This window comes from Urtica dioica, chromosome 12 (assembly GCF_054948205.1).
Source record: "Urtica dioica subsp. dioica isolate 48M chromosome 12, U.dioica_male_clone48M_v1_H2, whole genome shotgun sequence".
Classification (NCBI taxonomy): domain Eukaryota; kingdom Viridiplantae; phylum Streptophyta; class Magnoliopsida; order Rosales; family Urticaceae; genus Urtica; species Urtica dioica.
Genome location: NC_142767.1, coordinates 8,618,210 through 8,690,298, shown reverse-complemented (window position 1 = coordinate 8,690,298; position 72,089 = coordinate 8,618,210). Strand labels below are relative to the sequence as shown.

The 72,089-nt window shown below is 39.4% G+C and overlaps 4 protein-coding genes across 4 annotated transcripts; 3 read left to right on the top strand and 1 right to left on the bottom strand.

The window, feature by feature from the left end:
- Positions 1–8,626: 8,626 nt before the first annotated feature.
- On the bottom strand, positions 8,627–10,777 carry LOC149378939 (uncharacterized). Its single transcript, XM_089603908.1, has 2 exons — positions 10,232–10,777; positions 8,627–10,141 (listed from the first exon to the last, which is right to left on the bottom strand). Exons 1-2 carry the CDS (start codon positions 10,775–10,777, stop codon positions 8,627–8,629), a joined length of 2,061 nt encoding a protein of 686 aa, XP_089460034.1.
- Positions 10,778–30,647: 19,870 nt separating this feature from the next.
- LOC149378938 (Protein kinase superfamily protein) lies at positions 30,648–34,080 on the top strand. Its single transcript, XM_089603151.1, has 2 exons — positions 30,648–31,412; positions 32,961–34,080. Exons 1-2 carry the CDS (start codon positions 30,838–30,840, stop codon positions 33,769–33,771), a joined length of 1,386 nt encoding a protein of 461 aa, XP_089459277.1. The 5' UTR covers positions 30,648–30,837; the 3' UTR covers positions 33,772–34,080.
- Positions 34,081–48,483: 14,403 nt separating this feature from the next.
- Positions 48,484–53,136, top strand: LOC149378937 (uncharacterized). The gene is made up of 11 exons (XM_089603907.1): positions 48,484–49,383; positions 49,470–49,563; positions 49,657–49,769; positions 49,965–50,193; positions 51,190–51,575; positions 51,836–52,058; positions 52,176–52,268; positions 52,422–52,499; positions 52,618–52,690; positions 52,843–52,918; positions 53,086–53,136. Exons 1-11 carry the CDS (start codon positions 48,484–48,486, stop codon positions 53,134–53,136), a joined length of 2,316 nt encoding a protein of 771 aa, XP_089460033.1.
- A 16,291-nt stretch (positions 53,137–69,427) lies between these two features.
- LOC149378936 (histidine-containing phosphotransfer protein 2-like) lies at positions 69,428–71,810 on the top strand. The gene is made up of 6 exons (XM_089602336.1): positions 69,428–69,493; positions 69,982–70,112; positions 70,201–70,269; positions 71,051–71,122; positions 71,236–71,308; positions 71,619–71,810. Exons 1-6 carry the CDS (start codon positions 69,428–69,430, stop codon positions 71,652–71,654), a joined length of 447 nt encoding a protein of 148 aa, XP_089458462.1. The 3' UTR covers positions 71,655–71,810.
- The last annotated feature ends 279 nt before the right edge of the window (positions 71,811–72,089 follow it).

Below are 72,089 nucleotides of genomic sequence, written 5' to 3'. Positions count from 1 at the left end.
CTAATCTCTCTCGAGTCTTTAGGAATCTAGCTATGTGTCGAACTTACACCTCTCGGTTTGGGTTCTATTAAAACACAAAATCGCATTTAGCCCGGGATTTCAATCAACTACAACTACTCCCTAGTCTTTCTATAGCTCTAGGAAGGGTAAAGATGGGATGGGTAGAGCTCACTCGTTTATTACCTCTCGGTGTCTAAACTTGTCTAAGATTCACTAACTAGGTAGCTACTCTAGTTAGCGCTGACACACACCCATACCCATAGAATTTCACTCTCAACCCAACCATGAAGCACCAATCTAATCCAAATGTTTGACCAACCAACTCAACTACTCAACTACATCGCACCCCAAATCTACTTAGCTACTCATGGTTAAGAATAAACAAAGTAAATTTGAAATAAGTAAAAGAAGTAAAATAATAAAGAAACAAGACATTGAATGCTAATCTCAACAACCAAATGAAGCTTCCATTAAACTCAAGCACTACTTCAATATTCCACTTAGATAAAACAATAAAGTAATCACAATACTCAATGCTCAATAAATAAAGGTAGTTAACAAAAACTCAAATAGAATATTTGAAAGCTTAAAATATGTTCAACAAAGCAAAAAAGTGAAGTAAATAAATAAAGAACTATAAATAAAAGAGATAGAGTTAAGGATGAACAAATGGAGGTGATGAGGATGATGGAGGTTGTCACTTCTCCCTCTTCTTCTTCACTCCCAAGCTCAAGAACAAAATGAGTGCCAAACCCTAGCTTTCTCTCTCTCACTTTCTCTCTCTAGTTTTTCAAACAAAAGTAAAGTGTTCTATTCTCAAGCCTCCCTTCCCTCCTCTTTGAATAAGTGTATATGAGGGTTTAGGAGAGGTTTTCGGAGCAAATATGGACCCTTGGATGAGATCCAAGGGCCAAAAATGATTTAAAAGATGAGCTCCAAAAATACTAAAAAAGCAACTGGCGCGGCGCGCCACATAACAGGCGCGCCGCGCCACTCGTAAAATTTTGAAGGCGTGTCGCGCCTCTCTTGCGCATTGGCCGCTCGAGCTCTCAGGTGTAAATTTAGTCACCAGGGCACGGCGCGCCAACCTTGAAACGCTGACTTCTTGTTGACCATCGTTGACTTTTGTTGACTTTACTTCAAAAGGCCATAACTTCCTCGATTTAGCTTTGATTCAACCCGTTTTCGCACCACAGCCTTCTCTCACTCTCTTTATCCTGAAAACATAAAAAAATTACAAAATAACATCAAAAACACTAAGAACAAGTTCCGATTCTTATCTAAGAGTCATAGATAAGTGTGAATGAATCTCACTTATCAAACCCCTAAACTTGAACCGTTACTTGTCCTCAAGTAACAAAACAAAAGTATATACAACAGAACCACACAAAACTTAACAGAGTCACAAAGCTATACCGAAGATAAAAGAAGTTATGCTACGCTAAACTAAAAAAATTGAGTGTTGAAAGTGCTATGGCCTTGGTTTCGCATGAACGTCTCTCCTAGACAAAATCGACTCAAGAGTAAGAACAATCACATGTAAAGCTCAGTTAATACAAGTGTTCAACCAATTCTCGTGTGGCTTTACCTAGCTTGCGGCTTCCCGTGTAAAAGTTTTCATCGAGTCCAAGTCAAGTATCTTCGGAGTTCTTTCCACCTTTTCCTATCATGCAAACTCAAAAAGGATATTTAATGATGAATTAGGAACACCATAAGGCTTTCACCAAACACTCTCCACTCGGTTTAGGAGAGTAAGCGCTAGTCCAAAGGTCTTTCAAGGCTTGTAACGTTAGGCTTGGGTCAAAGGTAGGATATGGAGTTTTTAAGTGACTAAACACGCTACCCTAGCGACTCATACTCACCAAAAGAGCAATATTCACAACTTTCTTTTACATTCCTTTCTTCGTTAACAATAAGCTTCACAAATACCCCCAAGCTTAGACTTTTCAAACTCTAGTCTAGATTATGTGCTTGCTTGTCTAACAAGAAATGTTGCACCACGCCAAATACAAACAAAATAAAATAAAATGCAAAAGGATATATGAATATGTACATCTCTTTACTAGGCAAGATTGTGCCTTTTTTTTTTTTTTTTTTTTTTTTTTTTGCTAACTTGAAGAAACAAAGGAAAATAATAATTACATGGGTCTAACAAAAGCCGGCGCAGCACAAATTTCGACAAGCAAAGAGAGCACACATTCTACAAGATATAACACACATGCTCAAAGAGTCACTCAAGAGTCGCTAGATCACGGGGTTCTTTGTGGGAATTTCAATTCATTGGCTAGGCTTCTTTGTGACTATGTATCAAGAGTTGATTTACGTTCGGCTTTATGTGAATAGGGTTCTAAGTGGAAGTAGAACGGGTTGGCTTTTGGCTCGATTGGTTATTCCTATGCCTTTTTCATCCTAACACTCCTCTCCTATTACCATTGAGCCTCAAGGAAGGATCAAACGGTTCTAGTGTTCCGAGATGCATTCTTGCTAAGGTTAGATTTTCAAAACTCCTAAATACTCTCTATGGACTCGAAACATGCAACGTGAGATGAAGATTCATCGGGTCACTAAAAGCTAAGCAAAGCCACCATAGAGTTTTGGCCAAGCACAAGCCTTGTAGCGCAAGAAAGATACATTGCTATTACTCCTAAGTCTCAAGACTCTATGGGTCATCAACATTCATATTCCACAAGCAAAACCAATGCATTTCACACATCCAAACACTAAAAAAAAAAAAAAAAATTATGAAATTAAGCTACTTAAGATCAATAGTCACACCAATTAAGGAAAACCTAAAAAAGACTAGATTAAACTAAAGAAACACTTAACGCAACAAACAACTTAAATTATCCAAAACAAAACATGCTACGAAAACGAAAATAAAGCAATAAAACTTAAATTATCCATGAAAAGTGAGAAAATAGAGAAAATAGAGTACCGACAAGCCCTCGCAATTTGTGGAAACACCCCCCAAACTTGAACTCGACATTGTCCTCGATGACGCGCATTGGAGGGGGCGGAGCTAGGCGATCACATGGCGGTGTCGCCATCATTGTCCGGCGGTGGTGGTGGTGCGCCGTAGTAGCTTTGGTATCGGTAACATGACGGGAACAGGTTGAAGAAACCGTCGGCGAGACTTGACGATGCACCGGATCCACTTGTGTCGGGGTAGCTTGCCGAGGCGCCTCCGGGAGTCCATTGGTTGTAGGCGTTGTAGCCGAACTCCGCCGTGGTCGAGAACCACGAGTGTTGATTCTCGACAAAGGTAGCGACCGAGTTGTGCGCCGCACCGAGTTGATCTATGCTCCGCTCGAGTTGCCTAAATTGAGCCTCCGATTGCTCCTATCTTTGGTCTTCTACACGGCGTCGTTCCATCTCCTCGCGCATGAATTGAGAGGTGTACTCCCATCTTTGATCGTCTTGTTGGCGCCGCTCGGCGTCTCGACGCACGAAGTCATCCCACCGTTGGTCCTCGACTCTGTACCGCTCTTGAGAGGCGACACCGAGGTTCCCCATCATAGCAAGCACTTGAGCGTATTGTGGCTCATTGATGTCGGGCTCGGGCATATGCGCTTCCGGAGCCGCGTGTCGGTAGCGGGCGGGTTCCTCGGGGTCGGGAGCCATGTTGATGAAGCCTCTTTCATTCGCCTCCGCTAGCCCGGCCATTTGAGGAGGACCGTTGATGAAGGTGAAGTCAATCTTCTTCCCTTTCGGCGCCCGCTCTTCGTCGTCATATGTCTTCACATTGGCCGTCTCACACATCTCCGTGATAATCCTGCCAAAACCGAAACCGCCGGTTGTTGAACACTTTGCCGCATCGAACATCTTTGCTCGAATTATTTTCCCGACGTTGACACTTCGCCCGGTGACGATGCAATACAAGAGCACCGCTTTGGAGATTGGAAGGCCGTGGGTGTGCGTGCTTGGCATGATGTTTGAGCTTACGAAATGAGCCCAAGTCTTTGCGTACTTGCTCATGTGTGTCGTCTTGAGCTCAAGCGGTTCTCCCGCTTGATTGCGCTTCCACAACGCTCCGGGGCCGCACAATGTAGCCAAGATATCGTCGAATGGAGGGTTGAGGGCTAAGTTGTGGAAGTCGTCATCGGGTAAGCTAGGGAGGCCGAGATGCTCATTGATTGCCCTCGACGTTATGCTCACTAGACTCCCACGAACCGTTACCGAAGGGCTTGTTTCTTCGGTGGCCCCAAGGTTCGCGTAGAATTCGCGAACTAGATCCATGATAGCACGGGTCTCGATGGTCGCTATTTTCGTCCAACCGCGCTCCTCGATTTGAGCTTTTAGGTTTCCGTTGTTGGGGCTCAGCATGAATTTCCTCTCCGGGATGAAGTTCTTGTCTACAATTTTTGCCTATTTTGCTTCGGCTCCTTTGATGAGCCTCGACAACGGAGTACCACGCGCTGACGCCGCTCTCGCTCGCTTTGGTGCCATTCCTGAAAATACAACTCGGCACGACATTAGATTCACAACGGACCACGGCGTCCGGAAAAGAGTCACGATATGAAAACATTAAAAATCGACCAAACACCCAAAATTTCCAAACAAAAACTCATGCACGACACCACAAACTTACATGAAGACACTTACTACCACGAACGAGACCTAAACACAAAAAAAATGTCAACAAACTCTCTCTCGACATTTTTACGAACACCTAGCGTGCATGAGATTTTACTATGAACACCACACTAAACTAGACTTTTGATCACCCAAACACATCTACAAACATCCTAAACACATTATTCAACCAATATTCAAGCTCAAAACATGCATTAAACTCTTAAAAATTCGAAATCAAACTCACCTTAAAAGTTGAAATTCGGGTGAAAATATGCCAACGCGAGTCAAAATCAACGATGAAATCCGAAGTAAATGCACAAATGATGATGTTGGATGCGAGATTTTGAACAAATTTTGTGTTTGGAATGAGAAATTTCGAGCTAAAAATGTGTAGGGTTAGGAGAGAAAGGGAGAGAGTTTGAGAAAATTTGAAAATGGGTGTTTTGAGCCAACTTCGGGCTTATTAAAACGCTCTGGCGCGCCGCGCCAATGCCCAGAAACGAGAAGGCGCGTCATGCCTACCAGCGCGCCTCAACGCGCTGGCTCTCGGGAACTCTTTTTACACAAGCGCGCGGCGCGCCCTGTCTTGAACCCTTTTTTTTAAAAAAAAAAATAAAAGAAAATAAAGACAACGAAAGAATCGTGGGTTGCCTCCCACAAGCGCTTAATTTAACGTCTAGAGCTCGACGGGGTACCGATTGTTGTTCATTGTTCCGGGGCGAGGAGAGTGACTACCCGGTCACTCTCGAATACTCCGCCGTAGTATGGCTTCACTCGTTGTCCATTCACTTTGAAGGTCGATCCATTGGCCGCCTTGAGTTCCACCGAGCCGTATGGGAATACTTGAATGACTTCGAACGGGCCGGACCATCGAGACTTCAATTTTCCGGGAAAAAGTTTCAACCGAGAGTTGAAGAGAAGAACTTTTTGGCCCACTACAAACTCTTTTCGCACGAGATGCTTATCGTGCCATGCTTTAGTCTTCTCTTTGTAGATTTTAGCGTTCTCGTACGCATCGGTCCTTAGCTCGTCAAGAGCGTTGAGATGAAGAAGTCTTTGTTGCCCCGCCGCTTGGTAGTCAAAATTGAGCTTTTTCATTGCCCACAAAGCCTTGTGCTCAAGTTCCACGGGTAAGTGACAAGCTTTCCCGTAAACAAGTCGATATGGGGACATACCTAAGGGCGTCTTGAACGCAGTTCGGTAGGCCCAAAGAGGATCGTGGAGCTTGTTGGACCAATCCTTCAAGGAACTTCCAACCTTCTTCTCGAGAATTTGCTTAATTTCTCGATTCGAAACTTCCGCTTGGCCGTTGGCTTGAGGATGATGAGCCAATGCCTTCCGATGAGTCACGCTATACTTGGCGAGAAGTGCTTCGAATTGACGGTTACAAAAGTGAGATCCGCCGTCGCTTATGATGGCCCGAGGAGTACCGAAACGAGAGAAAATGTTCTTCTTGAGAAAGTTTAGGGCCGCTTTACCGTCACTCATCGGAGTCGCCTTGGCTTCAACCCACTTCGTCACATAATCCACCGCGAGAAGGATATACTTGTTGTTGTAAGACGATGGGAACGGGCCCATGAAGTCGATTCCCCACACATCAAACGGTTCGATCTTTTGAACATTTGTCAACAGCATCTTGTTTCGGTTGGATATGTTTCCCGTCCGTTGACATCGATCGCATGACATGATGAACTCTTGGCAATCCTTGAATATCGACGGCCAATAAAAGCCGCTTTGGAGAATCTTAGCCGTGGTGCGTGTTAGGCCGAAGTGCCCTCTACATTCCAACTTGTGACAATGCCTCATCACCGAGTCCATCTCATCTTCCGGAACACACCGACGAATGATTTGATCCGCACATTGCCGATAGAGAATCGGCTCTTCCCAATAGTACCTTCGAACATCCGAGATAAACTTCTTCTTTTGGTACGACTTGAGGTCTTCCAGAATCACCTCGCCGACTAAATAGTTGACATAATCGGCATACCATGGTAATGCGGCTCCTTGAACCGCCATGAGTTTCTCGTCGGGGAATAAGTCATCAATGGGCTTGGCACAATCGTGGACGTGCTCAAAGGTCTCGAGACGAGAGAGATGATCGGCTACCAAATTCTCCGTTCCTTTCTTGTCCTTGATCTCCACATCAAATTCTTGAAGTAAGAGAACCCACCGAATAAGCCGAGGCTTGGCATCTTTCTTCGTCATTAAATATCGTATCACGGCGTGATCGGTGTAGACTACCTCCTTGTTTCCGATGACGTACGGCCGGAACTTGTCAAAGGCAAACACCACGGCTAAAAGCTCCTTCTCGGTGGTGGTGTAGTTGAGTTGAGCTTCGTTGAGGGTTCGGCTTGCGTAGTAGATGGTGTGGAAGACCTTGTCCTTCCTTTGACCGAGAACCGCTCCAACCACGAAATCACTCGCGTCACACATCAACTCAAAGGGCAAGTCCCAATCCGGGGCGGTGATGATCGGGGCCGTGCTTAACATCTTCTTTAGAGTGTTGAAAGCTTCTAAACACTCCAAAGTGAAGACAAACTTTGCGTCCTTCTTGAGCAAGCCACAAAGAGGCTTAGTGATCTTTGAAAAATCTTTGATGAAGCGCTTATAGAAACCAGCATGGCCGAGAAAGCTTCGAACTCCCTTCACCGATATTGGAGGAGGTAACTTAGAAATCGTCTCTATCTTGGCTCGGTCAACCTCCAATCCTTTCGCCGAGATTCGATGACCCAACACAATGCCTTCTTTCACCATAAAGTGACACTTCTCCCAATTTAGCACAAGGTTTGTCTCAACGCACCTCGCAAGCACCATGGACAAATGTTCAAGGCATTGGTCAAAGTCGGAACCAAACACCGAGAAATCGTCCATGAATACCTCGATGGTGCGCTCCACCATGTCGGAGAAGATCGCCATCATGCACCGTTGGAAAGTCGTCGGTGCATTGCATAGTCCAAATGGCATTCTTCGGAAAGAAAACGTGCGATAAAGACACGTGAAAGTGGTCTTCTCTTGATCTTCGGGGTCTATGGCGATTTAATTGTACCCGGAGTAGCCGTCAAGGAAGCAATAGTAGTTATGGCCGGCGAGGCGGTCGAGCATTTGGTCGATGAAAGGCAACGGGAAGTGGTCCTTCCGGGTCGCATTGTTGAGCTTTCGATAATCCATGCAAATGCGGTGACCGGTCACGGTCCGAGTCGGAATGAGTTCGTTGTTGGAGTTCTTCACCACCGTTATGCCTCCTTTCTTTGGCACACATTGAACCGGACTCACCCAAGGGCTATCGGAGATGGCGTAGATGACTCCGGCGTCAAGCCACTTTAAAATTTCCATCCTTACCACTTCTTTCATCGCCGGGTTAAGTCGCCGTTGATGCTTGACCGAGGGGCGGTGACCGTCTTCCATGTGGATTCGGTGCGTGCAATAGGATGAACTAATGCCCTTGATGTCGGACAAAGTCCATCCTATAGCGGTCTTGTGACTTCGCAACACCTCCAAAAGTTTATTTTCCTCCGTCTTGCTCAAGTGCGCGGAAATGATCACCGGGAGTGTAGACGCGTCTCCTAAGTAGGAGTATCGGAGATGTGATGGTAACTCCTTGAGCTCGAGCTCGGGTGCCTTCTCAATTGATGGAAGGACTCGTGGTGGTCTCTCCCCCAAACTCTCAAAGTACTTCTTTCGGTTAGGCTCAAAGCTATCCATGTATCTTGCCTCATCTAAAGCTTCACATTTCAACAAGTCATTAGAAAAATCCATTGAGTTTAGAAGGCATACCTCTAGTGAATCGGTGGATTGGTGAGCGTAGTCGTTGATTATGGAGTTACACATGTCGATGCGGAATACGTCGTCGCTAGCTCGCGGGTATTTCACCGAGTTGAAGACGTTGAAATGAGCTTCTTCGCCATTGACCCGCAACTTCAATTCTCTTTTTTGCACATCGATGAGCGCACCGGCGGTCGCTAAGAATGGTCTCCCCAAAATGATCGGAATGTTTCGATCCTCCTCCATGTCGAGCACAACAAAATCCGCCGGGAGGATGAATTTATCCACCTTAACGAGTACGTCCTCGATCACTCCCCGCGGATACTTGATCGACCGGTCCGCCATTTGAAGCGTGATGCGGGTCGATGCGAAATACGTCGTCGCTAGCTCGCGGGTATTTCACCGAGTTGAAGACGTTGAAATGAGCTTCTTCGCCATTGACCCGCAACTTCAATTCTCCTTTTTGCACATCGATGAGCGCACCGGCGGTCGCTAAGAATGGTTTACCCAAAATGATCGGAATGTTTCGATCCTCCTCCATGTCGAGCACAACAAAATCCGCCGGGAGGATGAATTTATCCACCTTAACGAGTACGTCCTCGATCACTCCCCGCGGATACTTGATCGACCGATCCGCCATTTGAAGCATGATGCGGGTCGGTGCGATCTCCCCGATTCCAAGCTTGACGAAGACCGAGTACGGCATCAAGTTGATGCTAGCTCCCAAGTCACAAAGCGCTCTCCCAAGATTCGAGCCTCCAATATCACAAGGGACGGTGAAACTCCCCGGATCTTTCAACTTCTTGGGTAGCCTCCGTTGGATAATCACACTACACTCCTCGGTGATAGCGATAGTGTCGCACTCTTCGCTTATCCGTCTCTTGTGGGTAATGATCTCCTTTAAGAACTTCGCATACTTTGGTATTTGCTCTATCGCTTCGGCAAATGGTATGTTGATTTCGAGTTTCTTGAAGATATCAAGAAACTTACCAAATTGCTTGTCGAGCTCGTTCTTCTTGAGGCGTTGAGGAAAAGGGACTTGAACGGGCACCTTGGTACTTGGTGGAGCGATCGGAAGCCTTGTCGGTGAAACTTGATCCGTCGGTGATGACTCGTCCACGTGTGCCTTTCCTCTCTTCTTCTCTTGACTCTCGGTCGAGTCGTTGGTCACAATACCGCTTCTCAATGTAATGGCGTTACATTGTGGTCGAGGGTTGACGTCGGTGTAGCTTGGGAGGGAACCTTGCGGTCTCTCGCTCATGGCTTTAGAGAAGTGACCCATTTGAACTTCAAGAGTTCTTATTTGGGCGGAGTTGCTTTTGAGGGCCGCTTCTTGGCGTTCGAGTGCGGCCGTGGTATTCGTCATGAACTTGGTGTTTTCAATTTCCATTTGGGCAATTAATTCTTCAAGATTCGGTCTCTTGTCTTGAGGAGGAGGATTATTCCGGTATTGAGAGCTCCCATGGTGTTGTTGATGGTGTTGTTGAGGCGGTGGGTGTTGATGTTGTTGATGATGTGGTGGAAGGTATGGTTGTTGGGGTTGAGGTGGAGCCGGTTGCATTGCCACTTGGTCTTGAGGATTTCTCCATGAGAAGTTTGGATGATTGTTCCTCGCTCCCGTGTAATAATTCCCCGAGTTTTGGTAAGTGGGACGATTGTTGTGGTTTCCCACAAACTTAGACTCCTCTATCTCGCCACATTCGTCCGTCGGGTGAGGACCCGCACACAAACCACACTTGTGGTAAGATGTCCCCACCGCCTTCGCCGCTTCTTCTCCGTGGACGGTCTTCGCGAGTTTGGCTACCTTAATTGTCAACTATTTGAGGAGCTCCATCTCCGGAGTTATCGGCTCTCTCGCGGCAATTCTCCTCTCGACCGGTCATTGATCGTTCACTTGGGCCATCTTCTCGAGTAGTGCAAACACGTCGGTGGTGGTGTTGTCGAGAAGTGAGCCTCCCGATGCGGTGTTGACTCGGTCTTGAGTCGAGACCATAAGCCCGCTATAGAAGATTTGTAGTTGCACCCACTCCGCTATACCGTGGCCCGGACACTTCCGAATCATGTCCTTGAAGCGAGACCATGCTTCGTAAAGGGACTCTCCGTCGAATTGTCCAAAGTTATGGATTTCATTTCTCCTCCGGGTCATCTTCTCAAAAGTGAAGAATCGTGAGATGAACTTCGAGCATAAGTCATCCCATGTGGTGAGTGAACCCGGAGCAAGAGAGGATAACCACCCATGTGCGCGGTCTCGGATGGAGAACGGAAAAAGTCGGAGACACACGGCTTCCTTGGACAAATGAGGGAGGTTGAACGTGTTGCAAATCCGCAAGAAATTGTTGATGTGATCTTGCGGATCTCCGGAGGGGGAACCGGCGAATTGATTGTTTTGCACCATGTGAATGATCGAGGTTTTAATCTCGAAATTCGGGTTCCCTTCCATCTCTGGAATTCGTATCGCCGATTGATGCTCGTCAAAAGTGGGTTGACCATAGTCGAGTATGGTCCTTCGTTCTTCCACTTGTTCTCCATTTCAACGAGCACGATGTTGTGCTTCATTGTCTCCTTCCATGGCGGCTCGCCTTGCCTCCGCTCGGTTTCGTCGGCAAGTCCGTTCAATCTCGTGATTGATAGGAATGAGCGGAGGGTTACGTCGTCGCATGCACCTTTAAAATATAAGAGGCACACAATAAGCACAATAATAACAAGTAACTCAAAAAAATCAAACTAGATAATTCAATCGAAAATAGAACCGTAGTCCCCGGCAACGGCGCCAAAAACTTGATGGGAATTTTCTTAACTAAAGAAAAGTTCTACACGACGCAAGCGAACGTGTCGTCAAGTAATAGAGTGCAAAAGCACGGATATCGATCCCACAAGGACTCTAGACTATTTCCGAAGCAAACTCACTAGCTTTCTTTTTCGAGTTATGAAAATGAAAAATGGGGTTTTTTTTTATTGTTTTGAGAACAAGAGGAAATGTAAACAAAAGTGAAAACAATATTTAAACGCAAGTTAAAAGGAAGGGGCACGATTTTGTTATTTCATCGAGTCGGTCGATCAAGATACGATTCTAAGCTCGGGTTTAGAGTGGTAAAACTTTGTCTCAATCCCTCCTATAACATTCACTAATCTCTCTCGAGTCTTTAGGAATCTAGCTATGTGTCGAACTTACACCTCTCGGTTTGGGTTCTATTAAAACACAAAATCGCATTTAGCCCGGGATTTCAATCAACTACAACTACTCCCTAGTCTTTCTATAGCTCTAGGAAGGGTAAAGATGGGATGGGTAGAGCTCACTCGTTTATTACCTCTCGGTGTCTAAACTTGTCTAAGATTCACTAACTAGGTAGCTACTCTAGTTAGCGCTAACACACACCCATACCCATAGAATTTCACTCTCAACCCAACCATGAAGCACCAATCTAATCTAAATGTTTGACCAACCAACTCAACTACTCAACTACATCGCACCCCAAATCTACTTAGCTACTCATGGTTAAGAATAAACAAAGTAAAATTGAAATAAGTAAAAGAAGTAAAATAATAAAGAAACAAGACATTGAATGCAAATCTCAACAACCAAATGAAGCTTCCATTAAACTCAAGTACTACTTCAATATTCCACTTAGATAAAACAATAAAGTAATCACAATACTCAATGCTCAATAAATAAAGGTAGTTAACAAAAACTCAAATAGAATATTTGAAAGCTTAAAATATGTTCAACAAAGCAAAAAATGAAGTAAATAAATAAAGAACTATAAATAAAAGAGATAGAGTTAAGGATGAACAAATGGAGTTGATGAGGATGATGGAGGTTGTCACTTCTCCCTCTTCTTCTTCACTCCCAAGCTCAAGAACAAAATGAGTGCCAAACCCTAGCTTTCTCTCTCTCACTTTCTCTCTCTAGTTTTTCAAACAAAAGTAAAGTGTTCTATTCTCAAGCCTCCCTTCCCTCCTCTTTGAATAAGTGTATATGAGGGTTTAGGAGAGGTTTTCGGAGCAAATATGGACCCTTGGATGAGATCCAAGGGCCAAAAATAATTTAAAAGACGAGCTCCAAAAATACTGAAAAAGCAACTGGCGCGGCGCGCCACTCGTAAAATTCTGAAGGCGCGTCGCGCCTCTCTTGTGCGTTGGCCGCTCGAGCTCTCGGGTGTAAATTTAGTCACCAGGGCGCGGCGCGCCATTCAATAGGCGCGGCGCGCCAACCTTGAAACGCTGACTTCTTGTTGACCGTCGTTGACTTTTGTTGACTTTACTTCAAAAGGCCATAACTTCCTCGATTTAGCTCCGATTCAACCCGTTTTCGCACCACAGCCTTCTCTCACTCTCTTTATCCTGAAAACATAACAAAAATACAAAATAACATCAAAAACACTAAGAACAAGTTCCGATTCTTATCTAAGAGTCATAGATAAGTGTGAATGAATCTCACTTATCAGTCGGCCCATTGTCGCCTGATCGGTCCCTCACCGCCTAGATGGTCCATCATCGCCCGACTGTGCCACAAGGTCGGCCCATTGCTGCTTCGACGGTCATGTGTCGCGTTGCAGTTAAACCGCACAATAAATCACCCGATCGGCCAGGCCTTACAGTTGTCACACGGCCGGTCCAAGGGCCAGCGGTAGGCTATGCTCATGGCCGTATGGCCATGTGTTGCTTAATCATGCCCAAAACAGCTCCTTGAGTCCCCCCGACTCTATATATTGGCATTGGTGCCCATAAGAAGAGTAGTAATCATTACTTATATACATGTGATGTAATAAAGTCTCACGAAGACTCTTGCTTGTAACTGCTAAATAATGAATAAAAGTTGAAACTTTTATTCATTCTTCCTTGTTTGTTTGAAGCTTTACGATAAACCTTAGTCTTTAGTCCTTAAACAAACCTAACAACGAATGAAGAGTCAAATATAGATTTGCATGAACAAACTATTCATGGTTTGCTTAAAACAGCATATTCACAATCTAAGGATCAAAGGGCTATTGATCTCGGTATGATTGTTAGGAGAATCTATGATGTCTGGTTATGAGACATAGAGAGTTGGAGACTCTATAGTTCTTCCTAGGTATCTTCTGAAGATACTAAATTGACCAGTGCACTTCTAGAGACATTGTAAGAACAAACCATTTAACCTCTTCTGTCTCAGAGTCACTATGTATGAATTGCATCATGCTTACCTCAATCCTGAAATGAGACATGTCATTTCATAGCTTACGTACTCTCAATTGAGAAAGTCAGAGTTCTAGATTCACTATGTGATATAGACAAGATCTATTGGTGAAATACTAAGTTATGAAGATGTCATGAACAACTTTGTGAAGATCTCATAAATATGGAATTCATGTACAAGATTGCTGAAATGCAATGTATATCACCCCATGCTTTGTTCCTTGGAATGTGAATAAATGAATTGGCCAGTATCCAAATTGAGTCATGACTCCTTTGGATGAATCAATGTGACTTGTTAGCTCCTCGTCAATACATTGTTTCTAACTTATTCACAAGCGACAAATGAGTTGAGGAAATAACAACTAGAAGGGTAAAATGGTAATTTTGTAAATCCCATCTAGTTGATGATATTCATGAAGGGTAAACATAGATAATATTCAATGGATGCACTCATTACAATTAAGTATAATTCTTGAGTAGAAAATATATTAATTTGAACCGAGAGATTTCAGTGTCAACTCTATAGTGGAGTCAATTGACATTAAGCTAGAACTTGGAAAAGGTTTGTGAACTTTTGAGTCCAAGTATGCTAGCTCAAGCTTTGTTCATTTGGATCCATGAGGTCACTACCACAAGTCATTATAGTAGGATTAGTTAAATATGAAAGCTAAGTCAAAACAAGTTCAAATGTTGAACTAGACAAGTTTTACAAAAATTGTCTAAAGGGTAATTTTGTTCTTTTGGACATAAGATGGTATGAATGTCGATAAATAAGTTTTTTGACATTGTCATATGATGACAATGAATCTATCCACACGGCCAACTTAAATAAATTTGGCCTTGAGGATTGATTTTCATTTCATTGAATTTTATGTGAAAATTCTACATGGGATTTTCTTATATTGTCATGAACAAATAAAGAAACATCTAGAAACATGTTCTAGAAGCCTCAAAACCGTCCATCCCAAGAGAGAAAGAGCGTTTATTTGTGCATTGATGTATGAAAATACTTGCCAAAAGAAAAAGAGGAAACAAATTTGCTCCATGAGGAATGAGAGTGGGCGGCCAAGAGAGAGGAAAAACAAATGAGGAAACAAATCCAAATGCCTTGATGGCACATGTTGGACATCCAAGTGGGAAAAGAGGAAATAAGGATTTTCTCATGAATATGTGATATTCTATAGAAAAGAGGAAACTTCATTTTCAAGGCAAACCCTCCTCCTATAAATACCTCACCTCATTCACAATTCACAACACACAATTTTAGAGATTGAAAGCCTCTCTCTCTAGAATAGTTGCCGCCCCTTTCTCTCTCTCTTCTTGTTCTTTTGTTTTAGCACCTAAGTCCTCATTAGACCTAGTGTTTTGTTTTAGCTCTTTGGCTCCAAGACAAGTTCTCGAGTCGTAGTGTTTAAAAGTGCCCACACACTAAATCATAACCATACTCGAAAGACTCTAGTGGTAGAAACGTTCGTGGTTACTCACAGGTTCAAGAAGACTAGTAGGAGACAAGCTAAGTGGGGAGACGAGTGATTCAACCTTCCTAAGGCTTCTCAACGCTCAAGCTCCACTCAAGGTTGGTACCGAGTGAAAACTCAAAGTAGTTTTAAAATTTTAAATTATATGCTCATGCACTTTGTCTAGGTAGTAAAAACGTTTTATGAGTTTTTAAAGAAATTTTTATATTTCGCCGCTTGCTAGAGGCGATAATCTTTTCTTTATCATAGATCTATTCCAACACTATAAACACCCCCTCTCCGCGAGGGAGGAGGGAACAAATTTCAACACACTGGAAGCTCTACCGAATTCACATCCCGATGAGATCCTTCTCTCGATATTTTTTACGCCCCCAATGCAATCACGCTAATGTTTAGCGTCAGAGTGCGGGCCAGAGGCACTACCTCCGCACCCGAATAGCTCAAGTGTTCTTCATTTCTCAGGAACACACAAGCATAGCTGGAGCGACGACATAACTGGAGAAAACTCACGAACTAACCCATAATTCTTTACACGGAGCTTAGAGTTGAAGGAATTCGTACCATTTTGGCCTTAGTGCGGTCACAGGGTCCGGACCTAGATCTAAGTACTCTGGTTGTAAGTGTTGATCTAATTTCGAGCATTAACATTTTGGTGTAGAGGGTGAGGGTCTCGAGCAACAATCACGAGAGTCTTACATCATCATTTTCTTTACTTATCAAACAATCAATAACACGATGTCTATCCCACCTACTACTTCTCGAGCGGTCAACAATCGAAGAACTAGAGCCGTGGAAAACACCCAAAGCCCTCAGGCGAAGAGTTCAAAGTACAACCTTCACTATTGAGAGCAAGGGGACACAAACTTGCTTCCTCAAGGAAACGCAAGTCAGCCCCTAGAGCAAAGCACGCTAGGCGACCATGAGGCTTTGGTTAGGGAGGTAGACAAAAGGCTGGTGAATCTCCCCGACATACCAAGAATGAACCAAGCCTTTATCACAAACCTCTTCAGGTAGACAAGGCAAGAGTGTAACCAAGCTCAACGAGCAAACACCGAAACTCAAAATGACGGGATCAACCCCAATTACGTTGGAATTGACCGAGGCATCCAGATCAGGGGAAGGCAAGTCCTTGTGTCAAATCTCAAATCCAAGAGTTAATTTTCAAGTCCTTGGGTTGACTCCAATCAAGATTCCTCGAGTCGACTTTCAAGTCCTCGTTGTTGGAATCGATCTAGGGTTTGAGAAAATAATTAACGCTTCGATAAGCGGCGGAATTTTAAAAATTTTCTTTTACAAGTAAAACAGTTTTTACTAACCTAGACAAGTGCAAGTACATGTAATTAAAAACCAATATGAGCTAGAAGTTTACTAACCTTTCTTGAAGCTTGAACTTTGAAGAAGCTTGTGGAAAGTTTGCAACGCTCGTCTCCCTTCGCAGCACGTCTCTCTTTCTTTCCTCGGCACCTCGAGAACCCACGAAAGTTTTTATCACTAAATCACTCGAAAAGAAGGAATCAGTGAGTGGGCACTTTTAAACACTACGACTTAAGAACGAGTCTCGAAGTCGCAGAGCTAAACACTAGGTCGAGTGAGGACCTAGGTGCCAAGACAAGAAAAATCGAAAATAAACTTAGAGAGAGAGAGAAGAGGGGCGGCAACCACAAGTTCTAGAGAGAGAAGCTCTCAATCTCTAACTTATGTGGAATGAATGGAATGAAGGGAATGAGGCCTCTAATTATAGGGGAGGTTTTACCTTCAATAAGGTAGTTTCCTCTTTCATTGAATATCACATATTCATGAGCAAATATTGCTCTCCTTCCCTTAGAGTCACTCGGCCAAATAGGCTTCTAGAAGCCCTTGGATTTGTTTCCTTTTTTGTTCCATTCCTTGCTTGTTTCTTGTGTTGGGCGCCTACCTCTTATTTCCCTTAGAGGAAATTTGTTTCCTCTTTTTCTTTTGGCAAGTATCTTCATACATTTATGCACAAAATATTCTCTCTTTCCTTGGGTATCATGGGCGCCTATTCTCATCTAGAAGGAGCTTCTAGAAGCTTCTTCATTTGTTCATGACAACATGAGAAAAGCCCATTAAGAATTTTCAATAAAATTCTTATGAAACGAAATTAATTCACAAGGCCCAATAATCAAGTTATGGCCGAGTGACATTAAGTCATCAAATGAACTTGTCAAAAAATTTATTGACATTCGTTTCATCATATGTCTCAAAAGACAAAAATACCCTTTTGACTATTTTCGTTCTTGTTTTGACTTAGCTTCCAGTTTAACTATTCCTATCGATGTGATTCGTGACAGTGACCTCATGGACCCAAATGAACAAAGCTTGAGCTAAACACTTGGACTCAAAAGTTCACAAACCTTTTCCAAGTTTAGCTTAATGCCAACTGACTCCACTAAAGAGCTGACACTGAAAATCTCTCGGTTCAAATGAATTTATTTTCTACTCAAGAATTCGACCTAATTATGATGAGCGGATCCACTGAATATTATCTATGTTTACCCTTCATGAATGTCATCAGCTAGTCGGGATTTACTAAATTACCATTTTACCCTTCTAGCTGTTATTTCCTCAACTCCTTTGTTGCTTGTGAATAAGTTAGAAACAATGTATTGACGAGGAGCTAACAAGTCACATTGTTTCATCCAAAAGAGTCAGGACTCAATTTGGACACTGGCCAGTTCATTTATTCACACTCCAAGGAACAAAGCATGAGGTGACATACATTGCATTTCAGCAATCTTGTACATGAATTCCATATCTATGAGAACTTCACAAAGTTACTCATGATAGACTCACAACTTAGTACTTCACCAATAGGCCTTGTTCGGAATCACATAGTGAGTCCGAACTTTGACTTTCTTAAATGAGAATACTAAGGTGTGAAATGGCATGTCTCATTTCAGGATTAAGGTAAGCATGATGCAATTCATACATAGTGACTTCGAGACATAAGAGGTTAAATGGTTTGTTCTTATCTTGTCTCTAGAAGTGCACTGGTCAATTCAGTACCTTCGGAAGATACCTAGAAGAACTATAGAGTCCCCAACTCTCAATGCCTCATAACCAGACATCATAGATTCTTCTAACAATCATACTGAGGTCAATAGTCCTTTGACCCTAAGATTGCGAATATATCGTTTTAAGCAAACTACGAAGAGTTTGTTCATGCAAATCTACATTTGTCTCTTCGTAAGTTGTTAAGTTTGTCTATGGACTAAAAGACTAAGGTTTTATCATAAAGCTTCAAACAAAGAAAGAATGAATGAACGTTTCAACTTTATTAATGAATAGATAGGCAATTACAAGCAAGAGTCTTCATGAGACTTTATTACATCAAATGTACAAAATAAAGACTACAACTCTTCTTGTGGGCACCATTGACAACAAACTCCCACTTGACTCAAAGAAGGTGTGTGTAGTCCTTCATGCCTAATCCCTCACGATGTTGGTCGAAGACCTTGTTCGCTAGGGCCTTGGTGAATGGATCTGCGAGGTTGTCCACCGTTGAGATCTTCTTTACTTCCACGTCTCCGCGCTGCACGATCTCTCGAATCAAATGGTATTTCCTCTCAATATGCTTAGAGCGCTTATGGCTTCTAGGTTCCTTTGAGTTAGCGACTGCCCCACTATTATCACAATAACGGGTCATGGGCTCGTCGACGTTTGGAACAACTTCCAAATACTTAAGGAACTTTCTAAGCCATACAGCCTCTTTGGATGCTTTACAAGCAGCCACATATTCTGCTTCCATTGTGGAGTCAGCAATGCAAGATTGCTTAATACTTCTCCACACAACAGCTCCACCATTAAGGGTGAACACAGATCCCGAAGTGGATTTCCTGGAATCCTTATCCGCTTGAAAATCGGAGTCGGTATATCCCGTCATAGTCAGGTCAGTACCTGAGTATGTAAGCATCAAGTTCCTAGTTCTTCGAAGATACTTAAGAACATGCTTAACAGCAATCCAGTGCTCGGGTCCAGGGTTGGATTGGAAACGGCTAACTACGCCAACGGCGAAACAGATGTCAGGTCTAGTGCAAAGCATAGCATACATAAGGCTTCCTACGGCAGAGGCGTAAGGAATCTTCCTCATGTCTTCAATCTCTTGTGCAGTCTTGGGAGACTGGTCCTTAGAGAGTGAAATTCCATGTCTAAAGGGTGTTTGACCCCTCTTGCAGTCTTGCATCGAGAAACGATCCATCACCTTATCAATATAAGATGCTTGAGAGAGCGACAGGGTCCGGTTTTTCCTATCTCGAAAGATTTGGATCCCCAGAATGTACGCGGCTTCTCCTAGATCCTTCATATCGAATTTCTTTGCTAGCCAGACCTTAACCTCAGATAACTTACCCACGTCATTACCAATGAGTAGTATATCATCGACATATAGTACCAGAAACACAACTTTACCTTCGTGTATTAACTTGTAAACACAAGGCTCATCTATTGACTGTTCAAAGCCAAAGCTCTTTACAGTTTCATCGAATCTAATATTCCATGACCTAGATGCTTGCTTTAGTCCATAAATGGATTTAAGCAACTCACAAACCTTGGTCTCTTGACCTTTATCCACGAAACCGTCTGGTTGAGCCATGTAAATGCGCTCGTCAAGATTGCCATTCAGAAAGGCTGTCTTGACATCCATTTGCCAGATCTCATAGTCGAGAGCTGCAGCTATGGATAGGAGTATGCGGATGGATTTAAGCATCGCGACTGGCGAGAAGGTTTCTTCATAGTCAATCCCTTCTTGTTGGGTATAACCCTTCGCCACAAGTCGTGCTTTGAACGTCTCGACGTTCCGATCAGGACCCATTTTCTTCTTGTATATCCACTTACACCCTACGGGTTTAATCCCTTCAGGAAGGTCTACAAGTTTCCAGACTTCGTTGACATACATCGAGTGCATTTCAACTTTCATGGCGTCAAGCCAAAGGTTTGATTCAGAACAAGCCATCGCTTGGCTATAGGAAACAGGGTCATCCATGTCGGAGACGGCTACAAGAGAGTCTCCATAAGACATGTACCTGTCAGGCTTTTGAGTAGCCCTCCCACTACGTCGAAGTACTACTTGACGAGATTCTGATGAGTTAGGTTGTGTTTCAGTTGGGGTAAGAACAGTTCTTACAGATGAGGTAGAAGCTTCCTCACCCAACTTTTCTTCAAGCACAATTTTGCTTCTAGGTTTTGCATCTTTCATAAAGTCCTCCTCGAGGAAACGAGCATTCGTGCTAACAAAAGTCTTATCATCCTCGGGACTATAGAAAGTAAAACCTTTGGTTTCCTTCGGATATCCTACAAACAGGCACAATTCTGACCTACTAGCCAACTTGCTAGTCTTTTTCCTCAGCACGTGTGCAGGGCAACCCCAAATTCGGATGCGGCCAAGATTCACTTTACGGCCAGTCCATCGTTCATAAGGAGTACCAGGAACCGTTTTAGACGGAACTTGGTTCAGAATGTAAGCGGCTGTTTCGAGGGCATATCCCCAAAAGGAAAGCGGGAGTGATGAATAACTCATCATTGATCTAACCATCTCCATAAGAGTTCGGTTTCTTCTCTCTGACACTCCGTTTTGTTGAGGTGTGCCAGGTGCGGTAAGCTGAGAAGCGATACCTTCTTCTTTAAGAAAGTCATGGAACTCTCCAGACATATACTCACCACCTCGATCGGATCGAAGGGTTTTGATCACTTTGCCAGTTTGCTTTTCCACTAAAGCCCTAAAGACCTTAAATACGTTAAAGGTCTCGGATTTGTGTTTAAGCAAATAGACAAACCCATATCTTGAGTAATCATCAGTGAAGGTAACGAAGTATTCGTATCCTCCACGTGCCTGTTGGTTGAGCGGACCACATACATCAGAATGTATTAGTTCCAGCAACTCAGTGGCTCTTCGACCCTTATCGGAGAAAGGTCGCTTAGTCATTTTTCCTTCTATACAGGATTCACAAGTAGGTAGTGAACCTATTGCAGAGGCTTGGAGTGGACCATCCCTCACAAGTCTCTTAATCCTATCTAGACTGATATGACCAAGTCTTAAGTGCCAGAGGTATGTTGATTTTGTTAGATCGGAGGATTCAGAAAGTTTGATCCTCTTTGGCTCCCTAATTAGATCGTTATCTATTTCGGTGTCTAAAAGAGAAGGTTGAGTGGGATAGATGTAAAAAAGACCATTCTTCATACATGCATCAGTGACGAAAGAATTAGAAAAAGAAATACGAATTCCATTCTTTATAAACTTTAAATAATAATCTTGCTCGAAGACGAGCAACGGATATTAAGTTCTTCCCAAAGGTAGGAACAAAATAAACATTATTCAAGTTTAAAGTGCGGTCTTCAAAAGACAGCGTCACGGATCCCACAGCCTTTGCAGACACCAGGCTCCCATCACCCCATTTGAAACAGAACTCGCCTTCCTCTAAGCTTTTGGTTTTCTTGAAACCATTCAAGGAACAACAAATATGGTTAGTAGCAGCGGAGTCAAGAATCCACGTTGATACATTATCAGCTACTAAGCATGCTTCGGTAACTAGTACAATACTATGTTCCTTTGCTTTGAGATTGGCAGGACAGTTCTTTTTATCGGCCTTGTAAGGTCTCTTCACAGTTCCAGAGGCGAAGGCTTTTTGCTCAGTAGCATGTGCCTCTCCTTGATTCCTCTTTCTCTTAGTGAAATCTACAGCAGTGTGAAGTTCCTCCATAAGCTTGGTAACAGTGTACTCTAGCTTGTTAATGGAGTAGTTCATCTTGAAGGTGTCAAGAGATGCGGGGAGAGTTTCTAAGATCACATCTATGACATTCTTCCCATCAATCTCAGATCCTAGGATTTCCCTTTTACTCAGATGACTAATGATCAATATCATAAAGTCTCCAACAGGAGTCCTAGCCTGCATATGACAGTTCATAAACTGTCGGACTGCTTGTAGCCTTGTTTGACGCCTTTGCCCTCCAAACATCTCAAGGAGATTGTAGAGCATGTCAGCGGCAGTCTCGATGTCACGATGTTGCTCTTTCAGCATATTGTTCATAGATGCCAAGATATAGCACCTCACAATCTCATCAGATCGAAGCCAGGCCGCTAAGGCGTCATTGTCCTCTTGAGTCCAATCATCATTCGTCAGAGGAGGACACCGGGTGGTGAGTACCCATTTGTGCTTGTTAATGTTAGGTATTATGTCGAGGTTACGTTTCCAGTCGACGTAATTGTCACCTTCGAGTTTATTCGAGGAAAGAATTGTAGAGAGAGGGTTGAGAGACATATTGCCTATAAAAGTTGAAACAAGTTTATGATTAGTCTTTGGTTTAGGATTTAAGTTTTATTAAGACTTTTGTAAAATCCAAAGGTGTTATAAACCAAACGATAATTTACTCCCTCAAGAGAAGGCCGCAAAAAATCTCCATTTATAAGTAAATGACACATCATTAATGCTAAGCCAAGATGTCAATACATCTATTTTGACTAGCCACCTTTTAAATTGGTTTGATCACTCACATCCTTTCGCAGAGCCTCAAGGGAGGATACTAGGGATTGAGCCTAAGCGTGCAACCAATCACTTAGTCCAAAAGATCAGCTTTGAAAAACAATCCCCCAAGGGGAGGCCTTGCCATCATTGCATCACTCTCGGACGTAGCTCATTGAGCAATGATCGAAGCAATAACGCCTTGGAGTACTCACATTTAAGTGAGGGTCGCAAGAGCGGCTCTTAGTCCCACGTTATTGCATCTTTCATTAGTGTTGGGGATCGTGGGTTACAAACAACGAATATAACCCTCCCACTTAGTTTTTGGAGTTGGTTCATCGACTCTTATAAGTTCGGAAACAGATTTCCTAGTTAGAGAGCGACAGAGCGGACAACTAGAAGAGAATCCTAGATCGACATGTTCAGAGTAGTATTAGTGCATAAAGGCACAAGGTACATACTCGATCTTTTCCTATTTTCTATTTCGGGAAAGTGCGTGAGGGAAGTGTGAACTTCAACTCACTCGAACACTTGAAAGTTTGAGATTACACATCTTTTTATTTTTCGGCTTGTCTACAAAGAGACCTCCCACTCAAATTTTCAAGAGCATATAGATTTTGAACATATGTGATATAGATATAGTTTTGAAAACATTTTGAAAATTTATTTGATTTGGATGACAAAATATTTTCAAGTTTGAAAGTGAAAACGGTTTTTCAAAATTCAAACTAGTTTTGTAAAAATTCAATTTCAATTAATCTTTCAAAAATCAAAAATTTTAATCTTACACATCATGTTTATAATCATAAGAAAAACATTTTTGCTCAAGAAAGTTTTCTCATTAGAGTTCTATAACTCATGGTAGTGGGGTTTGAAAATCCGGATTTCTAAAAAACTGGAGTTTCAGACAGCCGCGCACCTCGGAGTAAAATCGCCATATCTGGCGGCTCCGATGTCCTTTTCAGCCTAAACCGGTGGCATTGGACAGAGGACAGACAGAGCTTTAATTTGATTAAAGAATCATTAAATTTAGATTACTGAGCAGAGAGTTATGCCACTTTTAATGCGGGTTTACTCCAGCTCGAAGAAAAAGAAATAAATTAAAGCTTGGTCCTATTTAGGTGCGAAAAAGAATCAAGTGTAACGGAACGTTTTAAGATGTTGTTTAAAGCTTTTATTTGTGTTTTATTAGCAGGGTAATAACATAGAATAAAAGAAATAACAACAAGCATAAAACGAATACGGTAAATAAAAGAAACTAGAAAGACAAAGTAACTAGTCACAAAATTTACCGAAATTTCTCAAACCTTTAAAACACGTTTTTCAATATAAAAAATTAAAAACTTTTAGAACTGATTCTAATGTGTTTTAAAAACATCCCAAACTCATAGAAAATCAACTTGCTTTTTAATTTAAAGACAAGAGCATTAAATTAAAAAAAATCTAAGATTACAATTCTAACTTGTCACAAAATTAGTAAACTTTCGAAAACGATTTTCAAGCTCATAATTTTAAAAACATGTACATGCTAATCTTTGACCATAGCTCTGATACCATTTGTTGGAATCGATCTAGGGTTTGAGAAAATAATTAACGCTTCGATAAGCGGCGGAATTTTAAAAATTTTCTTTTACAAGTAAAACAGTTTTTACTAACCTAGACAAGTGCAAGTACATGTAATTAAAAACCAATATGAGCTAGAAGTTTACTAACCTTTCTTGAAGCTTGAACTTTGAAGAAGCTTGTGGAAAGTTTGCAACGCTCGTCTCCCCTCGCAGCACGTCTCTCTTTCTTTCCTCGGCACCTCGAGAACCCACGAAAGTTTCTATCACTAAATCACTCGAAAAGAAGGAATCAGTGATTGGGCACTTTTAAACACTACGACTTAAGAACGAGTCTCGAAGTCGCAGAGCTAAACACTAGGTCGAGTGAGGACCTAGGTGCCAAGACAAGAAAAATCGAAAATAAACTTAGAGAGAGAGAGAAGAGGGGCGGCAACCACAAGTTCTAGAGAGAGAAGCTCTCAATCTCTAACTTATGTGGAATGAATGGAATGAAGGGAATGAGGCCTCTAATTATAGGGGAGGTTTTACCTTCAATAAGGTAGTTTCCTCTTTCATTGAATATCACATATTCATGAGCAAATATTGCTCTCCTTCCCTTAGAGTCACTCGGCCAAATAGGCTTCTAGAAGCCCTTGGATTTGTTTCCTTTTTTGTTCCATTCCTTGCTTGTTTCTTGTGTTGGGCGCCTACCTCTTATTTCCCTTAGAGGAAATTTGTTTCCTCTTTTTCTTTTGGCAAGTATCTTCATACATTTATGCACAAAATATTCTCTCTTTCCTTGGGTATCATGGGCGCCTATTCTCATCTAGAAGGAGCTTCTAGAAGCTTCTTCATTTGTTCATGACAACATGAGAAAAGCCCATTAAGAATTTTCAATAAAATTCTTATGAAACGAAATTAATTCACAAGGCCCAATAATCAAGTTATGGCCGAGTGACATTAAGTCATCAAATGAACTTGTCAAAAAATTTATTGACATTCGTTTCATCATATGTCTCAAAAGACAAAAATACCCTTTTGACTATTTTCGTTCTTGTTTTGACTTAGCTTCCAGTTTAACTATTCCTATCGATGTGATTCGTGACAGTGACCTCATGGACCCAAATGAACAAAGCTTGAGCTAAACACTTGGACTCAAAAGTTCACAAACCTTTTCCAAGTTTAGCTTAATGCCAACTGACTCCACTAAAGAGCTGACACTGAAAATCTCTCGGTTCAAATGAATTTATTTTCTACTCAAGAATTCGACCTAATTATGATGAGCGGATCCACTGAATATTATCTATGTTTACCCTTCATGAATGTCATCAGCTAGTCGGGATTTACTAAATTACCATTTTACCCTTCTAGCTGTTATTTCCTCAACTCCTTTGTTGCTTGTGAATAAGTTAGAAACAATGTATTGACGAGGAGCTAACAAGTCACATTGTTTCATCCAAAAGAGTCAGGACTCAATTTGGACACTGGCCAGTTCATTTATTCACACTCCAAGGAACAAAGCATGAGGTGACATACATTGCATTTCAGCAATCTTGTACATGAATTCCATATCTATGAGAACTTCACAAAGTTACTCATGATAGACTCACAACTTAGTACTTCACCAATAGGCCTTGTTCGGAATCACATAGTGAGTCCGAACTTTGACTTTCTTAAATGAGAATACTAAGGTGTGAAATGGCATGTCTCATTTCAGGATTAAGGTAAGCATGATGCAATTCATACATAGTGACTTCGAGACATAAGAGGTTAAATGGTTTGTTCTTATCTTGTCTCTAGAAGTGCACTGGTCAATTCAGTACCTTCGGAAGATACCTAGAAGAACTATAGAGTCCCCAACTCTCAATGCCTCATAACCAGACATCATAGATTCTTCTAACAATCATACTGAGGTCAATAGTCCTTTGACCCTAAGATTGCGAATATATCGTTTTAAGCAAACTACGAAGAGTTTGTTCATGCAAATCTACATTTGTCTCTTCGTAAGTTGTTAAGTTTGTCTATGGACTAAAAGACTAAGGTTTTATCATAAAGCTTCAAACAAAGAAAGAATGAATGAACGTTTCAACTTTATTAATGAATAGATAGGCAATTACAAGCAAGAGTCTTCATGAGACTTTATTACATCAAATGTACAAAATAAAGACTACAACTCTTCTTGTGGGCACCATTGACAACACTCGTGTCGACAACAAGCAATATTCCTCTATTCGACTCTCAAGTCCTCGAGTCGATTCTCAAGACCACGAGCTGACTCTCAAGTCATCTTTTTTACTCTAAATCAGCTAATCGATTGGACTTTAAGTCTTCGAGTCGAATCTCAAGTCCTCGTATCGACTTCAAGCAAGTCTATGAATTGACTACCAAGTCCTCGTGTCGACTCAACTCAGTTCCTCAAGTCGAGTACTCGAGTCGACACTAGTTCGAGATTCTTAAGTCGAATATGAAGTCATTGAGTCGAATCTCAAGTCCACGAGTTGACTTTCAAGTCCTCGAGTCGACTGCGACATCCTTGAGTAGACTCCAATTCAAAATTCTAGCGTCGAATCTCAACTGTTCGAGTTGACTCTTAAGTCCTGTATCGACTCCAAATCAGTTCCTCAAGTCAACTGTTAATTCAGTTAAATCTCAAGTCCATAAAGTTATTCTCAAGTCCTCGTGTTGACTCCAAGCAAGTTCACGAGTTGACTCTCAATTCCTCGTGTCGACTCTAACTCAAGATTCAAGAGTTGAATCTCAACTCCACGAGTCAAATCTCAGGTCCACGAGTTGACTGTCGAGTCCCCGTGTCAACTTCATGTCAAGTCCTCGAGTCGACTCTAATGTCCTCAAGAAGACTGCAATTTGAGATCCTTGAGTTGACTATCAAGTCCACATGTTGACTCCAATTCGAGATCCACTAGTCGACTCTCAAGTACTTGAGTCGAATCTAAAGCCACAAGTCGACTGTCAAGTCTTCGTATCGACTGGAAGTCAAGTCCTCGAGTCGGCTCTGACATCCTCGAGTAGACTCCAATTCGAGATCCAAGAGTCTAATCTCAAGTGCACGAGTTGACTCTCGATTCCTCATTTCGACTCCAAATCGGTTCCTCGAGTCGAATATAAAGTCTACGAGTTGACTGTCAAGTCCTCGTGTCGACTCCAATTTGAGATCCTTGAGTCGACTCTCAAGTCCTTGAGTCGAATCTCAATTCCACGAGTTGACTGTGAAGTCCTCGTGCTGACGTGTTGACTCCAATTCAAGATCCCCTAGTCGACTCTCAAGTCCTCGAGTCGAATCTCAAATGCACGATCTTGACTAACTGTTGGAGAAATATGGTTGGTATCAGACACGAACAATCGAACCAATACTCGTTTGTGTATAAATTACTTCTATAAAAGGTTAATTACGATTCTCATGTATTGAACAAGAACGATTGTTTCAATACCTCTTATTGGGTAACCAATCTATGAACGTTACAATATCTTTACAAATGCGGAATATAAGAAAATGGAACAATCGCTAATCTATAACGTAAACAATAATTACCAGGATACTCAGAATTATTCAACAACAATAGATTTAATATTTTGGGCAAATATAATCAACACAATACCATAAGAGGATTTTGGTTACATACCTTTCAGCCTAGCTACAGATCATCCACGCTTCTACCTTTGGATCTTCTTCCTATTGGATTCCTCAGCTGCTCCCCATTTTTGGATCGTCAATTCCATAATCTTCCAAGATGTAATCTCCGAAAACATAGAGACAAAAGTGTGATCCAACTCCTTACTCACCAATTATTTCAACAAGGTGTCGGAGTAATTCTTTTTTCTTTGAAAAGTGATACGAACGAATTTCTCCACTCTGGGAGGGGAAAAACGTTCACACCAAGAGTAGAGGGGCTACCAAAAATTCCGAGTGAGGAACAAGGTTGTGGGACGAATTTTCCACTACTCAAAGCCCATTATTTAAAGCTTTCTAGCTTACCCAAAATAGAATATGCACATACTTAATTTGATATGATCTTATACTACGTAACATGAGATATTTGCTCTATTCATAGACTATGCACATACTTGTTTTGATATGATCTTATACTACTTAATATGTGATATTTGTTCAATGAATAGAACAAATTAAATATCTTTAAGAATACTTTAATAAATAAAATATTCAGATCATATCTAATATTTATTTACTTATCATATTAGAATACATTAATCAGGTAACTGAATAATATAGCATATCTCCATGATGTCCTCAATAAATAACATAATTAATATTTTATTTGTTTCACACAATAAGATATATTATTATATGAATAGAATAGTAGAGAATATCTCCATGATACTCTCATAAATAATTACTATATTAAATATTCACCAAATCGGGTCATAATTAATATATAATATCAATTTCATATTTGAGAAAAGTCTCAATCTTATTGAGCTTTGATAAAATAAATCCAAGCTCCATGTACCTCTTGGTACACGCCTACCACAAGCCCTTTTGAGCCTTGTGTTGATTTAAATTTCTCTTTTACATGTCCATTTAAATCTTAGTAATATTTTGAAGTTACTTAACAATTAATAATTTACTCGTTAATACTTTATTAGGGATGCGATAGACATTGCATCCAAGTTGCAGTAGTGAGTGCGTAATCAATTATCTATTTATTACGAGTGAGTATCTTTATTAATCTCATCAGAGCCACCTTGGGGACTATGTACCTAGTAACTAAAGCTCTCATGAATGCGAATAAACAGATGAAATCTCTATTTTCTCTTATTCAATTGATTCAACACACCACAAGATGAACCGAGAGTACATTCTTCTTGTTACGTATTATATTTTACTTGATGTTCATGAGCATCCATTGATATAGTCAGTTCATGAGCTCAATCTTCCAGGTTCAACTCATATCGAGAAATGTCAATTATTTCGTTATACATTTCTTGATGCATATGAGCCCTACGCATCGTTACTTCCAGCGAAATACCATTTTGTACGTATTTAGTACGAAAGTGCACGCAATCAATCATTTCTGGAATCAACCCTTAGGTGAGTGAACATTGATCTTCTTTCAGGAAAGAGATTCTGTATATGTGAATCAATTTCCGCTCAGATCATATACCGAGCTCACAAGACATAAGTATTTAGGCATCTATATCTACCCAGTAACAAATGAGTCAAAGAACCCGGTTAGACATCCTAAAAGTCCGTGACCACTTCAAGATATAGATCAAGTCTCAATGTGACCATCATAGCGACCCCAGTTTGTATTTCGTAGTGGTTCCTTAAATGAGACATAACCAACCAAAGTCTGTCCAGGCTGTATAAAGAACAATTATGCAGAATGCTTCCCCTAAGTGATCAACTTTTCACTTATGTTCCACGAATGTGATTTTCAATTATAATTGGGGGAATCAATTATAATTGAAAAAATACATTAAATATTAAACTAAATGAGGTAAGATTTATATTGGAAATAATTGAAATTATATTTATTCAAACAACTCATAGACTTGGAAAATTTGAGTTTTTGTAGTATTTTAGAAAATAACCATGGATGGTCTTGTGTACATTTTCATCTAAAATATGAGTAGAATACTTACGTTTTGAGTTTCTAGTATATATGACATTTCAATATAAAAAATAGTCTTGAAATTGCATATAGTAGTGTTTTTTTTTTAAGTAATGACAAGAATAATGTGTCTAAAGGCATTATCATCGTTCTTCAAGTTCTAAAAAAACATTTTCTATATTTTTATAAAACAAATATTTACCCTTTGAAACAAATAATTATTTATAAAAACAAATATTTATAAAAAAACGTAATCTCAAATAATTATTTACTGTTTCAAAATGCACTAGTTTTTAAAGAATATAAAACATCAAGAAACTTCGATACAAGTTCAATTCGCAACATTTACTAAAGTGTATAATCATAGATTTTATAAATGAAATAAGCGTATATTTCTCTCTCATAAATTAAAAAATGTGTAAATCGTGATCTAGGCCTCAATTTTTTTATAGACTTAGTGTCAATGCGAACATCTTGATGAGACGATTATTGTCAAATATCGTGGCTATTATAGACTTGTTTTAGGTGATACGTGGTAAATTTCAAACTAACCATGGTTATGAGTGTGCACGATCCGGTCTCTAAACCGGATCATTTTGACCGATTTAAAAAAATTTAGACTTGACCAAACCGTTTTAGAACGACCTTATATGGTTTAACTATTTTGAATATTTTGTTTAATTATTTCTTTTTGTACGAACTTCATTAAATATTAGCAAAAACAATAAAGTTGTATAATAACATAAAAATATACTAATTAATATGTCCAATCTAAATTATTTTGTTAAAATATCTTATATTATTAAAAATTAAGACGTATCCGGTCTACATTGTTTTAGACCGGCCAACATATTTGGATCGAACCGGATAAACCGTATTAAACTAGATCGACGGTTTGAAAATCGGTGATCAAGTACGTCACGATATTTCCATTCTTTTGAACACTTATCGTAGTAAATGAAAAAAATAAATCAACTACACAGATTTTTAAGAAAAAAATAATAGAAATTTATTTATTTTTTAATGACAAAAAGGACCGTCAAATTTAACTTTAACTCGTAATTTTTCCAAATCAGAGTTAACACAACAAGGCCCACAATGGGCCCCCAAGGATAATAGCCCAAGCCATCAACGGCCCATAATCTAACACACAAAACACCCCCTTTTTAAACCATTCCCCTCCTTTAACCAAACACACACACACTCTCTCTTCTCTCTCCCTCTTCTTCGCCGGGAAATGGACCCGCCCTCCGCCGCAATCTCCGGCGACGATCTCGCCGACGACTTCGAGAGCATAAGCTTCAACTCAACCACAACTACGGCCACCGCCACAACCACCGCCGACGCAAAACGCAGCACCAGCTCCGGCTCCGGCTCCTCCTCCTCCGCCGCGTCCAAGACCCACGCGCCGCCCTCATCGGACCCGCGGTGGCGCGCCAGAGCGAAATCGTACCACGGCGGCGCCGATCTCGGCCTCGGCGACCTCCGGTTCGTCCACCGCCTTGGCAGCGGCGACATCGGCAGCGTCTACCTCGTCGACCTTAAAAGCTCCGTCGCCGGCTCCGGCGACGGCCGGCTCTTCGCGGCCAAGGTAATGGACCGGAAGGAGCTGGCGAGCCGGAACAAGGAGGCCCGGGCCAGGGTCGAGAGGGAGATTCTGGAGACGCTTGAGCATCCGTTTCTTCCCACGCTTTACGCCGCCATTGAAACTCCGCGGTGGTCGTGCCTCGTCACGGAGTTCTGTCCCGGCGGCGATCTCCATGTTCTTCGCCAGCGCCGCCCTGGGAAGCGATTCGACGAATCCGCCGTACGGTGAGTCCAATCTTTCTCCATTAATTACGGGTTTGCCACTGGGATTTCGCTTTCATGATCGTTGATGGTTTTCGTGTTTCTATTTCTGGTCTCACTTGAGCTCTCTCCTACAGTTTTTCCTATTCATTTAGGAAAGTCTCTTATATTGCTTTATTACTTTTATCTATAATATTTACGGTTTAACCACTGGGTTTCATTGTCATGATCGTGGATGATTTCTTGTTTCTATTCCTGGTCCGAGTCTCACGAGAAGTTTTCGTACAGTTATTTTTTTAATGGAAAGTCTCGTATAGTGTTTTATTACAAAAATTATAGGATTTTTAATTACTACAGTGAATATTTTGTTTTCTAATGAATGTTGTATCGGGTTTGGATATAATTTAAAAAAGCTATATATATTCAATTATTTATTTTTAATAATAAAAAGAATCGAAGTGTGTGTGATTGAGAATGATGCATTTTAAGGTGTGTGGGGTTTCGTTTCGTGATTGGATTATATATTTATATTTAATTACAAAGAGTTTTTAAAGAGCGTTAGTTGGGATGTGGGGTCCACTGTATATATGGGATCTCTCGAGCCCACACCCTTTCCGGGTGGGTCTCTCGTGCACCCGATCACCTTCGCGCCTATGACTTTGCATTTTATTCTTATTCTTCCCTTATTATTATTATTATTTTTTATTTATTTTACTTCTCTCTATTTTGTCGTCGAGAAAACAACAAATAAATTTCATGAAATTCGGTCAGGTTCGTATTAAATTCATTGCTTTATTTGCACATTTAGTCATTTGAAACCAATCCGACTTCCTCGAAATCTGTCCGTGTAATTTGGTTTGTTTTAATTCGTACCCTATACGCGTAGATATACGGAAAGAGGGAAGCCAAAATTTATGTCTCCTTATATTTTTTCCATATATTTTTATCCGAAATTTCTTCTGTTTCGCGGGATTCCTGGGGGTAGTACTACTACTAGTGCTTGGTGTTTTCAGCTTTTTCATTTTTCTTTCCTACAAATATTATTTCTAAAAAATAAACCCACATTTAATCCACCGTACAAATACAATAAAACCATCACCTCCTCTATATCTTTAAAAACATCAAAACAAGAAACGCAAACGCAAGCTCAAAATTCTGTATTCCAGTTGGACCAACTGTATTTTCCATCTTAAGTGGTCCCCACATTTATCTATTTTTCTACTTATAAGTTATCACATGCAATCATAACTCCACATGCCAATATTTACTCGACCACGTAAATAAAGTTAATCTAAGACAACACCAAACGTCGGTACCGATAATAAATCAATTCAATTCATTATTTTTTATCCGGTGATTCCGGTTTCAACTTTAATTATCATTATTATGAAACAAAATCCTAATAATTTCATGTAAATAGCAAAAAATCTTGGTATAGATTCCGAAAATTCAAAACTTGAGCTGGCGGATGTATATAATTATGTGTAAGAACTTAAAAAAAAACGTTGATGCCGTACCACGAATGAATGAATGAATGAAGTTAATTAGTTGTTTTGTTGATGATAATGAAAGGTTTTACGCGGCTGAGGTGATAGTAGCGTTGGAGTACCTGCACATAATGGGAATAATCTACCGCGACCTAAAACCGGAAAACGTGCTGGTCCGATCCGACGGCCACATAATGCTGACGGACTTCGACCTCTCGCTGAAATCCGACGGCTCAGCTCCCACGGCGGCCCACATCCTGACGTCCTCGGACGCGGACGCCGTGGGGCCCGCCACGTCATCCTCCGCGGCCGCGTGCATCCTCCCGAACTGCATCGTCCCGGCGGTGTCGTGCTTCCGCCCGAGGCGCCGGCGCCGGAGAAAGAATCACGACTCCGCCGCCGCCTCCGGCCAGTCCACGTCAGCGTACCCGCCGGAGATCGTGGCGGAGCCGGGGGACGTGAGGTCGATGTCGTTCGTGGGGACCCACGAGTACCTGGCGCCGGAGATCGTCTCCGGCGAGGGCCACGGGAGCGCGGTGGACTGGTGGACCGTCGGGGTGTTCGTGTTCGAGCTCTTCTACGGCGTCACGCCTTTCAAAGGGTTCGACCACGAGATGACTCTGGCCAACATCGTCGCGCGGGCCCTTGAGTTTCCCAAGGAGCCCGCCGTCCCGGGCCCCGCCAAGGACCTCATGGCCCAATTGCTCGTCAAGGACCCCGCCCGCAGGATGGGGTCCGCCGCGGGGGCTTCCGCGCTCAAACGCCACCCGTTCTTCGCCGGCGTCAACTGGGCGCTCCTCCGCTGCGCTGCCCCGCCGTTTGTCCCGCGTCCCGTCGCGATCTCTGACTTCCTCCCCAAGGAACCGCCTTCCGCGGCTACTATAGAGTATTACTAGCTCCTAATATATATATGATAAATTTGTTTAATAAAATAAGAGGTTTTTTTTTTTTAAATCTTTTCCACTAATACGATTCAAATTTTTTTTTTTTTTTTTTTCACATGATAAATTGTTATTACACGGGTTACGTATAGGAGGAGGATAAAAAAAAAGAGAGCAAAAAGAAAATGTTATGTGTACAAGTTTGGTGTCACTCACTCTGACGTACGCGTGAAGAGAAGAAAGGTATTAGATGATGTTATGTGAGCATGTACAATGTAAATAGTTTTGTGTTCTGATCTAATACATCAGTCACATTTTTCCATATCCATGATCCTCGTGATGATCTTCAAGATGTCACATTTATGGGAGAAAACAGAGAAACCGTGTTTGTTTTGTTCTTTTGTGGAACACAAGTCGTATATCTTTTTTCTTTCTTTGTTTCCGGGGGATATTATTGAGGTAGTTATAGTGATTAATTAATATTAATGTGCGGGGATATAGTATAGTTAGAGCAAGTTATGAGTGAGGAGAGAGGGTAAGTGTTTAAGTGCGTGGTCCGAAACCGGCATGGCACATGGAAAGAGGAGCAATTGGTCTGGTTGTTGACCCAAATAATTAGGCTTCAATTTAGATTAGTTGTTCCCTCTTTAAAATTGAACGGATCAAGATCTCAAAGCCCCACACCCACATGCATTTGTATTTCTACGCAATTACTGTTAAATAACTTATTTAATTGAAAATCAAAATGGAATTTCCCAGTGTTGTCATTTTTATATTATATATTCTACAAGCCACTTAAGCATAGATTATAAAAAGGTAGACCTGCTCATTTGGGAAACGCTTCTAAAAAAACATTTGACTTCTCAAGTCTGATGGGCTTTGATTAAAGTACATAACTGATCCAGATTTGTTTGACTTTAAGCGTTGTTTGGGTCACTATTAACTAGTTAGTCGAATGTCACATTAGACTCCCTAAGACTTACGGGGAAAAGAATTCATAGAAAATGTCTATACACACCAAGGATTTAAATACCATTATCATTACCGTTATGAGGTTCATAATTTACTGGTAACCCTTGATATCGTAAATGAATACAGGGAAAAACAGGAAAAAAAAGGAAATCGATACCGTTGAACTTATCGTTACCGTTGAGAAATACCGTATTTACCGAGAAAAATCCAGAAAAAAATATACAAAAAACATATAAACTACGTAGGATAAGATTCATAAAATTAAAAATAGTGTACAATGTTTCAACATATTACCAAATTATAAACACAACAAAAACTAAGTTCAATAGTACAAACCAAAATGATAAAGTTCAACACAATCCACCAAATATCATAATTCAACAAATTGAATATAAAAGGAATATAAATGACTAATCATAACGACCGTATACAACGGTCATACAGTAATCATACCAACTCATGTAAACCTCGCATCTCTGCTTGTACTTCAGGAGAGACTTTTTCATAGAATTTGGCACTCTTGGTTGGGTCTACATTGGCTAGGTGATTTTTCACTCTCGTGATCCCGCCGCCTCCCATAATGTGATTGCAAAATATACATTGGTGGACGCTACTTTTTCCGGGCACGAGTGTACATTACCTCCTAGCTAGGTCGGGGGCCAACATTCTTGTAAGTTGTAACCTACAAATTAACAAATCACCTTTAGTAAATTAAATTAAATTAAACTAACAATAATGAATCATATTCACAAACTCTAACAGATACACAAAGTCTAACATATTCACAATACTCTAACGTATTCCCGGATCTAAACTAACATATTCCCGAATCTAAATGAAAATTTAAAATAATTCATACCAAAGTCTAACATTGAAAATAAGTCATAAGAATTTCAGTATAAATCAATAAACAAGTTCATCATAATCATAATCATCACTAACTTATCAAAAAATTACAAAATAATTCGGATTAATTAAAAAAATTTAGAAAACATGAACACAAAGCCTAAAATTGAAAACAAGTCATAAGAATTTCGTCATAAATCAATAAACAAGTTCAACATAACCATAATCACCACTAACTAATAAAAAAATTACAAAATAATTCTGATTAATTAAGAAAAATAGAAAACATGAACACAAAGTCTAAAATTGAAAACAAGTCATAAGAATTTCGTCATAAATCAATAAACAAGTTCAACATAACCATAATCATCACTAACTAATCAAAAAATTACTAAATAATTCGGATTAATTAAAAAAATAGAAAACATGAACACAAACTCTAAATAAACACTACCTTCATGTTCACAACTACCAATTTATACTTAATCTTCAAGAATTATCAAGAAATTTCTAAAATTAAACTAAAAAATCATCAAAAAAACATGAAGACGTCGGGAAGCTCACCGGGAAATGTGTAAACCGGTGGATCTGATGAACTTTGGCCTTCGTCGCGTCGGGAAGATGACGGCACGGCGTGATCCGGGCGGGATTGCTGGAAAAATGCTCTGGCTCGCGGCGAAATTCACAAGACCTAATCCGACTCATTTCTAATTTTTTTTTTGGGGTTTCCCGGGTTTTAAACCCGATTTTTTCTTATTTTAACATTGAATCGGACCAGGAAGTGGGAACCGGGTTCCTGTCTGGTTCCCGGTCCGGTTATCCCGGAATCACCGGAAAATTCCGGTTTTGCACCTGCCGGTGTCGGGGACTTCAAAAAAGGGGGAACTGGTCCGGTTCCCGTCCGAGATTTAAAACCATGATACACACTCTAGCAAAAATGAAAATTGAGTACTAACTAAAATATAAAAGGACTTTAGACACAACTCTGAGATTGCAATTCCTCAATTCAATAGATGCAAGGGGTATGTTTTTGTGTAAATAGTTGGAAGTAGCCGTTTTTTTATAATTTTTTTCAATATTAGCTGTTGAACCTTGTAATTTTCATAAATAACCGTTTTCAATAATAGTAAACCAGATTTCACTAACAGTTAACTAAATTTCAATAGTTGTAGACCGAATTTCAATAACAGTTAATCAAATTTCAATAGTTGTTGATCATATTTCAATAACTATCATCATATTTCAATACATTTTAACCAGATTTCAATAACCGTTACTCAAATTTATTAATTGTTGATCATATTTCAATCATTGTTGACTAAATTTTTGAAATATGAAGGTATTTTTGTCCGAAAAAAGAGAAACGATTACTGGTGAAATGTTTGGAAAATATAAAAAGTGACGCATATACTAGATTAGTTCTGAAATTTTTCCTTTTTTTTTTTCTTATACCGTTGTTTCCGTAAGAGAATGACGGAGAAGGTTTGACGAAGCCTATTTACAAAATAATAAATATAAAATAAAAATTCGCATCTATGCAATACCGTGGGATTATCAATTATCGGGATTGGTAATTTAAAGTCGTAATCATTTATTCAATCACCCATCTCAATTTTATTATATTATCTTAGTATATTTGTTACAAAGTCACTCCAAACATATCTTATAAATATTTTGTTTGTTGCTCTATAATATGTTACGTGTACAAAATAATATCTATGTTAAAGATATAAATTATTACATATAATTGTAACAGCAGTTATGCAATGGGACCAATGATACTGAGTAATTTTGAATTTTAAAATGAAGATTATCTTGACGTACAGAGAACAAAGATATTTCAATATATTTGGCTGGATAAAGTCGGAACACAACAAGCAGAAAAAATAGAAAGGAAACAAGAAAAGAAAAGGAAAAACGAGCAAAGAGAGAGGTCATATAATAAACAAAAGTCAGAGGAAGACACAAACATGAGTACATAGATATGAGTCATTAGACTCATTACCACAAACAGCAGACAAACCAACCAGAGAGAGAGAGAAGAAAAAAAAAGACACAATGCTAGAGGACAAAATGCGCTCTCGACTTTAGAACCACAGGCTTAAGAAGAACCACCCAAAATCCAACCCCAGTTGTCACCGAATGGCTTTCTTCATTTAATAAATTTTATATTCAAAATATCTGGTGAAGCAGAGAGATCATAGAGAACTCAGGATAATGTCACATTTTGATTATTTCATGCAAGAGTCCCACTTTGTTGGTCAGTTTCTGAACTTATATAGCTATCTACTGTTGGTTTGTTGCTTATGTGATCTCCTAATTCTGTTTCTATGGTTGGACTTTGACGTTGTGCTGGCATGACATGTTTGCTTGTGTTGGGTCTAGCGAGGCCCAAATAATTTTGGGTTGTCATTCCTGTCAATTTATAGGCCACATTAGTCCATGCCAGCACACTATTCTTTTCTGTCCTAGTTTGTGAACGATTCGCTCAGCGTTTTAGATTCTGTTAACAGCGGGCCAATTGCACGGTTAAAAATGAGGTAATTGCTTCTAGTGATAGTAGGTCTTGATTATATTAAAACAGTGTGTTTAAAGTTTTTAATGTAAAAATAAAAATAATACTTTTTAAATTATAGATTTTTATTTTTTCTGATGTGTATAGTTTTTTTAAATTCGTTTAGAGTGTTTTGGGGTTTATTTAACTTTATTTTCTGTGTATAAGTTCATTAATAAGGAAAATAGCTGTTTGTCCTTTGAGAAAACACTATTTTTTAAAGGATTTAAAATTACTACTAGTTTGAAAATGTTGCACTCTAAAAATGCTATTTTCGTAATTTTCCCGTTAAATTTGGTTAACCGAATTATGGGTCACTGTTAACTGTGATCTACAATACCAGTTAACCTTAACCGCCAGTTTATCAATTACATTTTGTTAATAATTAATAGCAAACTTGATTATTACTAATTATAACAAAAATAATATCTTTTACCAAACTTAAATATTTTTAACTGTACAATTTTTTAAATTTTTTTTTTTAAATTTTTTAATTTTTTTTTTTAAATTTTTTAATTTTTTTTTTTGGTTTTCTTCTAATAACCATCAGACAAGTCCCTTAGCATGTGCTAAACTTAAGTTGCATACACATGACTTCCTAAAAAAACATCTAAAAAAATTAAAAAGTGCAGCGTCCATCAGTGTCAAAGATAGTGAATAGAGGAATTTTATGACATCTCTTATATATTCCTAACGTAGAGATTGACTCATTTCTCCACAGAATACATGACTTTTATCGAGATAAACATTGCTGACTTGGTCACATTGGTCAATGATCTCCCAAACCCTGTCAATTTTTTAGAGGGCTTTTTTGACAATCCAACAACAAAGTCTATCATGATTCGTTTCCAGTTTCCTTCAGGAACTTCAGTTGTTTCCAAATTTCCTACTAATCTCTTGTGCTTGAATATTATAAGTCAAGCTCTTGCTCACAAAGTCAACCGCGTTCATCTTCATTCGATATTACCATAAATGTTCTCTTAATTCTTGATACATTTTTGCAACTCCAATGAGGACTGAATAAGGATTGTTGTTGGATTCAATGAGTATTTGTTGTTAGAAATAAAACAACAAATATTTATAATATGGGAAAGAGAGTAAGTGTACATGGAAAAAGTAAAATAAAAAAAAATTAAAACTAATTATTATTTTATTTCATAACTAGATAAAGAAAAGAAACCAACAAAAATAAACTTTAAACCGGAAAAAGAAGGAAAGAAAATTGGAGGAAGTTGAGGACTGTTCAACAGTTTCCTTAAAGCTTATATTGCTCTCCCACGGGTGTTGGAGTGGTGATGAACGATAAGCCTCTCAGGATATAGCAACGTTGAGAAAAACTTTACACCAACGGTACTTTTCCAGCGAACAAAACTTGAAACAGAACCAACCACCGACTACAAAGGAAAACAAAACAATTTCGGGAGGAGAAGAAAGTAGAGAGAATTCGATTCGAGGTGTGTCTGAATGAGAGCTAGAGGACTCTATCCATAGCCTAATGTCAGATAGTGGTTGTTAATGCGAAAAATCACACCAAAGCAATCACGACAAATTCGTGGTTAAAAATGGGTCGATTTGAATTTATAGATGGGTCTCAATTCTCCGTAACAAGACTAAATTTGATCTCTCTAAGAATTAGAAATTAAACACGTAATTAAACAAAGACGAAACGCAGGATGTAAGATTAGCTCGGGGCTATTTGTATTAAGATCACTCAAGAACAGTACAGAGATGAGAGTTTGATGATAACAATAATCAAAATGAAAGTAACATGTCCGAAATGGGCTTAATTGTAATATATTTATAGTCTGAAAAGACGAGGTTGTGAGCTCCGGGTTGCTCGAGACACGTCGTTTGTCAGTTGGAATTCATTATTGTGTCTCAGGACACCTGTCATTGGAGACCTATTCATATGAGAGGCGGTTGTGGATTGATCTGGCTGACGAGCCTTGTATATCCAGGCCTTCAGGGGGCGGTTATCTCGAGCTGGAATTTAAATCTATTGACGAGCTGGCGCATTATCGGAACTTGCTAAAGAAAAATGTATGGGCTTGGGCCCAATTAATCTGTACTGGGCCGAATTCCTCTTTCGTTAGATGAAAGATGAAGTCAAACATCAACAGTGGCTATCTGATTTTAAACCAAAAAACGTTCAACCATTATGGAATTTTAATACATTAATGCTCATTACATAGCAATAATACCCACATAAACATTTTTATCTACTCTGACCATATACACAACCATTTATATTCTTTCAGGAATCAAGATCGTTGCTATTAATGCTTACAAACGTTTTTATTTAATTTCAAAAGTGCTAGTTGTGGAATAATAAAAATTGAAAGTGAAATTTGTAATAAAAAGATAAAGGTTACTACAAGTCCAAGCCCGGCTCGGCTCGGCACGACATGACATGACCGACCGACCGGGCGGACGCTGGAAGAGGCGCGTGCACGTGTGTGGTGGACTTGGGCTTCCCTAAATCATTGACCATCTACGAAACTGGATCAACCCAAACCTTTTCGCACAAATTAGCTATATAAGCTCTACCATTTGTCATTCACACTCCTTGTCGAACTCTTGCATTTAACTTCCTTCACGCACAATAAATGTGTTTCTTTAAGCATACTTTGAACATCAATTTCTCATTCATAATAACTCCGATTTTGGCAAACTCATAACCGATATTATACCCCTTTCAACATGGAAAAATAATACGAAAAAATTACTCGATTCCGTTGAGTGGACCCCACTCAAATATTTTCCTAAAATCACAAGCCCACAAGATAATAAATACTCTTTATTATCATAATTCTTCGCATTATTCCAACATTTGTTTCATAATACTCTCCTCATGAGGCATGCACACTCGTTCGTTAGACTATAGAATGTCCACATTGTTTAGGAAAAAGGTTAATAACTAACATTCTTAAGCTCTTTCCTCTATCTTAGGATGGTTAGATCGAGTTATTGCGCTTTTTATATTCCATCAAAGAGCGTTAACTGGATGGTCATATATGCCAAACTACAAATGGTCATTTTGAGCTCTAACTTGTTGATCTCTTCTTGAAGAGGTAGAGACACAACTTGAAGTAACGAGGCACTAACATCTTCCTTTCTTGCAATCATAATCTTTGAGTAGTTCTAGTTAGGTACGTTGTCTCATATTTAGCTTCTTTAGAGGAAAGATGTATTTCAAAAATTGTGGTAGGTGTAGGTTTTATACCTCACTCCATAAAGTGAAGTTTGCCAAATTTTATCGGTGACGACCATTGTAACTAACTCCTAATCATACATGTGATAGTTATTCTCATGATTCTTGACTTGTTGGAAGGCTTAGGCTATCACTTTTTCCATAATAATTAAGACGACACTCATGCCAATCTTGGATGCATCAGTGAAAATAGTCAAGGAGATGGCATTCGTTTTAACTCTTGGAGTTCATGCTCTTATTTTTTGGTCCACTAATACTTCTTCCGTTTCTAGGTCAATGCACTGAGAGGGAAAGCTATTATGTAGAATCATTCCATAGATCTCCAATAATATCCGGCCAAACCAAGGAAATTCTAACTTTGATGACATTTTTAGGTGCTTTCCAATATTTCATCATCTCGATCTTGGCGGGATCGATTACAATTTTGTCTTTCCATATCACGTGTCTAAGAAAATGCCCTAATTCTGTCATCATTGAAGATAACGATGAATTTATCTAGATGGTTTGTGAAGATCCTATTCATCAAGTACGTAATGTAGGGTTGAAGGCGGGGATTTCTTTAAGGGTGAATTTAGTTTAATAAAATATAAAATAAAATAAAAAAAACTTTAACAACTTTTTTTTTTAATCAACACCTCCATTTTTCCTTGTATAAAATTAGATATAAGTGCATTGTGTAACACACTTAAATGAGTTTCGTATAGCCAGAAAAATAAATGAAACCTACTATGTCCATGAAGTCAAGGAGTTCAAATAAACAAAAACACGCCATTTTCAATCAATAAAGTGTAGAACACGTACCAAATAAAGAAAGTTAAGACCTCAAATTATAAAAGATTTATAACTAGAATAGATTGATGGTGCAACCTGTATAAACTCCATAAACATGAAAGATGATCATACACACTATAATTAGAGCAACTCTATTTCTTGTTCAGAGATCCATCAAGGTTGATAAATGGATCCAAACACGTGAGTACCACGTCCTACCACGAGAAAAAAACATTTGAGTTGTGAAACCCCGAAACTTAGCCATTAGAGAATTAGAATTTTGTGATTTGAATTATGAGAATTTTATTCCGAGATAAATGCAAAAACAGTATGTTTAAAGTCAATAATGAAAAAGGTCTTATATATTACACTACTACTATATTTATGTGTGTATATGTATCTATATAATATATATAAGGAAGATCTGCTATTAAATGGAATATATATATATATATATATATATATATATATTAATTATGTATATGTATTTTCGTATATGTTGATAGAAAAAATTAGTACAATAATTGTCTCATGACGAGCACTCGGTTCCGAGCATGCAGTCCCGAGAACTCGTAGTTTCTAAGCATGATTATCTCTAAATTCAGACGAATCTAATACAAGAGAGCAATAAATAGAGGGTACTGACTGATAGATGAAACTTATAGCATGTGCTTGTGTGTCCGAAAATGTGTCTTCTTCTTGCTTCGGTGTTGTCCTCTTGTATTGATAGGCCTTAGTGTCGAGTACGTGGGGTGCACTACTACAAACTTAAGCTTCAGACACGAAAATATTCAGACGCGACTAGTCGCGTCTATTTAGACGCGACTTTTAGTGTTTCAGACGCGTCTGATACAAAATTTCACCAAAATTTTGCCCGCGACATTTATTCCGCTATTTATTAAGTTTGTTTGGTAATAGACGCGACATTTCGTGTCTGAAATAAAAAGTCGCGTCTATATAGAATTGGGGAAAATAAAAGGAAATTATGTGCCTCCATATTTTTTTTTGCTAAACATTTAGACGCGAGTTATCGCGTCTGTAGAATATAGTCGTGTGTGTAGGTTGAAAAATAAATAGACACAACTGATTAATGAATTTTCGGCTTATTAGAGTAAAATAAGAATGAGTTTAATGGCTTTATAAATAAAAACTCCCCAAATTTAAACCTCCCACGTTAACCACTCTCCCAATCTTCCGCTCCTTGCGATCGACGAATTTTCCCAGAAATTGACGGTACCTCCGCTCCCCCTTGGTGAGTGTCTCGCACGTTCGTTTTCTCAAACTCTGTCACACTCTCACGCCCTCGTTCCGAACCCAGGTTTCATTCCCAACCCAAGCCCGGCGATTCCCAAAAATTCAAAACTGTCTTCTCCTCGCGATTCCGGCCGCCGTTCCGCCGCTCGTTGAGGTGAGTCGCTCTTTCTCCTTCTATCTGCGTCGCTCACTCTCTCATTCTGTTGCAGATAAGTATTGATGGTTTCAGTCCGTTGAAAAAATATGTTACTGAATGTCATAGTTGGTTTACACTACTCGTCAAAACTTTATCCTGCATAGGATACATATTACAATAATCTTTCGTACGTAGTTGTCACGAGATACTCGATACTGCCTCGAGACACTCGATCCTCCTATTTTGGTAAGTAAATAATTTATTTTTAGTAAATTAAATTGTTAGTTCTATTTTTAGCTTTGATTTTAGTTAACAATTAAATTATATATTAAATTGTGTTAGGTTTACGAAATAGTAATTATGAATTAATTAAAGTATTTGAGGCAACAGAAAATGGAGATTTAGACGCGACTTCTCGTGTCTGTAGAATTTCACAAACAACTATAGACGCGAGAAGTCGCGTCTGTATATCTCCTGCCAGAAGGCGGGAAGTATTTGAGGCAACAGAAAATAGAGATATAGACGCGACTTATCGCGTCTGTAAGTCATGTCTAAAATCAGACGCGACTTCTCGCGTCTGTTTACCAACAGACACGAACATACAGACACGACCATTGTCGCGTCTGATGTCGCGTCCATTACTTAAATAGACGCGACTTTGGGAGCTTTAGACACGACTTTTGTCGCGTCTAAAGCTCCATATTGTCCTAGTGGTGATCAGTCTCACGTCTCTGACGGTTATCAAGTAACTGTTCCCAGAACATGCGTAGTTGGTGGTTATTTCCTTGTCTGCTCGGCATAACCGTCGAGGTGAGTATTTTACTTAAGTTTGAATTTGTTTACATGTGTTTATATTTAGCTTGACTAGTCTTTGACCTATCATCTTCTTTTCTCTTCAACGTTCTGTTTGATAGAGTTCGTTCTTAACTTATGAACGTGTCGTTCCTTATCCTTAATGACCCCTCGAGCCTATATAACTCGGACTCGGTGCTGGATTCCTTCCGTTCTCACTGTCTCCGAGCTCATGCTCGGATTGTGCAAATTATATGAGTAATAGAAGTTTTTCAGTTTCTTAGTATTTTCAATTCAATTATACCTCGAACACTTTTACTATTTTTATTCTTGGTATGTTCCGAGAACATAATGCTCTGACCCTTGTTGGGTTTAGTTATTGATGTGGTGTCATTTTGGTTGTATTTTTCTATTGAATCGACGTGACTTTTCGCCTCCGCCGTTCGATTTAGAAGCTTCTTGGACATGCTTCATCTTGTCCGTTGATTTTGAGTATAAATAGCCTATTCCAAATTTTTAATTCAATTTCGCTTTCTCTTAGGATTTTCAGCATTTCTTTTGTTTTTTCGACTTCTCGGGCGCATTGTGTGATGAATCCTGCATTTTTGAAGCTTTTTCAATCGCAATCTTGTTTGGGTAAGTTTTTCGACTATCCTAATTGCAAGCGCGTTCAATGCATGTTTGTTTTGATATTGTTTGTCGAAATATTTTTACCTATGGTATTTGGACGGTTGTTTGCACCTTTGAATTTCTCCTAGTTCTTAGGGTTTTTAGTTTTTTATCTGGATTTACTAGGGAATGGGGGGTTTTTCACGTCCGGACTTGAAATTCGATCCTCGAGTGGTTTGGAGGACGGAATCAGATCCCGAAAACATTATCCTTCTGTCTGGGAATGACGTTCCTTTTTTTTCGTGATTCGGATTGGTATCATGTTTCGGAGATCGACTAAGATCAACCTGTTTTCGCGATAGCTCTATCTGAGGTCTACCATAGGCCTCATGGGCTTTCAGAGTCCGAGAATAGGGAACTCAAGGATAGGATTTTTTTACCCTTCCTCACTATTGTGAAGGGAAGAGATGGCTTCTGACCTTGAAGTATCGTGACCATGGAGAGGACTAAGGGACTTAGTCCGACCTCAAAGGAAGCGTCTTGTTCTTCTACTCCATCTATGGAGTTGAGTCAAGCGCAGTCGTCGACCTCTACTTCGGAACCTGCTGAGACTAATGGTTGGGCTTTTAGGGTGGACATCCTTATAGAAAGTTCAGAGGATGAGTATTTTAAATGAAAGGAAGACCAATGATCATCCATGCATTGGACATCTCGGGTCTTTCCTCGGTATCTTAATGACACTTGCCGAAAGTTTAAGATTTCGCGAGATATTCTATTATCTGTTCCTGATGTTGCTTTCCTTTCCTCGTGAAAGTGGCTTTTAATAAGGCCATTTTGAAAATAATCGGAGGATTACTTGAGCATCTTTTGATTGCACAATTTCTTAATCGGCTCGGATGTGTGCCGACTCAATTGGTCTCCAACTTTTATTGGATTTTTCATAGGGATGATCGCGTTGTGGGCCAAATTCTATGAAGAATCTCCTCAGCTCGAGGATTTCGCTCTCTTTTATGGTCTCAAGACTAGTCTCGATCAGTGTGGCTAGTATTATGCCACCGCTCATTCAAACATCGATGTGGAGCACCTTACGAACAACCAAAAGAAATGGAAAGATTATTTCTTATGGGTGGAAGGAGCTGATGACTTCCACAAGTTTCTCGTTCCCTCATCATTTGCTAAAATTGGTGTGGCTCGAAGCCTTCTTAAGTTTTCTAACAATTTGGTTAGGTGTCTAATCGCGTTTGTTCTTTGCAGGTTCTCTGCCGCAGTTCTCGGAACAAGATATCCCAGACCTCTCTCAAGTCTTAGAGTTATCGGAACATGAAAGATCTACTTACTCATTATGGAACCTCGATTTTTTGGACTAATATTACTATTGGTTTCTAGAAGATATGACGAAGAAAAGAAGCGCTTCCACTTTCCCTCCCTCCTATCCAAAACGTCGCCGACCTGCTAAGTCTTCAGCCCCGACTCTTCCGAAAACGGCATAGCTATACAAGTCCCCACCGCGGGAAGATAGTTTCCTTGAAACCGTCTGGGTCCAAGGACCACTTGGTGTCGACGTTGGAATTCTAAAACGACCACCTGACCATCGAGGATATTGATCTCATCAAATCCCGATCTCGCGTTGATCATCTGATCTGAGCCGCAGAGACGTCTGCCTCGGTATTTACTTGCTTTTTTTCAAATTGTTTTACTCATCCTTTCTTCAACTTTTGCGTTACAACTATTTTTTCTCGCATGTTCTGGCTAGCCTAGTGAGTTTGATCGGTACCATTGGAGCCGACCTCACTTCGTTTAAGAACAGGAATAAGCGCTACCTCCGAGAGCGGGATGAAGCTCGGGCCAAGGTGGGAAAGAGTCGTTCGGATTTCAAGGCTAAGTACCGGGCTGATCACCAGGCTGCTCGCACTTCCGCCGTCGAGGAATACAAGTCCTCCGAGGAGTACCACAATATACGGGATGATCTCTGCTCAGTTGGTATAGACGATGCGGTGAAGCTCCTTCATCCAAAGAATCTTAACCAGGATGTCTCGGACATTAATGATGAGTCTGAGACTATTGAAGAGATGCATGAGAAAGAGTCCGAGGCGGTGGAGCAGTGATCGGGACGGTGAGACAAGCTGCATTACACAATTTTTTTTACTTTTGAATTAACCCGAAAACAGTAGATCCGTAGTAGGATCCGTTTTGTAATATTTTAATATATATTTTTTGTTTGTTGTTTTTGTTTACCCGCTTGGGTTTTGAACAATTGGTCCATGGTCGGGCCACTAAATTAATGATGCTTGTATGACCTTGCTCGGTACCATTATGATATGCTAAAGCGATTATTTCTTAAAAATATTTTCTAAGTATGACACCACTCTTATTTTACAAAAGATTTAAAGAAATTTTTTGTTTATGGATTGCTAGGGGTTCCGAGGTATATATCTCATCCCTGTTGTTTTGTTATTTATTTAAAATGAATGATAAAATGAGAAATTTAGGTACCGAGACTTGTGCAAGTAATACTAAATGCTTTGAAAATATGTACATCGAAGTATGCTTTGACAATATGTAATTGAAATTTGTAATGATTTGGAAAAGTAACAAGTTCTCAATAAAGGATCAACAAAGCTACATGCATGCCGCTTTGGAAAATAAAATCTATACTGCGACCAAGCCGCTTTGAAAAAAAATTAAAACTACAACAATTCCTACGCAATTAAACGTAGAATTTTCTAAGGTGCTCGACATTCCATAGATTTTTCTCCATATCGCCGCTCAGGTTTTGTAATCGGTACGCCCCGTTTTCAAAATGTTCTTTGAGGACATAAGGTCCTTTTAAATTGGCACCGAGAGTCCCATCTTGTTGTACTTTAGTGTCTAGGAAGACTTTCCATAGGACTTTTTCTCTAACTCGGAACCTTTTTTTATCGGACTTTCCTGTTAAAGTACTGAGCAACCCTTTGTTGCTTAGCTAGATTTTTTAATCTTGCTTTTTCTCATTTTTCTTGAAGGAAATCAAGATTTGATCTTTGGTCGGTACTTATACATTCGTTGGGATAACGACATCCAAAAGTGAATGAAAGAGACACGTTTTGCCAGTTACGGAGTGGCTGGTGGTTCGATATGATCATAGTACTTCTGGTAGCATCTTTACCCACTCCAGCTTTCTCTTCATACCCTGCTTGATGGTTTTGTTGATAACTTCCACTAATCTGTTGGATTGTGGTCGGATTGGTATACAAAACCCTTTGTTAATACCATACGTCCCATAAAATATTCGGAATGAATCACAATCGAATTGAGTTCCATGGTCAGATACTGTTACGACTAAGATCTGCTAAGGCTCTCTGTGTCATTTATGTTGTATGTCGTTTGTATTACATTAGCTACTCTTAGTCGTTGTTTCATTACTGTATGTCATTTATGTGTATGGCTAACCTATAAAAGGTTTTAGCCTTTGTAGTTTCAGATTATGAATGAATATACAATTCAAATTCATCCAAACAGATTTTCCCTCTCTCTACCTATGCTTAACATGGTATTAGAGCCATAGAAGCTCAAAATTGCTTCGCATAACCTATAATCGCTTCAATGGCGGATTCACATCCTTCAACACCAATTCGAGGCACAGCACCAGTTCGCAGTGAACCTTCGATGTTTCATCAGGTGCCAAATTTCACTCCTCACCTGAATCCTCTTTCGATTAGGTTAGATCGTAACAATTATGTGCTATGGCGATCTCAAGTACTTCCAACAGTTCGAGCTCATGGATTTGAAAGCATCCTCAATGGAACTACTCCGATTTCAGCTCCTTTTGTTGATCTAAGAGGCGATCCAATTCAACCGCCAATTCGAGGAGCTAATCCAGAGTTTCAGAATTGGCTAAGCTATGATCAGTTCTTAATGAGCTGGTTGCTCTCATCAATTTCAGAAGCAACACTTGGTCATGTGAATAGGTGTCGAAGCTCGTCAGAGGTATGGTTCACACTCGAACGCCTCAATGCAACTTCGAGCAAAGCGAGAGCTCTTCAACTCAGGTTCCTCCTTCAAACTACTACGAAAGGCTCACTCTCAATCGAAGAGTATTTTTTGAAAATGAAGAATTTGGCTGACAATTTCAACACCTCCGGTCAAACAATCACTGATGATGAGCTTATTATGTACATACTTGGAGGATTAGGATCTGAATATGAGTCTGTAGTCATTAATCTCACGTCTAGGCAAGGAGATCTGAATCTACAGGAAGTGCAATTCATGCTGCAATCTCAAGAATTGCGCATTGAATCTTCAAATTCGGTTCAATTTGCAGAGAGTTATGGCTTTACAGCAAATTTTTCAGAGGAAATAGAGGTGGTTTCAGAGGAAATAGAGGAAATTTTCGAAGAGGTCGAGGTCGTGGTCAAGGCCGTGGAAAAGTCTTATGTCAATTGTGTGGCCGATCAGGTCACATCGCTAGCAAGTGCTTCCATCGCTTTGATGTACACTTTGCAGGTGTTGATCCGACCTTACCTCAGGCTCAGCCTCTAGCTAATTAGGCACAATATGATGACCAAGAGTGGTATAGTCAATATGATCAGCAACAATTTGAAGAGGAATATTGCTCTCAGTTTGACAATCAGAATTTCAGTCAGAATATGCACAATCAGTCAGCATCTGTGAATATTCCTCAAAGTCCTAAACATCAGTCCTCAGCTCAAGCCTCATCTCACTATGTGCTGCCTCAACCACAAGTCAACTATGCCTCAAGCTATGCTCACTAGACAGGTTACTCAGAAAATGCTGCTCGGCTAGTTGACAGTGGTGCCACAAATCATGTGACTGCTGAGCTTGAAAACTTGACACTTCAAACTGACTATAAAGGCAAGGGCAAGCTTACAGTAGGTAATGGATCTCTTCTTTCTATTTCTCATATAGGCGATTCAATAATTCATATAACTGTTGCCACTAATCATCTAAAGCTTTCCAAAATCATGAGAGTACCACAAATAACCAAAAACCTACTAAGTATTTCTCAATTCACAAATGACAACAAGGTGTTTATTGAGTTTCATTCTGATTGTTGTCTGATTAAGGATAAGTTTTTAAGAAAGACTCTTGCTCGTGGTGAGCTTATGAATGGCCTTTATCAACTTCACCTCTCTTCCTTTGTCAAGTCTAGTCAAGCAAACTCTGTAGAGTCTCAAGCTGCTCCAACTGTGTCTCCTCTTCAGTCAAGTCCTCTCAAGTCATGTCCTCTACAGTCAAGTCTTCTCAAGCCTCCAGCTGTAGAGTCTTCTCAATTTTCAATTCAGTCTCTTGCCTGTAAGAATAGTCTTGAATGTAATCAGAATCTCAACCAATGTAATAATTCATGTACTAAGACAAATTCCAATATTTCTCTCTGGCACAAGAGGTTGGGACATCCCTCCTCTTCAGTGCTCATCCATGTAATTCCTCATTCCATACATGAAATAAAACAATCTACTCTCTGTCCACCTTGTATACTTGGAAAAATGCATCAAAAACCTTTCCCAAGTTCTTTGTCAAAATCATCTCATCCTTTTTAATTTGTTCACTCTGATTTATGGGGACCAGCTCCCACACAATCAAGAGATGGTTATCATTATTATGAAATCTTTGTAGATGATTTCAGCATATTCACATGGATTTTTCCCTTAAAACAAAGTCCGAGACATGTCAAACCTTCTTGAAATTCAATGCCTTTGTTGGTAGACACTTTTCACATAAAATTAAAACCCTTCACACTGACTGGGGTGGAGAGTATAGATCAATCATGCCCTTTCTTGACAAATCTGGTATCCAACACATTCATTCTTGTCTACACATCCATCAGCAAAATGGTATTTCAGAACGAAAACATCAACACATCACACGAAATGGTCTTACTCTCTTAGCGCAGTCTGATCTTCCATCAAAGTACTGGTGGGATGCGTTCTTTACCTCAGTGTCCCTCATCATTGTTCTTCCAACTCCAGTCCTTCAAAACCAATCTCTATCTTATGTCCTGTATGCCAGGTCACCTGATCTCTCAAAACTCAGAATTTTTGGATGTGCATGTTTCCTTTTCCTACGTCCATACAACTCCAACAAGCTACAGTTCAAATCCTCTAAATGTGTCTATCTTGGCCCTAGTGGTCACCACAAAGGATATAAATGTCTAGCCTCTTCTGGCCGTGTCTACATTGTTCGTGATGCTGTGTTTGATGAATCTGAATTTCCCTATAAGTCTTTGTTTCAAACACAACTCACCTCAATCCCTTCCCCCATCACCCTTTATCCATTACTTTCCTAATGTAGGTTCTAGTTTATCTACACCTACAAACCCTTTTCCTTCTCCTATCCATGTTCCATCTCTTCCACCTACTCCCATCCCATCATCTTCTTCCTCAGCTGCCTCTTCTTCCCATCCTCCACAGTCAGATCCTACTACACAATCCTCTCATGTTGATCCATTTCCTGACTTCCCACTCAGAACTCACACCATGGTTACTCGTTCACAGCTTGGTGCCTTTAAACCTAAGGCCTTTACTGTTGAATATTGCTTAGAAGCCATTCCCAGTGAACCACAAACAGTCCATGAAGCCCTCTCCAACCCTGAGTGGCAGCGGGCAATGAATATTGAATTTGATGCTCTTATGAGAAATAGCACTTGGGATCTTGTACCTGCTACTCCTGATATGAATGTAATCAGCAACAAATGGGTTTTTCGTACCAAGCTTAAATCAGATGGTTCATTAAATAACTAAAAGCTCGGCTTGTGGCTAGAGGGTTTCAACAGAATGCAGGCATTGACTACTTTGATACGTTCAGTCCTGTTGTCAAACACTCCACCATTCGTATTCTCTTCTCTCTAGCCACAACTTTTGGTTGGCCAGTTCGGCAGGTTGATGTCAATAATTCTTTTCTGAATGGCTTGCTTTCAAAAACTGTGTTCATGACTCAGCCAAAAGGATTTGAAGATCCCACATGCCCAGGTCATGTTTGTCACTTGAAAAAGGCTCTTTATGGTCTTAAGCAGGCGCCACGTGCCTGGTTTGATCAGCTCAAACATGCCTTGCATGGCCTTGGTTTTCGTGGTTCTACCTCAGATAATTCTCTCTTTTACAGAGGGACTGGTAAGGATCTCATCCTGTTGCTGGTTTATGTGGACGATATTCTGATCACAGGTACTGATGTGGCTGTCCTAAATGATGTTGTGACCTTTCTCAACTCTCAATTTTCCTTAAAGGATCTTGGTGCAGTTAATTTCTTTCTTGGCTTTGAGGTTGTGAAACATGGCTTAGGTTATCACTTGACACAGCGCAAGTACACTACTGATCCGCTTGCCAAGACTGCTATGCTTGGTTCTACGCCTTCCCCTACTCTAATGTGTCAAAGTAAAAAGCTTTCGGTTGAGAGGGGTGATGTCTTAGAACAACCTTAGCTCTATCCGAGTACAATTGGAGCGCTACAGTACTTAACACTCACAAGGCCTTACATTGCCTATCCGGTAAATAGGTTAAGTTAGTTCTTGAAAGCACCTACTACAGAGCACTGGTCTGCTTGCAAGAGACTTCTACGCTACCTCAGTGGAACCCTTAACCAAGGACTTCAGTTCTCTCAGCCAAGTCCTACAAATGCACTAAGCTTAGTGTGTTTCTCTGATGCTGACTAGGCTAGCTCAACTGATGATAAACGAAGCACCACTGGGTATTGTGTGTATAGCTTGATCAACTGGTGTTAAAGAAAGCAGAAAGTGGTCTCTAGATCCAGTTGTGAAGCTGAATACAGAGCGGCTGCTGAAGCAACCTCAGAAATTGTATGGATTCAAAGTCTACTAAGTGAGTTGGGTTTGAAAGCATCAAGTCAGCCAATCCTTTGGTGTGATAACTTGGGAGCCACATATCTGGCCTCTAATCCTGTGTTTCATGCGCATACAAAGCATATTGAGATTGATGTGCATTTTTTCAGGGACAATGTGATGGTTAAGGAGCTTGAAATTCGGTATGTTCCCACTGAAGATCAGATCATCGATGTCTTCACAAAGGTGTTATCAATACCGAGGTTTCGTTGCTTGCGTGACAAGTTAATCTCAGCAATGTAAATGTGCAACTCACATTACTTGCCTAGCTTAACTAGAGGGGGGCTGTTATGACTAAGATCTGCTAAGGCTCTCTGTGTCATTTATGTTGTATGTCGTTTGTATTACATTAGCTACTCTTAGTCGTTGTTTCATTACTATATGTCGTTTATGTGTACGGCTAACCTATAAAAGGTTTTAGCCTTTGTAGTTTCAGATTATGAATAAATATACAATTCAAATTCATTCAAACAGATTTTCCCTCTCTCTCCACCCATGCTTAACAGATACTATTTTGGTCGGGATTCTGAACCTTGTTATAATATTTCTCCAGACAAATTTTTCGATGTTGTGAGCAGTTATTTTATTCAGGGGTTTGATTTCGACCCATTTAAAAATAAAATCAATCGCTACAATGGCGTGCCTGCATCTTTCTTTCCCATTTTATTAAGGCTCTGATGAGGTCTATCCCCCATTCGGTGAATGGTACTTAGTATGACAGGGTAATCAGATTCGATGGCGGTAGCCTTGGATGTTTGAGAATTTTTGGCACTTTTCGCATTTGCGGACCAAGTCTTGAGCTTCCTTATTCATAGTCGCTACAACGGCGTACCTGCATCTATCTTTCTTGGTCGGTAAGGCTCTGATGAGGTCTATCCCCCATTCAGTGAATGGTACTTGGCAGGACATGGTAATTAGATTCGATGGCGATAGCCTTGGATGTTCGAGAATAGTTAGCACTTTCGCATTTGCAGACCAAGTCTTGAGCGTCCTTCTTCAAAGTCGACCAATAGAGGCCTCGGTGGAGGGCCTTTTGGGCCAGTGCGTCTCCTCCAATGTGGCTTTCACAGATTCCTTTGTGTATTTATCGGAGCACATACTCTGATTCGTGTTCTTCTAGATATTTGAGAAGTGGACTTGTGAAACCCCTTCTAAATGAAGTTTTCTTCTATCATGTACCGTGTAGCTCAAAATTTGAGGTTCCGAGCTTAACCTTTGTGCTTCGGGAGGATGCCATTCTTTAGATATTGTATGATTGGAGTTTGCCATGACTCATTCCCATTTATATAGAAAACTTGGCCAGCTTCATTTATGCTCAAGGGATGCACCTTGATGATGGGAATTGAATCTAAGGTTGACCCTTGGGTGTCAAGCTTTGCTAACATGTCAGCTTCCTCATTCAGAGTCCTTGGGATTTGGGTGATCTCGCAGTTGCATGTAATTCATTTTTCATTTGATTAATGATTAGTTGAGAAACCGAGTAGGCTTTTAATTTTTTTTATTTCTAAATCGTTTGCAATTTCAAGGCCGTGTATCATGGCTCCGTATTCTGCCTTGTTATTTGAAGCATGGAAAGCAAATTTAAAAGAAAATTTTATGCATGGTTATTTGGTCCCGAGAATGCGATTCCGACTCTTGATCCTCGTTCATTTGCAGTTCTATCCACATGCATTTCAAAAGTTGGATACTCAACGAGTCAGTAAGTAAATTCGGCGATGAAGTCCGCGACTGCTTGGCCTTTTATAGAGGGCTGGGGCTTAAACTGAATGTCGTACTAGGTTAACTCAATTGACCACTTCATTAGTCTTCCTGAGACGTTTGGCTTATGCAAAACCTGTCGGAGTGGGAAAATGGTGAGCATGGTGACTGGATGCGCCAGGAAGTAATGCTTTAGTTTTTTAGAAGCCACGACGAGGGCGAAGGCTAATTTTTCTAGCTTATGGTATCTTTTTTCAGCATCACTAAGGCGTTTGGATGTGTAGTATACAGGAAGTTGGTGCTTATTCTCATTTTTAATGACTGCCGAGCTTACTGCATGTTTCGAAACTGCCAAGTTAATTTCTAGATGTTCCCATATTGTACCTTTCTTAAGGTCGGAGGCCCAGCTGAGGTGTTCTTTTAATGCTTCGAAGTCTTTGCTGCACTATTCGGTCCATTCGAAGTCTTTCGAACCCCTCGTGGTATCAAAGAAATGAATGCTCCAATCCGTAGATCGGTATATAATCCGACTTAGTGCTGCGATGTATCCCGTCAACTTTTATACTTCTTTTATGCTCTAAGAAAGCCTCATATCTAGTAGGGCTGTGATTTTCTCAAGATTTACTTTTATCCATTTTCCATGAAAGATGAAGCCTAAGAATTTCCTGCACTGAACGTACATTTAACAAGTTGAGTTTCATACGAAATTGACCGAGTATTTCAAAATCTCTTTCTAAGTGTTTGGTATGTTTGCTTGTTTTTCTAATTTTTACTAATAGGTCATCGATGTTTCCATCGTAACTTCGACTAAGTCCGCAAACATCCTATTAACTAGCCTTTGGTATGTTGCTCAGGAATTTTTCAATCCAAAAGGCGTAACTGTGTAACAATATAGCACCAGGTATATTATAAATTCTATGTGGTTTTGGTCTAGACCATACATAGGGATCTGATTATACTCTGATTAGGCGCCCATAAAGCTTATAAGCTCATGACCTGTTGTGGCATCGACTAATTTGTCGATCCTCGGCATGGGAAAGCTACCTTAGGACAATCTTTGTTTAAGTCTATGAAATTCACACAGGTACGCCATTTTTCGATTGGTTTTTTTACAATGACGGGGTTGGGAATCCAGCTCGGATATTTTGTTTCACGAATTGATCTAACTGATTTATCTACTTCTTCTTTAAAAAAAGTATATATTGTCAGAATTCTTGCCCATGAGAGATAATAAATAAATGATTACTAAATTAAATAATGGTTTACTTTATTAGCATCATATGATTAGTGGGTTGATGTCTTAATATCAAAATCAATAGCAATTATCATCAATTGCCTCCGTATTAAGCTGAGTCACGTGCTGGTTACCTGAGTTTGGGCGGTGTTGCTAAAGCATGGTCGATGACTGATACATACCTGGACAGCTGTATCTAAAGTCATATATGCATAACACTAGTGAAGGTTGATCATGTTGGTGATTATTGCACCTTAAATAACCAATTAAATGCAAATAATAATAATTACACTAACAAGAGCTAATTATTAATATGGTTATTAAACAAGATCTAGATCTGGAACTTACAGTTTTTGGCTCACGAACCGAAAGATTTCACAATCCGTCTTCGTCTTGAACGTACAAGCCTCAACACGATCAGATCTGGAACTCCTCCTTCAAGACTCGATGTGATGACACCAAACTTTTCCGAAACATAATCTTCGACGAAGATAAGACAAAAAAAAAAGTGGGCTTCTTTATACACTAGTGCAAAAAATAGCATTGGGTGCGACTTTTTTCGCACCTAAAAGTCTAAAGTCGCACCTATCATTGGGTGCGACTTTTCCGCACCCGAAAGTCCGCACCTAAAAGTCTTGGGTGCGAAAAGTCGCACCAAAAAGTTTAACTTTCGGGTGCGACATTTAGGTGCGACTTTCCGCACCTAAAAAGTCACCAAAAATAAAAAAAATGGCGACATTTAGGTGCTTCTCTTCGAGAGGGACCGGATCTCCGTCGCCGCTCCTCTTGCGACCGGCTCCACAGCTTCCGTACCAGGGATACACACACACACACACACACATACACACCCATACAAAAAAAACACATTTCTTCTCAGCCCCTTCCTTCTCGGTCCGCGCGCGCATCCAATGGTGAGTCTCGGTGGTTGGCTGGGTCGTGTGGATGAGGGGTCGGCGATTTCTTCTCGGCCGGTGCTCGGTGGTCGAATCGGAGCCGACGGCGGGGGTGCGAGAGGCGAACTAGGTCTACAGACCTACAACAAGAAATAGAGGGAGACGAAGTTAGAGAGAGAGTCGGACAGAGAGAAAAAGAGAGAAGAAGAGGAAACTCACCTGAGGTCCCGCGACGACGGCGGGGCTTAGCTCGGTGACACCGCTCAAACTCGCGGCCTCCTTGCTTCTTCGGGGTCACAGCTCGCGCACAGACAAGAGAAGAAGAAGATGGGAAAAGAGAGAGCTCGGAGAGAGAGAGAGAGAGGCTCGGGTTTATTTGTTTTATATCATAACCTAGAATTTGGGTGCGACTTTTCGCACCCAAAAGTCAATTTTCAGTACCTTTGGGTGCGACAAAGTCGCACCTGATAGTATTTCAAAAAACAAGAGGGGGAAAATTTGACCGCGATAAAATTTAAGACATTGGGTGCGAAAAGTTGCACCTAATAGTACCTTTGGGTGCGGAAAGTCGCACACAAAAAAGAGGGGGAAAGTTGACGGCTCAAATGTTTTAAGACTATAGGTGTGACTAAGTCGCACGTAATAGTTTTGATGAAGCATTGGGTGCGACTAAGTCGCACCCAAAGTTTAAAAAAATCAGCGAAAATTTTTATATGCTTGTTTGAGTTTTGGGTGCGACAAGTCGCACCTGAAAGACTCATTTGGTGCGAATTTTGGGTGCGAAAAGTCGCACCCGAATGTCTTCCGCACCGGAAAATAGTATTTGTAGTAGTGTAAGAGAAAAATCAAATAATCACCTTATCTCTGATTGAATCCGAAATCTGAAAATTCAAGACTCAACATCATTGTAAGAAGAGAAACAGATTTCAACCAAATAGTTAAGATTCAATCCGAAATCAAATAAATTAATAAATCTTACCTTTCAATGGCCTGACAAGGCAGCGAGTGAGAGGAGGCCGACGTGGGGGAGAAGCCGACGCCGAGGGGAGGGGGAGATCTGGAGAGGAAGATGGAGTGAGATTGAGAGGGAGACAAAAAATGAGATGGAGAGGGAGAGAGACTTACCGACAGGCAGAGATCAGGCGAGGATGAGGCCCATGGGGGGAGAAGCCCGCGCTGAGGGGAGGGGGAGATCTGGAGTTGGAGATGGAGAGAGATAGTGAGATTGAGAGGAGACAAAGTGAGATGGAGATGGAGAGAGACTTACTTACAGGCGGACCTTAGGCGAGGATGAGGCCGACGGGGGAGAGGGGAGAAGCTGGCGTCGGGGGAGCGAGATTTTGAGATAATGGGCTGAGAGAGAGATGAGAAAAGTTTGAGTTAGGTAGAAGTAAATGGGAAAAAGAAGAAGGAATCGCTGTTAAAAGGTGACCTAAAAGTTTGGGTGCGACATTGTCGCACCCAAAAGTTTTCAATGACTTTTGGATGCGACAATGTCGAACCGAAAAGTATTTATGTCTTTTTGGTGCGACAATGTCGCACCCAAAGATGAAATTTTTAGCGAGATTTTTCTCGCTTTGTTGTTGCTTTTGGGTGCGACTTTTCGCACCCAAAAGTGTAATTAGTTGCTACTTTGGGTGCGACAATGTCGCACCCAATACCTTCCGCACCTAAAAACCTATTTTGTAGTAGTGATATCTCACTAGATTTGGAAACAGAGTGTTTCTAATCTTTCTCTCTTATTTCTAAGAATTGAATTGAAGCAATTCCGAGGGGAAGGAGTAGAGGAATTAGGTCGGCACACTCAAGGAAGAGAGGCCACAAAATTCTTTGGCAATTTTGTTAAAATTTGCTTCTCATTAGCCCTCTATTTATAGCAGTTTAAAAAGTATCTTTATAGAATATTCCAAAATTTTTACTATTTCCTTTTATTGTGTTCACACTAGTTGATTAAATCTCAGCCCTTAGATCTCAACAAGTGAATCTTATTTTTTCTCTCATCCTCAAATTAGTATCTATGATTTTATTTTATACAACAATATAAAATATTTGCTATTGAGAAAATTTAGGAAAATATATTCTCCTAAATACTCTCCTTATATTTAGCCTAAATATTAGGAGAGAATACAGGACTATCGTATCTCCTATTTATTCTCGTATATTTTAGGAACAGAAAAACAGAAAAAAAAAATACTGGTTCGCAACCAGTCTAAAAAATCGCCTACCACAAGTAGAGAGGGTCCGATTTTTTTCCTTTTCAAAGCCTAATAGATTTAAACCCATTTAACACATATTTACTTGTCCAACAATGAATATAAAATTTATTTACTTGATCTAACAACAAATAAAAAGATTTACCATAAATATTTATTTACTTCCCAAAATACCCTTTTTGAATTAAATGCTGTCAATCACTATTACGGCAAGTGAGATAATAATAATAATACATACTATTATATTAACGTTCTTATTCGCCTTTATCGAAGCCGAATCGGGAACGATGGACCTAGTAGTAGAATCTTAACAATCTCGATAAAAGACAAAATATTCCTTTTTCTTTTCTAATTGAATTGTCTAGTCTCTTACAATACTCCACCGTGTAATCCAGGACTGAACCCAACTTTGATACTAGAATTATATTTACTCATCGTAACGAGTGTCCACTGATTTAGTCAGTACGTGATCATGACCCTCCACGTTCTGCCCGTATCGAGATAGGTCAATTTGTTCCGTTATACCTTTCTCGTTACATATAAGCCCTAAGCATCGTTGCTTCCCCAGCGAAAGATTCAACCGCATGTAAGCCAACTTCGAAAGTGTGCACAATCAATCGGTTCTGGAATCAACCCTTAGGTGAGAGAACATTAACCTTCTTTCAGGAAGGCTGGATTCTGTATTTGTAAAACATTTTCTTCTACAATCATGTCCCAACTTCCCAAGACACCTATTTGATCAGCGTCTAATTAGCCTTTAACGTGGTGAGTCAAAGAATCCGGTAGCATGATCTAGAAGTCCATGATTACTTCAAGATATTAGATCAAGCGTCACTGTGACCATCATAAACGGCCTCGGCTAGTGCATCGTAACGGTCCTTAAACGACGCATCTATCCAAACCAAAGCCTATCTAGGTCGTACACCTTCGGCAAGTGTATAATGCTCTCACTAACCCTCACTCATGTTCCACATATACGACTTTAGATAAAGCTTTCCAGGCAAGAGATACTAAATAAATGATTACTAAATAGAATAATGGTTTACTTTATTAGCATCATATGATTAGTGGGTTGAGGTCTGAATATCATATTCAATAGCAATTATCATCCATAGCCTCCGTATTAAACAAAGTCACATGTTGGTCACCTAAGCATTATAATGTTCTATTAGCTATATCTCTGTTAGAAATTTAATATGCATTTAATTGCTTTATTTCTTATAATTGAATATGTTTATATGTTTAAGAACTCTTTGGTGCTCTGAGAGCGTCTAAAGAAAAGTTACCTTGTTTCGACAATGATTTGTACGAATAAAAGGTAATAAGGAAACACAACAAAAGTTAGTGTTGATGATGATGAGTTAGTGGGAGCATCTTTGATCCTAGCCACTAATATTGCATTAATTGAGTGAGAGCTTCCTTATTTGGAACCTAGCTACTCTAGTTCACCAAATGAGTGGGAGCTTCCTTATTTGGAACCTAGTTACTCTAGTTCACCAAATGAGTGGGAGCTTCCTTCATTATAACCTAGCTACTCTAGTTCTCTAATTGAGTGGGAACTTCCTTAATTGGAACCTAGCTACTCTAGTTCACTAAATGAGTGAGAGCTTTCTCAATAAGAACCTAGCTACTCTAGTTCAAGTGGGAGCATCCATTAAAGGACCCTAGCCACTATGTTTTTCAAATTATTAAGTGGGGGCATCCTTAATTGGATCCTAGTCACTTATGTTCATCGATTAAGTGGGATGTTATGAATCTAGCCACTTGTTGTTCAATGCATAGCAATATTAAATAATTTAAGTAAGAGGTTCCAAACCTAGGCACTTGTTCAATGCATAGCAACATCCTTCACAGGATCAAGCTCGTCATTAATGATGATGTATTTCTATCATTAAATAATTTGAGAAAAAGGTTAAATTATCTTATCACACGGTTCGATAAATCGATAAATAGAACTTAAGGAAAAATAATAATTTCCTTATGAACAGTGTTAATGAAATAGTGGGAGCATCCTTGCAAGGATCCTCATCACCTCAATATCATCAACAATATCTTTCACTCTATGAAAGATTTGATCACAAAGATCACTATAGCTTAAAAAATGTCATAAACCCAATTTAGTAGATCCGCCAGTTAAGTCTTCGACTTAATGGATTAGAAGGGATCAATAAATGATTAATGAACGCGTTCAAGCTTATATAAAGCTTAATGGTACAAAAGGGGTTTGAGCCCTTGATTAGAGACATTGGCAACAATGATGCTATTCTGATACCACCAACCGATTCATTGGATCTTCCAATTGGAAGCTGAGCTGTCCTGGTGGATAAAGTTCTGAAAAACTTATGACATGGATCAAAGTAGTGTATATACTAAAACCTCCACAAAGGTTGATCCAAGAATGAAATAAACTAAGTACGATTATACTTAAGAGTTTATTGAATAAAATCGATATTTCGAGAAAGATTGATATGTGTAACTCCTTAAACACGTGTCAATTACTGACACAAGGAAATTGACTGAGCTTACCGTTTCTATAACCTAAGTTTTTAGAAACAATTAGCTCTTTCATATTATCTCAAATATACTTATTGATATAAGGTACATAAAGCTCGACTGACGAGGCTAAAGACATTGTCATTAAAAGGTCTAACCATTAGTCCCTTGACAATGCTCAATTTATGGAAAATCTAACAAGTGTGCAAAACACGATGATTTATGGAAATAGTGAGATACTAAGTTATTATGAATATAGTAGAACCTTGAGTCCTGTGTATATTGAATATGAACACGACCAATAAGGATCTGCTATGTAATAACCAAGTAATGAAAATATGTCAATAACAGTTCTTACAGAATATGTTCAATGATATCACACTATAGTTAGTGGTGATGAGATTGAAACATGCTATGGTACAACTAGTCTTGGTGCCAAAGGGATGTACACCTGTGATGGGGGACTTATTATCAAGAAGATATAAAGTCTAGTGTATGATCTAACTGTATGCAAAGTTTTAATGTGTTCTATAGTAGATTGATTTACTGATGAACGACTTGACTTGACCTAATAAAGGTAAGTCAATGATCACTTGCAAAGTAGCATGAACTAAAGAATGCTAAAACGAGAAATGCGTTGATGAGACAAAATTGATTAAGGTGAGACTCCATATTATGGGAATCTCAATCCTGGTCAGACTTCTAGCTGTCTGTATGACATGGCTAAGAGTAAAATGACTAAAAGGAAACGCCTTGTCCTCTCTGGTCAAAATGGGAGGTTGTTACGAATTCTTGCCCATGAGAGATAATAAATAAATTATTACTAAATAGAATAATGGTTTACTTTATTAGCATCATGTGATTAGTGAGTTGAGGTCTGAATATCAAAATCAATAGCAACTATCATCCATAGCCTCCGTATTAAACTTAGTCACGTGCTGGTCACATGAGTTCGGGCGGTGTTGCTAAAACATGGTCGATGACTGATACATGCCTGAAGAGCTGTATCTAAATTCATATATGCAGAACACTAGTGAAGGTTGATCAAGACGTGCGAGCATTCTACACTTGTGGTAAGTGTACGACCCGGACAGACTTTGGTTGTAGATGTGTCGTTTAAGTACCGTTACGACACACTAACCGGGGTCGCTATGATGGTTACAATAAGACTTGATCTAAATCCTGAAGTGATCATGGATACTGGATCATGTTACTAAACTCTTTGACTCGTTCGCTAAATGGCTACTATCATGCTAATCACAACTTATGTCTTGGGAGTTTCGGAGCATGATTCGAGTGAGAATTGGTTAACATATACGGAATCCAGCCTTCCTGAAAGAAGGTCAATGTTAAATCACCTAAGGGTTGATTTCAGAACCGATAGATTGTATGAACTTCCGAAGTATGTACGTTCGGAAGAATCTTTCGCTGGGGAAGCAACAGTGCTTAGGGTATATATGTATCAAGAAAGGTATAATAGATTAATTGACCTTTCTCGATGCGGGTTGAACTTGGAGGATCTTGATCATGTACTGACTAGATCAGTGGACACTCGTCACGATGAGTAAATATAATTCTACTATAAAGGAGAGTTCAATCTTGACTTACCTATGTGGAAAAGAGAAAAGACTTTTTCGTCTTTTCATCGGATTTGTTAAGCTTCTATTACTAGGTCCATAGTCCTCAATTCGGCTTTGATAAGACGAATAAAAAACCTCTAATAATAACGTGTTTCATTATTATAATCTCACTAACTGTAATTGTGATTGACAACATCAATTCTGAAATATGGGTATGTGCATAATTAATTAATTATTTATGGTAGTATTAACTATTTATTGTTTGATCAAGTAAATAATTAATCAATTACTTATTTGTTTATTGTTGGGCCAAGTAAATAAATAATTAAATGGGTTTTAAGCAATTGGGCCTTGCACATAATGAGGTTGACGATTTTCTTGAGGATCCCGGCACAAGATTTGCGTGAATTCCTTCCTTGCCGTGTGCCAAAATTCGTCCTTGCTAATTATTGGTAGTTACCAATATTTTTTCTTTAGTTGTTTAATTAAAGGAGAGAGAAACATATTTAAAAGAAATAAGATATTTTCATTTATTCTCTCTCATGAATATTAGGAGAGATTAATTTAAAAAGAAATAAGATATTGTCATTTATTCTCTCTCATGAATATTAATGAGAGAATAATATTTAAAAGGAAATAAGATATTGTCATTTATTCTCTCTCATGAATAATAATGAGAGAATAATATTTAAAAATAAATAAGATATTGTCATTTATTAACTCTCATGAATATTATGAGAGAATAATATTTAAACAGAAATAAGATATTGTCCTTTATTTTCTCCCATGAATATTAATGAGAGAATAATATTTAAAAAAAAAGATATTGTCCATTATTCTGTCTCGTGAGAGAATAATATTAAAAAGGAAATAAGATGTTTCCTTTATTCTCTCATTAATAAATATTCTCTATTTAAACATGAAATAAAATTTCATAGATATTGATCTGATGGCTAAGAGAGAAATTAGGATTCATGAGATAAGATCCGATGGTCATGCTTAAATTCACTAGTGTAAACACAATAAAAGGAATTAATATATTTTAGAAACTACCAAAAATATATCATTTCCACTACTATAAATAGGGGTTCATAAGAAGAGAAAAACACACTTATGTGCATTCAGAAAATTCAACCAAGAGCTCTTCCTCTCCTCTTGGCCGATTCTCTCTCTCTCTCTCTCTCTCTTGGCCGTTCATAATCCCGATGAGTTGTATCGGAGCAATCGTTTGTGTCCGATACTCCCCTCGTTTCCTTACAAGTGATATCAGAGCGATTGTTCGTGACTGATACCACCCCTGTATTCTCCAACAAGTGATATTAGAGTGATTGTTCGTGTTTGATATCCTACGTGTTTCACCAACAAGTGGTATCAGAGCGATTGTTCGTGTCTTATACCACTTGTTTCTTCCTAACAAGTGGTATCAGAGCAATTGTTCGTGTCTGATATCACTCGTTCATTCCCAAAAAGTGGTATCAGAGCGATTGTTCATGTCTGATACCACTCATTGTTCACCAATAAGTGGTATCAGAGCGATTGTTCGTGTCTGATACCACCTCTGTTTTACCATATCTCTCGCTGTTTAACGCTCTTCTTTTTTGCCTAATGGGCTTTTCTTTGAGATCTATATTTAGCCTATGGCATGCTAGCTCGGGATCTATACCTATCATGTCAAATTGAGACCATGCAAATATATCTAAGTTATTAGACAGAAGAGAGATGATATCATTTTTGCTACATGATTCAAAGTATTTCCCGACTCGAATCTTTTTCTCTGGCTGCTCGGGATCTGGGACAACTTCTTCGCCTTCATTTCCAGGTCCGATTGCTTCTCAGCTAGGGATATGCCGATCAAGATTGAAGTCGATATGTCATGTTATGTTGAGACTATATATGAGTTATGTTAAACATTGTATAACATGTTCTATTTTCTTAGCTATGTTATGATCATGTTCTTTTATGTCACATGTTATATATTTTTGTCACTTAAATAATAAAATGAAAAGATAAATAAGAAAGTCGTACCGTCACAAACTACAGAGGTCTTAAGGATAATTTCTCGAGCCAACTTACGGGCTCACATGGAGAAATTTAAAAGATGAAGAAAAGTATAAGACTTTGCAACCCCATATCTTTGTCTCAAAATAGCGCACTAAAAATCAGTATGACTACTCTAGTGGAGCCCTAACTAAAATATGATAAGATTTAAGTTTGAAAAGACTATGACACCGTTAGAACTAAAATACTAATAACCGGTATTATTCTTGCTGAGAGTTAGCTCACTTCTATGAAAATATCCGTCTGTGGTGTAGGTTAACAATTATTAGTTAAAGACTTTCACTACGCATTTTCTAAATGCTCGGTTTGAAATTTTTATGGTTACGACATCTTTAAGCTTAAATGGTTTTTCCTAACTTAACTAGAATTTAATTGTTTTATTTCCGTTATTTATTTCCAACTATCATGGTTTGATTTTGAATTCATAAGTATTTTCCAAATTCTACTAAAATACTTTTATTACGTTTAAAACCATATGCTATATTTTAATGTTTGGTTTTTTTAAAAGCTATTTGGTTTTAAAAAGAAACGATGTTAAAAAAAACTCCATATTTTTTTCTAAATAAAAGAATTAAGTTAAGTTAGACAGTCTGAAAAACTGGGTCCTCACATAATTACCTATATGACTCAAACTCGAGTAGAAAAATGTGAACGACAATCATTTTACCTTAAGATATAGAAACCCACAAACTTCACCATTCCTAAAACATAAATACCCAAAAACTGAGAATCCAGATCACTGAATAAAACCTCGTCTGGCCGGATTTAGACTAATTCAAAAGTCTATATCTCTGCTGACGCTCTGGCTCTCCCTCTTGCGACTATGAAGATCATGAATTTTATCGGTCGTAGAACAGCCAACGAGGTCAAGGAGGACAGATGATGTCGAGAATCAGTTATGAAAATCCGAGAGAAAGAATAATAGCGTGATTTCATAGAGATTATGAATAAGATTTCCATCCCTGTCCTCCCGCTCAAAGGGGATCAAATCTGGCGCCCTCATCAGAAATGGAGCGACAGTGAAAAGCTGGGTTTTTTTTATAGAGAAAATAAAACCTATAGAGAAATATGTGAGTAAATCTAACATTAATAGTTGAAATTATATTCAAGGCAGTGCTTGATTAATAACTAAAAATAATCACTAAAATTATGGATTGACCTAAAGGGACAAAATATCCTTTGACCAATTTTAAATTAAAAAAAAAAGAAATAAAAAGATTAACTGCATGGAAGTTGTTTTTATAAAATACCTTAATTAATATGCTTTAATTAATTTCTTTATTTGACTATTTTTCTATCTGTTCTAATTATCAATTAATAATAGTCTCTTTCTTTTTTTTCTTTTTTAATTTTTTTTTACTTATAATGAGTATAGTAGTCTATAACAACTATGTGTTTATAGTAACTAGTCTACTACACTTGTTAAAATTGATCCATAATAGTTCATAACAATCATTTTTTATTGAGTGGTGCAATGACCCAAACTTATGGCTGAGTAAGTCCCTTTCATGGGTGTGTTCGATCTCGAAAGATCAGGGTCTTGGGAGACCATGCCTCGTAAAGTGGGCTTTGCTTAGGACAGACTCGAGCCACTAGTCGTATGGGGCATTGTACTCCTCAATGTAGATTTTGTGAGGGTTTCTCTTAGGATCGACTCTTTTCCGAACCGTCGGGAGTTTAAGCGAAACGAACTCCGAGTAGCATGATGACTGAACCACTTACGGACATGGTCGGTGCCTTTTCTGGGCTAGGTTTGCTCGTACCCCTTGAGGTCGGGGCTGCGCCCTTCTTGGGACTAGTTCGAGCCATATCGGGTCGGAGTCATTATGCCACTCGGGGCTGATCCTACCTTAGCTATCCCAGGTCGTTTGTTCGAATTGCCAAGGAGGCGTTGAGTGACTCGGGTCGCGAGCCAGAGAGGCATTTGAGCGACAAGAGTTATGAGCCAAGGTGGCGTTGAGCGACAATGGTTGTGAGCCAAGGTGGCGTTGAGTGACAATGGTCGCGAAGCCAATGAGGTGTTGAGCTACAATGGTCGCTATCGTGGACCTTGTTTTCAGGGCTTGATTAAGTAGTCTAGCCGAGGACTTTGTCAATGGCTTCTTTGTTTGTGCCCCGTCGGATCGTCTCAGTCGTATCCATTATGGGACTTGAAATCATATCTCACCGGGACTTCTCGGTTGTCACCGAATTGAAGTCCTTTTTCTTTGTGCTCGATCGGATCGCCTCGGTCGTATCCGTTCTGGGATATTGAGTCTTTTTATCGTCTTCGAGGAGGGGGCTATCAAAATTTGTTGTGGGAAAAGTATCATGTTGCCAAAGCAAGGACCTTTGAGGTAAGGGCGGAGGTCGTGGTGGAAAGCTTCCGTGGGGAAAGCTTTGGGGTCAATCTTCGTCATATTAAAAGGTTTTCCACGGAGGAAAAGAGTTTGCTGGTGGAGAGCCCGTGGTTGTTCTTGGGAACCCCTCCTTCTAGCACCAAAATGGTAATAGCGTTTTTAGATTAGTACTAAGAATCATCCGTGGTTCGAACTAGGGCCGGACCCTATGACAGTACGTAGGTTGGGTTTGGTGAAGTTGTTCTATTCTCGTCATGTTATTCAAATCTTTGGGTCTCGCGGTCTTTGAGTTTCCGGGTCTTTGGATCTTCTGTGTTCTTCGTGTTCTACATTGAGTTCTTGAGTCTTTGCTTCTTTGAGTCTTCAACCTTTTGAATCTTTCACGTTCTCCGTGCTTTTCACGTGTTCATGTTCTTCGTGTTCATCGTGTTCTCGGATCTTCGAGTCTTCGGTTCTTTGGATCTTCCACGTTCTTTGGTGGTTTTCGCCGGGTCTTCGAATCCTTGCACCTTCACCTAATCAAAAGAAAATGTAAATCTAGAGGGGCGTGAATGGTTTTCCCTCGGCGCGGTCGCCGACACTCAACATTAGTTGTATTATATTGTGTTTTTGGTGAATGATTTGTACTCTTCTCTATGTTTTCTTGAGAGAGAGAGAGAGAGAGAGAGAGAGAGAGAAAGAGATAAAGAGTTGTAGTGTGATTTTGTAGAGTTTTGACAAGTTGAGAAAAACTTACCTTGTGTTGGGAATGAGAACGGTATTTTTAGGAGTCAAGAGTTTCGTGAAAATACTTGATTGGGTGGTGGAGATGGCTGGGTGGTCTTGGCCGAGTGAAGATAGCCGAGTGGTCTTAGCCGAGTGAAGACGACCGGGTGGTCTTGGCCGAGTGAAGACGACCGGGTGAAAACGACCGGGTGGTCTTGGCCGATTGAAGACGGCCGGGTGAAGACGACCGGGTGGTCTTAGCCGAGTGAAGACGGCCATGTGTTTTTCTTTTTTGGTCGACCGGGGGATCATTTTTGTGGCTTTGTCTTGAAGATTTCTCAAGAAGTCTAGCTTGAAAACATTCTTTGTGAGTCTTTTGAATGACATTTTATGAGTGTTGACTCGGAGCTTAGCGCGTGAATTTGGTTGTTGGTTTGAGCCTTATGTATGAACTTGTTGTGTCATTTTTTGCTCTCGGTGTGTTATTTATACTATGTGAAAATAACGACATAACATTTTGTATTAAACTATTAAGTACATCAATGTATTTTAAGTATGTGTTTAATTCATATTATATACAACTATTACGCATATAACTTCTTTCTATGTTTAAGAAATATAATGCTATAAAAATGTTGATACAGTTCACAGGAGTCTTAATGCTTTGAATGACTTTGTTTCGGGAATTTTTTTTTAGGGAATTCTTTGAATGAGTTGATTGCATGATTACCAAATACTCTTATCTATATTTAGCTTATTTCCATGAATTTTATTTTTACTTTTACTTTTTAGTGTATCTATATTTAGCGTACTGAGTTGGTAGTCACCATCACCACTCAAATTGAGTTAGAGTGCGCGTTCTTTTTCTCTTTTTTTTTTTTTTTTTTTTTCTTTTTTATCATTTTAATTGTTAGTTAGTTGCCATTCAAATTACCACAATATCAACAGTTTAATGAAGAAAAACAAAATCCACGAGTCTTAATGCTTTGAATGAGTTTGTTTCGGGAATTTTTTTTTGAAGGAATGCTTTGAATGAGTTGATTGCATGATTACCAAATACTCTTATCTATATTTAACTTATTTCCATGAAAATAAAATCTATAAGTTATCACCGCAATGCAAGCAATTTTGGCGAACCTTGCAATCTCCGACTGTATAACCGCTGAAGCTGAATTTGCGCGTTTCTCTTTTGGTTGTTTCTGATTATGGAGAGAGAGAGAGAGAGAGAGAGAGAGAGAGAGAGAGAGAGAGAGAGAGACAGAGAGAGAGAGAGAGAGGGAGAGTGTGTGTGTGTGTGTGTGTGTTTATCACCCAAAGCCGAGTGCAATCAATTTCTCTTTTGAAACCTCCTATATATACATGCAAATGCAATGCAAACAAACTAATTTCTGTATTCTCTGCTCTCTCACTCACTCCAAAACCTAAGACTTTTCCTTTATTGTTTTTCTCTTTTCATTTTCCAAGACTCTGCATCTTTGATCAATGGCAGGCTTGAAGGAGGCTCTCAAGAAGCAGCTCGCTGATCTTCTCACTTCTCTCAACGAACAGGTATACTCTCTCACTTTCACTCTCTGTAGATATGCATGTTGTTGTGTCACAGATTTGCTCTATACTATGTACTTTTTGGACAACTTGAATTGATTATATCCAAGGACTGCATATCCAGATGAATAATGTGTTAAATTGAATTTGGTATTGTAGTACCTTCTTTGACCTCTATGATATAGAGAATGTGTGAAGCAAAGTAAGGGGTTTCGATTTGCCCCTGCTTAATCGATTTATAGATTGTTTCATTTCATAAAATCTTCAGGATTTATATTTTGGTCTGTTTATTGATTTTGCGTAGTTTTTTTCCTTTTTGATTTGTTCTTTATAAAACTGTGTAACATCCAATATTAACTAGATTTTAACTCTCACAAGATGTTTGAAGATTGAGCCTTAGATTTGGTTTGGTATAAACGTTAACTAACAGGATTCAAGATTGCATGTTTCGAGTTTTTGTGATTTGTTTTTGTATTTGTTGGGTTTTCGGACAGGGCTTGTTAGATTCGCATTATGTCTCGGCGCAGTCAGTGAAGGAAATCGATGGCTCCTTCGCTTTCTTGGAGCTCATATCAACATTCCGCGCTGATTGCCAAGCTACAATAAGAACTCTTACTATAGAGCTGTACTTTCACAAACCCCCTTTTTTGTTTTTGTTCTGTAACGAATCTATCCAATGATTTCGCTGATTATTTATTTTTTCAATTTTGCAGTGAGCAGCCTCTTTTAGACTTTGCTGACATGAAAATACAGATCATGAAAATCAAGGGAAGCACATCATGGTAATGTAACTGAATTGATCATGGCGATGCATATTGATTCAGAAGCTGAACCATTCAATGTTTTTTTGTCGCATATTGTCGAATGTTTCGTGCGCAGCCGCATCATTTTGATTCACTAAAGTTTAAATGACTTTTTATTATTATTATTATTATTATTATATGTTTTAAGTGATTCACATAAGTCCATCATAAAACATTCATTGCGGCGGCGATTTTTTTAAGCAAGAACCGTTAAAGTTTTTCAATGGACAACGGTTATACCGTTTGATATTCTTTGATCTTTTAACACAATCCACCATAAGTGTTTCTAGTGCATTGTTAGATCATCCAGTGATACTAATAGCCTGCTCGTCTGTTCAGTTAGAAAAGCTTTGTTTCCGCATTCTGATCGTCTATGTCAATTTGCCTGATTTCCATGTGTTCTTTTTCTTCTGATATAGTTTTAATGTAAGGATTAATAGTTAGATTTATGAGATCCTTTTGTTTCCTATTTTCAAATCAGTGTATTCTCTCATTTGTTAAGAAAAATAGCTGTGTTTAGAACAAAAATAAAATACTAAACAATATCTTTTTAGGAAGAATTTGTTCTAATAATATGGCATTCATATTATCTACTCCTACACACTTTCTTTCACGAGTTGAGAGAGAAGAGAAGATTTCATTGCTATTTCATTGAGAGATGTTCATTAGTGCTATATCCTCAACTTTATGCTCATAGTTTTGCGTTCATGTGCTATTTTGTGTGTAACTGAGTTTGTAGTTCGTGAATTTCGCGCTACAGCATTGGAGCTCGGCGTTTGGCACTTGCATGCGGTGATATCATGAAGGGTATTTGTAATGAGTCTAAAGAAGAGTAAGTCCAGTTTTCACCAATCACAAATTATACTATAGAGATGTAAAAAAAAAGGACTTGACTCAATGAACTTTTTTCTACTGATGAGTAATGCGTTGCTCTTTTATTCACAGGTGCGTACTGGCACTGAACCGAATAAAAGAAGAGTTCCAAGTTCTGCAGGAAAAGTTGGACCTCGTTACTCAGGTGACACGATTAGTTTATCTATACTATATGACCATACTGTGGTTATTATAATGTAAATTCAAACCTTCACTAAGTGATCTGCTTTGGTCTAATTTTTCATGACTAAAACGCTCTTCATATTTTGTTTCCTACAACATTGTAGATTGTTAACACATTTCTGGAACATAGCTAAATTTATTTAAACTACAAATTTATTTCCACATTCTAGAGTCTCAACTCTATATCTTCCACTACCTGGAATCAATTGTGGAAATTACAAATTTTTTATTTATTTTTTTGCTTACATGGGTGTGGTTTTTGTTTATTGCAGCTTGAAAGGAGAATTCTGTGCGTCAACTTTGATTAGGCGCGGAAAGCTTGCGCTGTGGGCGTTCTTGAGAATTTCGTTTCTGGATATTTTTTTAATAACTTAATGAGAACATTTAGTCAGTCTATTTTATTTATTTCCCCTTCCATTTTGAGATACTATTTACAAGTTTGTTTTTATTGTTCTAGTGATATTACAGTCATGAAACCATTGTCCTTTTGCCTTTTTGCTTTTATTTGTTCATGTCATTAAACGTGTCTGACCTAGTACCCCGTTTTCATCTCGTTTACTCGGTGTGACACCCATTTTTTGGCTGCTTAAAAGTCCTGATAAACAGATATGGTACCTGGTAAAAATTGAGGCGGGTACAAGTAATAGAATAGGTGTATCCAATCTTATCCGTACCTGTTACTATTCCTAGTTCCAACTAAAATCTCACTTTCCAATAACTGATTTTAAATAATTGATGTTTTC

Coding starts and splice junctions, on each gene's coding strand:
- LOC149378939 (XM_089603908.1), bottom strand. CDS start 10,777: ATGGAAGGGAACCCGAATTTCGAGATTAAAACCTCGATCATTCACATG. Junction 10,142..10,231: donor TACTCGAGAAGATGGCCCAA/GTGAACGATCAA, acceptor TTGACAATTAAG/GTAGCCAAACTCGCGAAGAC.
- LOC149378938 (XM_089603151.1), top strand. CDS start 30,838: ATGGACCCGCCCTCCGCCGCAATCTCCGGCGACGATCTCGCCGACGAC. Junction 31,413..32,960: donor TTCGACGAATCCGCCGTACG/GTGAGTCCAATC, acceptor TGATAATGAAAG/GTTTTACGCGGCTGAGGTGA.
- LOC149378937 (XM_089603907.1), top strand. CDS start 48,484: ATGGCGGATTCACATCCTTCAACACCAATTCGAGGCACAGCACCAGTT. Junction 52,059..52,175: donor GGACGATATTCTGATCACAG/GTACTGATGTGG, acceptor AACATGGCTTAG/GTTATCACTTGACACAGCGC. Junction 52,500..52,617: donor ACTTCAGTTCTCTCAGCCAA/GTCCTACAAATG, acceptor CTGGTGTTAAAG/AAAGCAGAAAGTGGTCTCTA.
- LOC149378936 (XM_089602336.1), top strand. CDS start 69,428: ATGGCAGGCTTGAAGGAGGCTCTCAAGAAGCAGCTCGCTGATCTTCTC. Junction 69,494..69,981: donor TCACTTCTCTCAACGAACAG/GTATACTCTCTC, acceptor GTTTTCGGACAG/GGCTTGTTAGATTCGCATTA. Junction 70,270..71,050: donor ATCAAGGGAAGCACATCATG/GTAATGTAACTG, acceptor TTCGCGCTACAG/CATTGGAGCTCGGCGTTTGG.